Raw genomic sequence first — 72089 nt, 5'->3', positions numbered from 1 at the left:
GTCTAGTTTTCCTTCAGGATTCGAGTTCCGACTCGAATTTTCTTTCCTTCTAATTAGTCTAGTTTTCTTTCAGGATTCGAGTTTCGACTCGATTTTTTTCCTTCTAATTAGTCTAGTTTTCCTTCGAGATTCGAGTTCCGACTCGAATTTTCTTTCCTTCTAATTGATCTACTTTTCCTTCAGGATTCGAGTTCCGACTCGAATTTCTTTTTCTTTCACAATGGATCCAGTTTTCCTTCGAAGATTCGAGTTCCGACCCGAGTTTTCTTTTCCTTCTGAATTGGTCTAGAAAATTAGAGTTCCGACTCGAATTTTCTTTCAAATCCAATTCAAATATCTAGAATTGGTCTAGAAAATTAGAGTCCCGACTAGAATTTTCTTTCAAAACCCAATTCATTTAGTTTTTTATTGAAGATTGGATTTCTGATTCGAATCTTTCCTCAAAACCCAGTTTAACACCTGGTATATTCAAAGCTCATAAGTTGAATCCTTACTTCTTAGACTGTGATCCCTAGGTTAAATTCCTATGGAATTGATAGTTCGTAGGTCGAACCCTTGCGGAATCAATGTGATTTGTAGGTTGAACCCCTTTCAAACCAGTCTCATCCTCAAAAATTCGATCTGTAGGTTGAATTCCTATTGAATCCATGTTGTTCCCAGTGAACCGATGTCGTTCTCAATAGAACCAATGTCGTTCTTAGGCTGAATTCCTATTGAACCTATACTGTTCCCAGTAAACTAATTCTCAATTTCGACTTCCAGGTCATCCAATTTCCAATTTTTCAATTTCCAATCCCAACTTTGACCTTCGGGTCAATCAAATTCCAATTTCCAATTCCAATTTCGGCCCTTGGGCCACCCAATTACCAATTTGAGACCTCCGGGTCAACCAATTTCCAAATTTCTAATTTTGACCTTCGGGTCAATCAATTTCCAAATTTCCAATTTCGACCTCCAGGTCAACCAATTGTCAAATTTTCAAATTCGACGTTTGGGTCAATAGATTCCAATTTCGACCTTCGGGTCAATCAATTTCCAATTTCCAATTTCCAATTTCCAATTTCCAATTTCCAAATATCAATTTCCAAATTCCAAATTTCCAATTTCCAATTTCAAATATCAAATTTCAAAATTTCAATTTCCAATTTTGACCATTTTGGTCACCCAATACCAATTTCAGTCATTTCCTCTTGTGAGAGACCCTTTTTACAGAGAGAGTTCAAGGGAGCTCGTTCTTTTCGCATGCTATCCTTTGTTCACCTAGCCCCTTTTCAGGGAGAGTTTGAAGGGACTCGTGTCTATGTGAACCGTTTGCAAAACAAAATTCCAATTTCATACAAGAAACCCTTAGTTCAGGGAGAGCTTCGACGGAAGTTCGCTTTCCTTGTGACCATAATTTCGTACTAGGCCATTTCATCGTGAAGGACCCTCTTTTTAGGGAGAGTGTGATGGACTCGCTCCTTCATGACCAATTCACCGACCTCACCATTACCGGCCCCCTTTCCATAAGAGAAGCATAATGTTAGGAAGTTTTGACGAAAGCTTAATTTCTCTTCGAAACTTCGTTTTGCAAACACCTCCTCTTCAGGGAAGAGAGGAGTAATTTCTATTTCCCATTTCTGAATCTTCTCCTTTGGGGAAAGGATAAGAAAATTTCTGTCATGGATGCGTTGCGTTGTGCTTCAAATACTCGCTTCCATAAAGGATTTCAAGAAAATCTTGCCAATTTGTCATTAAATATTTGTTGATTTCAAAATTTTTATTGCACAAAAACATTACCTCAAAATACCTTCAGTATTATTTCCGAAAGGTCAAAGCTTTTGTGAAAAAGGATTCAAAATTCAAATTCTTTCTATTGGCCAACCAAAAGGATGAAGAATAAATCCTCGATATGGCCAGCAAAAGGAAATTCAATGTTGTTGCAAAGCCATAAGTGATCGGTATTGATCGTAGTCAATGACACATTTTTAAAGATCATTCTTGGAAAATAAAGCAGTCAAAATATCCTGGGTGATACAGAAAAATCCATTAAATCCCTATATCTCCTCAATCACCTAAGCTGCAATTAAATATCTGCAAAAGGGATCTCTCAATTGTCGTCAAAATGAAGGCGAATTAAGCGAGTAGACTCCCGGGGCCAAAGAAGATTTGAATCATCTCCAAGATGACGAAGTTTGTGACGGATCCTTCCAGGGAAAGTTCAGAGCACCGTCAAGATGAAGGCGACTGCGATGAGCCTCCCGACAAACCCTAAAGGATATTTAATTTTCGCTATCATCAAGAGATTTTCAACCAATGAGCCAATAACCGTCGATATAATCCCTGAGAGAAAAAGAAGGATCGGAACATCTCTGAGATGAAAAAGTTTGTGACGTACCCATCCAAAAAGAAAAAAAAAGAGAAAACACAAGACACGATTGCCCCCTTTTCATCCTTTTCTCTCTAACTCTCTCTCTCCCTCTCTCAATCTTTTCCAAACTCCCTTGGCTTCAACCCTCTAGCTTGAGCAATTGCAGCCTACTCCAGCCATCAAAAGCCCCAATCTTGGTGGCTACAGCCACCTCCAAAGCAGCAACACCATCATCATCTTGGCAACCATTCCAGACAAGCAAGAGCATCCAACTCCTTCACCTTCTCTAGACCACCTTCAACCTTCAAGGCTACCAGCCATTGCAGCATCCTCAAATTGGTGCAGTCAGCACAGTAATCCCTCCATTGCAGCCATTCCAGCTGGTGCAAGCAATGTCTTCCCCAAGGTAATAAACTTCATCTTCTTTTTTTATATTTTACATGGACTTAGAGCTATACGGATGAGATGGTTCATCCGTTCAATGGATAAAACCCCTCATTCCGAATAGCTTAAATAAATATCAAGCCTATTTCCCTGATTGTTTTAGTTTTCTTATTATTATTTTTATAACTTTCATGTTTTAGACAGTAGGTTTAAGTTTTATTGCATCATTTATGTCATTTATTTGATTTAGTTTATTGAAGTTTCATTAGTAGCCTGTAACTTTATGTCCATGCATCCAGTTTAGTCATCATTTCATGCATACATTTTCTTTTATAAATCTTGAAAAATTTATGATAGTTATATTCTTTTGTCTGTGATCTCCTGACAAAATCTGGATCAATTTCGATTTCAGAAGCTCATTAAACAAATCGGATTCCATACCGAGTCTTTCACCCTTATGGAATTTCTAGAGTCCAGTTTTAGCAGACAAGAACCTTCGGATTCACCCTTGTGGGGGATTCGAACCTTCCCCTAAAAATTAGGGTAGATTAAAAATTGAGTCTACTAGTGATATAAAAATTTTGAGGTTTTTTCAGTTAGTTTTCACCTCTGTAAAAAATCGGACTTCCTAGACCTCTGGGAAAATCTTGATTTTTCTTTGTCAGGGTATAGACAGACTCTAATGCACCGAGTCCACTCAATCTGTAGCTCGTTTGCAAAACCTTTCAATACGAAAGTTATTCCTAACATTATTTCCTGTCATTTCCAAAAATTTGGGAATTTTTGGATCTGTTTCAGTATTTTTCCCGGATTTTCTATTTCTGTCTAACAGGTTCCAATGTCCAGAAATTCCAGAGATTTAGGTATCTGATAACAGTGTGGCCTTTTCCAAATCGTAACTCGAATCCCAATTATGTCAAAAGATAAAACTTTCCCCTATTTGTCAGAGATATTTTCCCACAATTTTAGCCTTTTTCCCATCTGTTTACTATTTTTCCAACATTTTCTACCGAAACCTGTCTGTTTCCCCCAAATCCTAGAGTCGCCGGATTCCGATCCAACTTGCCGGAGTGGCACAGCTCCGAACATAGGTCAAAAATAGCAAATGTAAAAGAAAAAAATCCTTGCCTTACTGTCCTCTGTCACCTCATAAAATTTGGAAAATTTTTATGGAAGTTTGATATCCGAAATCCCTTTTAGAATCACCATTTTAGGCATAAATCACAAAATTTAGGGTTTTTATTTGAATTTCCATATTTAAAAATACAAAAAAATAGATTTTCGAGTTCCATTCTGTTATTAGGGTTATTTTAGGTGTCCATGCTAAATTTGGCTTAATTCCAAATTCATTTGCTCTATGTGTTAGTTTATCTTTAAATTCAGAAGCGAAAATCAGGTTAAATTTGATATTTTTTGATATTTTCGCCATTTTAGGGTTTTATTCATGTATATTAGCATGTAGAATCATATTAGGGTTAATTTAAATCTCATTTTCATTTCATGTTTTTTTTCAATTTTGCAAAATGTATTTCAGAAAACCCCTGGTTTCACGGCCATAGTCTTGTTATCGGGGGTATTTTGGTCATTTTGACCTAAATTTCAAAATTTCAATTTCTAATTCTCCAAAATTTCATGCATATCATAATATTTTATCATATTATGTTTGATTTATTTCATTTAATTTTCAAAATTCCAAAATTTACAAAAATTCTTTCAGAAAACCCTGATTTCAAGGTCATCAGGGGTATTTTGGTCATTTTGACCCCAATTTCGAATTTTCAAGTTTATTTTCAAAATTTATTCATTATTTATCATGTTTATATCAAAGGGGGTATGATTTTTGGTTTATATCTGAATAATATCTGATAATTTCCCATATTTTCGGATAAATTCAGAAAAACCTACATTTTTGTGCTAACATTGTTTTCTAGTTTTGCAGGAATATTCATGAAGAAGACTTAGTTTTATCTTATTTTATTTCAATTCAATGTAATATATAATGTAATAATTTGGAATAAGAGTTACATTTTCTGCTTAGAATAGGGTTGCATTGCATATAATTTAATTTATGCAAATTTCAATATGTGATGTATGATTCATGCACATTATTTCAAATTCACTATGGTTTACACGAATGGCACGTGCACAAGCTCTTATGGAGTTTATAAACTCGGTGGGATTCGTATTTATGGCCATAGTCAGAATACGAAGAAAACCAAGATTTATGATCTTCGTATTAGCCACATTCAGCCTACACTCTTAGGCTAACTTCAGAAATGCACTGCATTTCTTAAAGTTTTAAAAGGATTTCCCAATTCCTCAATGAATATCCCTTTTCAAATTCATATTCATTCATTCATATCATTCAAATTTCATTATTTTCAAATTCATTTTCCAATTTCAATTTCAAAAAATTCAGTATTCCTCATGGTCTGATTTTCTCAAAATCCTAAGTTTTCAAATGACATTTCAAAGCATTTCTCAAGTTCAAATCAAGATTTTTCTATGCTTTAAAATTCTCAAATTTCAAAATCCCAAGTTTTTAGAAATCGATTTTCTCAAATTTTCTAGTTTTCCTGAGAATTCATTTTTCATTTTAAAAGTCATTTTCCAATGAATTTCTTAGATTTTCTCAGAATTCTCAATTCCATTTCCTCAGAAAAGCAATTCCAAATTTCAAAATCAATTTTCTAAAGTTCAAATTTTCTTGAGAAATCACTTTCCAATGCAAATTTCTCATTTCCAATGAAATTCAATGATTTTCTCAAGAATTCAATTTTCAAATACTTTTCCAATCAATTTTCAAGCATATTTCAATTTTCCAAAGCAAACATCATATTTTCTCAAACTTTCATTATTTTCAAAATTTCATAGCACAAGCCTGATTCTTTGTGCATTCTCGGAAAAATATAGCATAATTTAGCTATTTGAGTCGAGTCAAAGCACATAATTGGTCCTTGGTTCAATTACATCTGGTAAAGGCGCCAGGAACGGTTGAACCTCGTACCGACAGGCGGATCCCATTCAACGGAATTTTCCCACAAATTTTCAAAACGGAGGCGAGTTAATTTTCAAAAACCATTTTCAAAACTTTGGTCGAGTTTGACTCGCAAAATTCGTTTCTCTCTCGCAAGGGAGGGGAAAATTTTTGCGATGATAACAGGTTTTATATATATATATATATATATATATATATATATATATATATATATATATATATATATATATATATATCAAGTAGGTGGGGATGTCTCACCCAACTTGGATCTTCTCTTTTTTTTAAACTAGGTCCAAACCATATAGGGATCCAATTGTCGTAGCGGGGCCGCCATAGGGGGGCATCCCGCTCAATGGGTCTAATTTATCCAATTAAACCCAAATGGATACCCAAATCCTTATTGAGTATTTAATTAGATTTATAATTAAATTTATGTCTATTTCAAGCCAAAATTAGCCTCAAACTTAAAACTTGAAATATTGTTACCCCTTCGTATTTAAATTGATCTTCGCTTTCACTTATAAATTTAACTGACAGTTTAAATTAAATTGGGTCATTGATTTTATTTTATTTTGTAATAAATCCAGATTAATCCTCAACCAGATAATTGCACAAAAAGTCATATTTATTTAATTAAAATAAATGACAAAAATCCATGGTTATTACAATCTGCCTTCACATGCACAGGCTCGTATATATATAGACCTTTCACTAAATGGGTGAAAACATATAACTGTATCATAAAACATTGGCTACCCAAATGGGGTACGTGGGCCATCAATGCCCTGGAATGCCCATGAGAGGCAGATACAAAAATAAAATACTTTTTAAGAAAGAAAAACTTCCTATTTTTCATTCAAAACTAGGCCTACTTTGGAGAAGGTAGAAGGTACAAACTTCGATGAATACTATTGTTAATATGCCCCTTGAGTGGTAATGATTTAACGTCCTTGGCCATAAGAGATATGAGACAAGATCTACTGCATATTTATGTACTAGGTAAATAGTTTTCATACTTCTACAGAAGGTTATGGTGCATCCTTATTTATAGCCCAGGGTGGACTTTTCTTCCAGTCATTGAACTGCCTCCTGCGGAGCCATAGCGGTAGTTAGTCATACGAGGTATTAAAACACATAACATAATAAACCCCTGTATGGTCTCAACTGACTCAAACTTTTCCTTATGAGTACTCACAGTGGGAGTTAAATATCAAAACATAAGAACTTCCTGCTTACACTAATTATTGTGTTATTGTACTTAATGCATGTTCATTCCTCTTATTAAAGCAAGTATACATGTTGATGAATTATGACATCTGAATGGTATTTGACTGTGACATCTGAATGGTATTTGACTGTGACATCTGAATTTTTGTTCACTGTATTAACATTTTGGAATCATGTTTTTCTCTATATCTATTGAGTTTCTAAAATATATAATCTAAAACATCATGATGTAAATGTTAAATATTATGCTTTTACTTAGAATTTGTATAGAACCCTACTAGGCTTTCACAAGTATGACCCCTTTTTATGGGCAGATAATTGCAGGTGAAGAAATACGATATAAGTTGTGAAGCGGATGTGAAATGCGATATGGTTGACGAGCCAATAATTTTTCTTTCCCAAACACTGAATTCAGACACATAATATTGTATTGGTTTTGTAATATTTTAAATGATACATCTTTCTTTGGAATAGAAGTATTTTATTTGTGTCATATTATTCTCTTTTGAATTCTATATAATCTTTTTTAATGTAATGTAACCCGCTCAAGGTTTTTAAACCCTTGTTAAAAAATGTTTACATTGATGATTTCAATAAAGAAAAAAAATGTTTTGAATTTTTACATATTTTCTAAGGGTCAAAAATCTCAGAGCGTTATAGATGATACGTGTTCAGAGCATTCATAACCCTGACCATCTTATTGTATGTCATCTATTTCAAAGGATATTTCTTATCAAGGATAGATACAAAAAAATGATTATGCAAAATATGCTTACAGTGCGATGCAAATTTTGGATGGTCAAGAATCATAGTGTTTTATGTCTCTCTGATACCAAAGTTGTAATGCCACAAATTTGTAACTTGTGAAATTTAAAAAAAATAAAAAAATAAAAAAATTTGTAATCAATATTTTTTCAGAATTAAGACAATAGTCTAGCAAAAATTATAGTTTAAAAAGACCAAGTTGGCAACCCTGGGTGGATTATAGGCAAGATTTCCAACAAATGAATTGGGTCCCCAAATGTCTTGGATTTGGGTCTATATTTTCACACATCTATTAAAAATCATAAAGATTCAAAACAAAGATTTATATAGAATTAGATTTATACAAAAGTCCTTATATAAAATGTGCTTAGGAGCGAATAATAGAGAGAATGAATTCTTGATATCATCGTGTCATCATACCATTGCCTCTAATATCGGCCAACTCGTCACCTGAATCACATAAAATGGGTCAGACTCATAAAAGCCTGGTAGGTACAATGAGGTTAGACAATAGACAATACTAATACCAGTATTTATCATGCTTCAAAACATTGGATCATATGCAATTAAATGAACTATGAATTTGTATAAGTGGAGTATCATTTCTATTTTGAATAAGAAGTGTGTACATCGCATCTTTGTTTCAATAATTATCCACTTATGGGTACTCATAGGTGGAAATCATAGAAACAACTGAGACCATTCAAGGGTTTATTATTCGATGTAAATAGATAGCCTGCACGACTAATTAAGTCTGATCCAAAGGGATGGTTTAGAGACCGAGAGAGAATTCCTTGGAGGTAGGAATAAATAGAAGATGCATCATAACTTTTGCAAAAGTTGTGGGATGTTCCACCTAGGATAATAATTGGTAGCTCTATCTCCTAACTCTGATGACTGATGACATCGAGTCATTACCACTCAAGAAACATAGTTGTTAACAACATGTCTATCGAAGTTTGTACATTCTATCCTCTCTCTTGATAGAACTCAAGGATGAATGGGTGTGTCGGGTCTTCTATTATCAAGCAACCCATTCACCATGCTCTGGTCTTTTAAACTGAATCGAGCATCTTACCTGTGAAGATGATCCAAGTATTTGTATGTGATTTTCCTAAAGCACTGTGCACTGTTGCACAAATAAGTTTGTCATAAACCTCAATTCATCCATCGACATAGAAGCATGTCTCACATATCTGATAGTACTAATGCAATGAGAAACATCCTGGGTTTTAGAAAGAAAAACAATTGAGAAGTCTGAAAATTCATGATTTCTCGAATCTCAGGTCTGGGCCATATTTGGGTCATTCCCATATGCCAAACAGGAGGACTTGACGTATGTACAACCCAAGTCTACATAGTTGAAGTCTCGTGTTTGTCAGTTCAAAGAGAAAATGGTTGTGAATATTTGAATCCTGATAGTCTCATCTTTTTAGAGTTCAAACCATGTAGGAACAACATTTTGAAGAACACTCAAACATTTAGAGGATGTCTCATGCATACGAATGTCAAAATTTTAATGCATGCAAACATATAACTCTTATTTTATTTGCGGGATAGCCAACGCATGTGGTTGCCAAGTATCATGCACATGCGGATATAAAGCATGCTTTATTTACTAAAACATCAGAGGTATGCACACTTGATAATCTGGTTGTGAGACCCTCCTTAAAATTGCACAAAAAATTGAGCCATTTTTTTTCTTTTAAATAGGGCATACAAAAAAAATCAAATATTTATTTCTTTTAAATATTTTCTCAACTCTTTTTCTAAATGTTTTCTAGAAGTATGGAAGAACACACATTTTTATAAAAACTTTTATGTATTCATCACTGATTACAAAATTCAAGGGGTGAACTAACACTAAGTTTCACAAAGTTATATTCAATTATATTTCTGATAAAATCCCAAAATACAGAGCACTCCTAAGAAGAGAAGGATCCATGGTCCAGCTCCAAAGATACTTCAGTTATGCGCATCTGTCACCGCCAAGCCCGCCTACTCATGGTTTCCTAAAAAAATATTAAGCAGGGGTGAGACAAACCACAAGTCTCAGTAGGTAATACAACCACCCACTACGCAATAGTGAACATGGGTAGGTCACCAAGCCAAACTGGACTCCAACTAAGTCCATGGCTAACAACGAGTCTCAAATCTTGACTCGACAAGACCTCTAACTCGAGAGGTCAAACAAAAAACTAAACATAACCTAAATGCATGCATATAATTTTTTTTTTATTTAGGTTCATCTGTAGCTCTCTACCAATGCACATTAAACTCGTATATAAGCCTTTGAAAATCAAAGCATAAGTACACAAAATTGTGAACTTTAAATAAATGATTATGTAATTTAAGGTAAGCAGGAGTATACAAAAATGTACCCTCTAAATAAATCATATTTATATATGTACACATATAACAAAGCATTATACACTAAAAGGCTATCATAAATAAAGCAGTACACAAAACTACGTACTTGAAATAAGTACACACATAATTTAGATAGAGCAGGAGTATACAAAACTACATACTCTGAATAATTATATATATACATATAATTATATGTATAACAAAACATTGTACGCCAAAGGGCCATCATAAATAAAGTAAAAGTACGCAAACTACATACTTAAAATAAGTGCATGCATAATTTAGAAAAAGTAGTATGCAAAACTGCTCACTCTAAATAAATCATATATATATATATATATATATATATATATACGTACACATATAACAAAGCATCATATGCCAAAAGTCCATCATAAATAAAGCAAAACTATGCAAAATTGCATACTTAAAATAAGTGCATGCGTAATTTAGATAGAGCGGAAGTATGCTAAACTGCATACTCTGAATAATTATATACGTATATATAATTATATGTATAACAAAGCATCGTATGCCAAAAGGCTATCATAAATAAAGTAGAAGTACCCAAAATTTGCGTACTTGAAATAAATGCATAATTTAAATAAAGCCAAAGTATGCAAAACTGTGTACTTAAAGTAAATGCAAATGTACATTAATACTATATATATATATTTGACATAAATCTAAATGCATATATTAGAAGTGTTCAACAACCATCGTCGCATGTGTTTTTCCTACCTCAAAGATAGTCTAAATGTTTGACAATTTTGAGCATAGGTGCTCATGCCTCTATATTCATGTTGGAGGTACAAAATCATGTAAATTGCATAGATCAGAAGATTTTATTGAATTATAAAAAGACAAAGGTTAAAAACCCATTTTTGGCAGAAGAGGTGACTATCGCATCGCTGGGGTCGAAGCTGGACCTAGTTCTAGCCATCTAGACCGAGCCTAGCTCGTCATGGCTAATCCGACTTGGCTAACAGAATGACCGAGTTGGCTCATATGCATGCATATGCCAATGTTGAGATTGGTTAGGGTTTTAACTGAGCCAGGTTTGTTTTGAAACCAAAAGCTCGAGCTTGGCTCAGTACAAGGTGAACCGAGTTCGATTCAGTTTTGAGGAAACTGAGTTTGACTCAGTTCATGTGTAACAAAATCCATGACTGAACCGGCTCGCTCTAATCGAGCTGAACCTAAAATGAAGGGGAGGGGGCTTGGCTTGGCTAGGACTCAACCGAGCCAAACTCGGTTGAGTCTCAGCTGATCTTGACCTCAAGAGGGAGGGGGCAGGAGCCTGATGGCTCAGTCAACTCGGTTATCAAATAGAGTCAGACTCGATTTCTTTTGAAAACAAAGATCGAGCTAAGCTCGATTTTAGCCGAGCTTAGCTTGGCTGAGACATGCACGAGGCAACAATAACAACAACTACTGCCTTCAAAAATAGAGAGGGAAAGGAGGGCGGTGCCATGGCAGCCAGTCTGAGCTGGCTTTGTTCGCTAACTGAGCTAGGGGAGAGTGTTGTGTGTTCTCCCCCGAAGACACACTTTTTGCTACAGTGCGTGTTCGGGCCAAATGAATGCCATGTATATAAGCGCGTGGGGCTCGTATTCTCGTGTGTGTCGACATCACTTAGCATCAGAATTCGGTGTGGTTACAAAGACTTAAGTACCCTTTCTTGCTATTCTCGCCATGAAACGACTGTTCAAGAAAATAACAGAAATGTCCTCCATTCAAAAAAAGAGAAACGATGGTTCGAGAAAAGGACAAAATTGTCCTCCATCTAGAAAGTCGAGGATGATGTTAACTCTTCAAAGTCCAAACAACGAAACAAACCTAAAGTGTTCTTTCTTTCTTTTCCGTCATCATCATCATCTTCTTCTTCTTCTTCTTCCTTCTCTATAAAACACTGTAAAACCTTCTCTCTCTCTCTCTCTCTCTAGAGAAGAAATTAAGAGAGGCAAAGAGTTGGCGATCCGATGGCGATCGTCGTCCTCTTTCTGCTAGCAATGGCCAGAATGCTGCCCTTGTCCAGCGGGCAACCGACTGTGGTGGCCCCTCCGTCGCCTTCGAGGGACACCTACAACAAAATCTTCCTCTAGTACACCTACAAGAGAGTCTTTCAAAGTACAATCTGTCTACCCCTACGTCGACAATACTTCCGATCAGGGCTATGCCTTCCAGGACACCTTGACGCTGCTCAACACGGGCGTTCGCACCCTCAAGTCCTGGCGGGCATTCGTCAGGTTCTGGCACCACGAGGTCCTCATGTTGACCTCCGGTGTCGTGCTCTCTGACAGGACACACCTCTCCACCAACATCGAGAATGGCACATTCCTCTTTGGCTTCACCATCACAGACCTCAAGACTGCCATTGGGATGGCTGACGACTACAACCTGATCATAGTGAAGATCGTGCTCAAGGGGGCAGAGTTCGGCATCGTGATTTACAATTTACACATAGTAGAGATTTACGAAAATCGTGTAGCAAAAAAATGGCAAATCGCTAAATCGAGTAGCGATTTATGAAAATTGCGTAGCAAAAAAAATGGCAAATTGCTACGCGATTTTCATAAATCGCTATATCGAGTAGCGATTTACGAAAATTGCGTAGCGAAAAAAAATAGCAAATCATTAAATCGAGTAGCAATTTATGAAAATCACATAGCAAAATAAATAAATAAATGGCAAATTGCTGCCTGATTTTCGTAAATCGCTAAATCGAGTAGCGAATTACAAAAATCGCGTAGCAAAAAAAAAATAGAAAATCACGAGAAAGGGTGTTACGAAAACCGCGAGCAAGAAACAATTGAAGGAAACAATAAACAAGAACGATCAAACAAAACAGAATGACACACAAATTTACGTGGAAAAACCTTCCCTCAAATCCAAGAAGGAGTAAAAAACCATGGCCGCCTAGAGAAAAAACTTTATTGCTCTTTTTCGACAGTTACAAAAGGGAAAGAAAAGAAAGAATTTATACAGCGGGACCCATGCCGGGGGATCCCCCAGACCTCCTCTCATGTAAGGGAAAAAACTCTGAATCAAGCTCCACAACTCATCAAGTTGAATCATGCTACAGTCAGTGTGTAGGTCAGTCGGTGCTTGATGGAGAAACGTAGGATTATCTGCTGGATGTGCACAAAGGTAGAAAGAGAAGGGAGAGAGAGGGTTGATGTTCATGGCCTTCTTCAATGGGGATTTCTTTCTCGGATAATTCTACAGTGCAGGGACTGGGTCTTAAATAACCATCCCTGGGGTACTTAAGTCTTTGCAACTGCTCCTTTTCTAGAATCGTCGTTTTATGACACCAATGGCAGAAAGGGTACTTAAGTCTTTGCAACCGCACCAGACTCCGACACTAACTGATGCTGACAAACATGGGGATACGAGCCTCACATGCTTACATACATGGCGCTCATTGGGACCCCTAAACATGCACTGTAGGGGGGGGGGCATATAACATGCTTTGCTGAGCTAGGCCTTGTAACATCTCAAAAATAAGACAGAGCTAGGCTCGACTGTGTCTAATAAAAGGCAACAATAGTAGCCTATGCTGCTACTACCAGACTCAAGTGGTATCACCGTGGCCCCCTTTATTAGGAGTAGAGCCCCTGCCTGCTGTCAGTGGCACCACATGGGCTGGGCCACTGCCGGCAGCAATGGCTAACAACAACAACGGTAGGTTGTAGCTGCCCCGACTGTCGTCGGTAGTAGGTTGAACAGAAGAAGAAGAGGGGGTGGTGGCAGAGGGCGGCGTCAGCCAGCCCTCCCTCCCGACCACCCAGTGGCAATAGCAGCAGTGGTGGTTGGAGCTCTAAGAAAGAAAAACATAGAAAGAAGAAGATGGAGAGAAGGGGGCTCACCTGAGCCTGGTGGCGGCGACGCGATGACTCTCAGGTGGTGGTGGCATTGAGGGATCGACGTGAGCAAAGGGGGAGAAGTGATGTAGCAGAGGGAGAGTGAGGGAACAGAGAGGGAGAGAGACAATGTGAGAGAGGGAACCCCATATGAGGGGGTTTAAATATGTAGCATCTGAGATTTTATGTCTAATATTATGTGAATATTTAATTGGAAATTTATATTATATTCATTTAATCCTGAAACCTAAGGGAATCAAATTTCATTGTGGAGTTGAAAATTTAGATGTAAAATGGATTTTTTTATTAGCATTACTTATGGATTTAATTTTGAATTTGAATATTCTAATATAGCTACTACGAATATTTTATTAAATTCATTGAGAATCCAATTAGTGAATTGGATCTTGATATCTAATAGAGGATTATATGGATCCTAATTAAATGGATATGGATTTCAAGGGGGTGGGACATCCCCACCTCTCTCTTTGAATACTTCAGTAATTAAATATATTAAGTAGATACATAAAAAGATATTTAAAAGCATTAAATCATAAGTGAATTAATTGGGTTAAATCTAAGATTTTACTTAAAGGTAAATATAAAAGGATTAATGGGATTAATTCATGGAATTATTTGGATTCACTAAATTGATTTAATCTGAGGTGTCCAACATGTTTTAATGGTGTTAAATCAAGGGGAAATTATTGTGGATTTAATTGGGATTTTATGGTATTAAATCTAGATTGATTAGTGCATTGGATAAGTATATTTTGTATGATAAACCTAATCTGGATTTTTATTAATACATTTGGATATCCAATTAATGATATATTGGATATGTACATTTTATTAGATTCATGGGAATCCAAATTAAGAAAGATGAAATTGGATATTTCTTAGAGACAATTGGATCTTTAGGAAATTTCTTATAGACCCAAGTATGGTGGAACGTCCCTACAAACTTGCTATACTCAAATAATTAATTAGCTAAATTAATTAAATAAATTATGGAGCCTACCTAAACATAGAGGCTCAATTAGAAAATGTCATATTTAACTTAGGACTTCACAAGGGTGAAGTTTGAGAATCATCTCCCTCTCACACGTTTTGGGAGAGAGACCCACTAAGAAAAAGAGTTTAAATAAGTCAAGGATTGACTTTCTTCTCTCCCGTTCTCTAATGTTTTTTAAGGAAAGTCTTGGATTATAATAGAAATGCCAAGGCATAAGGGAAGTTTGACTTTCCCTCTCTCACGTTTTGATAAACCAAGGAAATAGAGAGGGGTTGCTAAAATACATAAGGTACAAATAAAAAAAAGGAAGTTTGGACTTGCCTTCTCCTACACGATTTTGGGGAGGAGTCCTTACCACTTTTGATATTCATTGTGGGGGTGCCAAGTGGCATCCCCCCATATATATAGTATAATATGAAGTAATATAATTGGCTAAATTAAAGAATAAGCTAATCCCTTAGGGATTTTGAAATAACAATGAATCCCACACGTTTTGAGTGGGGGCCCCTCCTTAATGTAGCATTGGATGTGGTTGTGGCATATGGTACACCCAACCCATATGGAATGAAATTAGAGTGTCAATAGATCAAAGGATAAGATTTGATGAGACTTAGATAGGACCCTAGGGTTTGGATATAAAATAAGAAGAGAGAGACTCTTCACATGATTATGTGAACTCTCTCTCTCTCTCTCTCTCTCTTCTTCTCTTTTGTCTTCCTCCTTCATACACGTGTTTTGGAGTAGGAGACTCCATGGTAAGATCTTGATGGTATTGGTAGTGCAGTTGAGCATGGAGGGAGGCATTTTGATTAATCCTTTCAACGTGTTGAGGTTTTGTCTGATTTCTGAGGTAGGGTTTCTAATCTAATACATATAGACTAAGACCCATATGCAAGAGCAAACCTCGAGCATGAATTAGTTTTTAAAACCTGTATATCAGTTCTAATATAACTGGGACTGATATCGGTCCAGGTTTGATGAGCAACAAAATCAGTTTTGGGAAAAACTTTGATTTTGGTGTGAAAAACAAGTTTCTCCCAAATACGATTTAGGTAAACCCGATATCAGGCCTAATCTGGTTTAACTACAATGCAAACTAGGTTGTCTCATGAAACTTTAAAATTTTGCAAAAAAAAATGAGTGCACCTTTTGCATGTCGAATTGGGTATGAGTGTGTTGTTGCGGATGTGTGTGTTACAACACTGATCCACATGCAGATCGGTGTTGGTCAAAATCACTACAAGAAAATCTCTAATTTGCGATAAAAATTTGCAACAGATTTTTTTCGTCGTAAATTTGTGACAGATTAGCAAGAGAAAACTATATGTCACTAACATTCAAATTTTTTGTGAAAGTAGCGACGAAAAACATGTTATCGCTAATTGGCGACAGATTCACTGTGGAAACATTCCATCTCAAACTCTGTCGCAACTTAGCGACGGATCAACGACAAAAATTTTATGTCGGTACATCGTTGCTACTTGGTGATGAATTCGGGATGAAATTTTTCTGTCTCTACTCCATCGTTAAGTTTCCCCATAAATCCCTAATGTCAGACCCTTTCTTTCTGTTTCATTTCCCGCCTGTCGCCCGCCACCTATTGTCCGTCGCTAGTCGCCCACCGCCCGTCGTCCCTTCCAACCTCACCCCACTACACATCATTCGTCACTGGTCGCTCGCCACCCGTCGTCCCTTTTGACCTCACCCCACCACCCGTCGTCCCTTCCGCCAACGAGCCCCTCCGCCCGTCATCCCTTCTGACCTCACCCCACTGCCTATCGTCCCTTCCGCCAGCAAGCTCTGCTGCCCGTTATCATTTCTGACCTCACCCCGCCGCCCATCATCCCTTCTGCCAGCGAGCCCCGTCCGACAACCCCCTTCCGACCTCACCCCATCTCCGTCTCCCGACTTCGGTCTCTCTCGTCTGCCAACACCAACGCCGGGAGATTTCAGGTAACCCCCGACTCCCCTCTCTCTTTCCTTTTTCGCTAGCCGGCGAGCCTCTTTTCCTCTATTTCCTTTTTACCAGGGAGGGACTGAGCCCCCTCCCTGTCTCTCGGTCTTACAGGATGCAAGGGAGGGGCTCGGCCCCCTCCCTGTTTTTTTAATTTTGCCAGGGAGGGGTCGAGCCCCTTCCTTGTTTCCTTGTCTTACGGAATGCAAGGGAGGGGTCGAGCCCCCTTCCTGTCTCCCTATTTTATGGTATTCGAGGGAGGGGCTTAGCCCCCTCCCTATTCTTTTTTCTCCAGGGAGGGGTCGAGCCCCCTCCCTGTACCTTTTTTGCCAGGGAGGGGCCGAGCCCCCTCCCTATCTCCCTGTCTTACGGGATGCGAGGGAGGGGCTCAGCCCCCTCTCTGTTCTTTTTTTGCCAGGGAGGGGCCGAGCCCCCTCCCTGTCTCCCTGTCTTACGGGATGCGAGGGAGGGGCTCGGCCCCCTCCCTGTTCTTTTTTCGCTAGAGAGGGTCTGAGTCCCCTCCCTATCTCCCTATCTTACGGGATGCAAGGAAGGGGCTCAACCCCCTCCCTGTTCTTTTTTTGCTAGGGAGGGGCTGAGCCCCCTCCCTATCTCCCTGTCTTACGATTTTCCTCTCGCCAGTAGATTATTTTGTATTGTATTATTTTATATATTTGTGCTTTACAAGTATGTAGTTGAGCTAATTGCGTGATGCTTAGTGCTAAGCATCGCATGTAGTTAAAAATGCAATGCAAAAAGAAATAAAAAATGCAAAGAAAAAAGCAATGCAAATTGGGTAAATACTTGTGGTGAGTAAGTGATGCATGTGCATCAAAGGTTATTTAATTTCTTAGATGCAACACTTTTTTGTTCACACATTCACTTAGTTATGGATATCTAGGATTGCTTTGATGGAGTTCGGAGATTATGCTGAGCGTGATTTTAATGTATGAAAATAGAAGTGTTCTTATTTTTGGAGTTCAGATTCCATAGTAGTCATGGTAGTAGTTACTAGGATATTATAGTGTATTTGTTGCAGGTATATGTTTGACATTGTTTTGATATGAATAATTTGAATGTATTGCAATGTTTGATGTGATTCTATCCATGCATGCATGAAGTTACTTTCAATTCGATTATGACTTTCATGTGAAATTGTATCATAAAAACATGCTTCAAATGAATGTATTGTGTTATAAATGAGTTTGCACATGAAAATGAATGATAAGTTATCAATACTTCAAACATGCTTCAAATGAATGGTTTTGCACATAAAAATATTAAGTTATCAATGCATGCATCATAGTTCGTGTGATTGTATGATTTTATATATATATATATATATGTGTGTGTGTGTGTGTGTGATATCAAATCATTACATCTACCACGAATGCATAATAAATTTCATATTTTCTTCATCATAGCATTCTGACGATTCTCTTTTAACTGGTTAGGATAATATCCATAACATCATACGACAAAATAACTGCAAACTGTGAATTGATGTACCGTAAGATAGTTGACAATGAGGTATCGCTTGAATATATAGATAGTGTTGATAATTTTTTTGAATTTGCAATGGCAAGTGTCAGTACACTAGATCCCACAGGTTAGATTAGGTGCCTCTGCAAGATTTGTAAGAACAATCGATTTGTAGAACCTCATGGCGTTAGACATCACCTATACAGAAAGGGTTTTGTGATTAATTATTAGAATTTGACGTTTCATGGTGAAGAATTGAGGAACAATTTTGACGCACGGGTGGATGTGGTGCACGATAATCCATATATGAATTTGATATTTGATGTCGTAGGACCAGAACTGGGTTCTGCTATGGGTCCTAGTGATGTACCAACTGAGGTAGAGGAAGAAGCACCAAACGATGCAGCTAATAGATTTTATGATTTACTTAGAGATGCTGATGAGACACTTTGGAATGGTTGTGAGAGTCACACTATCTTGTCTGCAGTTCTTCAACTACTGAATCTGAAGTCTGAGTTTAATATGAGTCAATTATGTTTTGACTGTCTGTGTTCTATTGTAAAGAGTATGTTTCCCAAAGATAAGAAATTGTCATAAAATTTCTATCGTGCGAAGGTTATGGTCAACACTCTAGGTATGATGTATCAAAAGATAGATGCTTGTCCAAATCATTGCATGTTGTATTTCAAAAATCAAGAAAATAGCAGATCATGCCCGTCATATGGGCATCCTCCGTTCAAGCCAAAGACAAGAGGCAATGGTAGCATGAGGTCAAAAGAAGTGTCATACAAGTCGCTCTATTACTTCCCTCTCACCCTTAGATTGCAACGATTGTATATGTATTTGAGGACAACTAAACACATGAGATGACATTCAAATAAAGTTCAATATGATGAAGACAAGATCACACATCCTGTTGACGTAGAAGCTTTGAAGCACTTTGATCGTACTCATCAGACCTTCACAATGGAAGTGAGAAATGTTAAGCTCGGTTTATGTATAAATGAATTTAATCCATTTGGGGGTAGATCATCTCCATACTCATGTTGGTCAGTATTTGTAACCCCATACAACCTTCCTCCAAGCTTGTGTATGAAGTGTCAAAATCTTTTCTTGTCTCTATTGATCCCTGATCCAACTTCTCTGGGTCAAAATCTTGATGTATATTTAAGGCCATTGATTGATGAACTGAAAGTACTGTGGGATAACAGTGTTCTTACGTACAATGCCCATAAAAAACAAAACTTCAATATGAAGGTTGCTATTCTATAGACAATAAGTGACTTCCCTGCATATGGTATGTTATCTGGTTTGAGCACACATGGGAGGTTGGCATGACTGTACTGCATGAAAGATACAAAATCTTTTAGAGTGACTCATGGAAGGAAGTTGCGCTGGTTTGATTGTCAATGTCGATTTCTACCCAGCGACCATATGTTCTGATGACAAAGGAATGTGTTTCGAGTAGGCACAACTGAAATGGAAGGTTCACCCACAAGGTTGTCTGACATATAGATTTTAGGAAGATTGCGATACTTTCCATATGGACTGACAGATGCCCATAGTCTGACGCCCTTCCTTAGATTTAGGAAGGATCACAATTAGACAAAGAAATCTATATTTTGGGAACTACCATATTGGCTGACCTTATTGATACGATATAATTTGGATGTGATGCATGTAGAGAAAAATGTGTTTGATAATGTGTTCAATACGGTAATGAACACGGAAGGGAAAATGAAGGATAATCCGAAGGCCCGTATGGATTTAAAAGTAATATATAAAAGACCAGAATTAAAACTCAAAGAGTACAATGACAAAGTACTGAAACTAAAGGCAAGGTACATACTTGGACCAGATCAAGTAAAGCAAGTATGTCAATGGTTGAGACAGTTGAGATTTTCAGATGGATACGTCTCTAACATTGCTCAGGATGTGAAGATAGATGATGAACAATTATATGGGTTGAAGAGTCATGATTGTCATGTCATTATGCAACGGTTGATACCCCTAGCATTTCATGATATGTTAGACAAACCTATATGGGGGGTATTGTTCAAGTTGAGTAGATTTTTTAGAACATTGTGCACATCGGAAGTCGTAGTATCTGAGGTAAAGCATCTTGAGGATTCTGTCGTCACTACTATATGTCAGCTATAGAAAATATTTCCGTCAGTATTTTTCGATGTTATGGAACAAGTGATCATACATTTGCCATATGAACTAAGGGTTGGTGGTCCTGTGCAATATCAGTGGATGTACCCATTTAAAAGGTATATACTTTTTATATTTTTCTCTTCAATGCTATTGAGAAATTTATTATAATCTAAGATGTATATTGTTGACATATGCATGATGCAGAAGTAGAGAAAGAACATGAAAATAAGTTTGTGGTATGGTTGAAAGAGTTGGTAAGGACGATGACATACATTCTTTTCGTGTAAATAACAATAAGTTACTTAATTGGTCGTGATCACAGTTATTGTTTATGCTTGTAGGTCCGCCATGGTGATGTTAAAGATCAAGGAATATGTGATTTACAAAATGGTCTGACCAAAGTTGTGCAATGTTACAACAAGTACATTGTAAATGGTTATCAATTTCATAGAAAAGACTACGGTGTAAACAAGTCAATGATTAATAGTGGCGTGTGCGTCAAGGGTAGCAGCTACGATAAAAATGAATATGACTACTATGATGTTATAGAAGAAATAATGGATTTGACTTACTTAGGCATAAATAATAGGGTAACTTTATTCAAGTGTCATTGGTTTGATCCCACAACAACAAGAGTCGACAAAGACTCAAACATTGTGGAGGTGAATCATAAATCAAGGTTTGAAATATATGAACCATTCATATTAGCCTCACAAGCTGAACAAGTTCACTATACTTCATATCCGAGTACAAGGAAGTCAGATAGAAATGAATGGTGGGCAGTTTGCAAGGTGAAGTCTAAACTATATCCCGAGTATGATCAGTTATAGGAAGACAAGATAACTGAAGAGAGTGATTATGATCAATCAGATGATATGTATGACTTCTCTTATGGTCATGATGTCATGCATGGTATGCATGTCATACCTCTATTGGTCAATGGCACGTGCATGGAAGAATGTGATCTAAATGATATACCAAGTGGATGAGCACCCAATGAAGAAGAAGAAGAAGATGATGAAAAGGAGGAGGAGGAAGAAGAAGAATATGAAAGTCAAATAAGTGATGAGAAAGAATTCTCAAGCTAGTGAAATATATCTTGTAATACATACCTCTATTTGATGTAAATGATTTAAATGTATTGAAATGTATTGCAATGACTTGAATGTATTGCAATACTTGAATATATTGCACGAAGTTAATTTTGATTTAATTATGTATCTTCGATAGGTATAGAGTTATGATTTGAATGTATTGCAATGTTTGAATGTATTGCATGAAGTTAATTTCGATTTAATTATGTATCTTCGATAGGTATAAAGTTATGATTTGAATGTATTGAAATGTATTGCAATGACTTTAATGATTTGAATGTATTGCAATGTTTGAATGTCTTGAATAAAGTTATTTTCGATTTGATTATGTATCCATGATGATATAGAGTTATGTAACTGATCAAATTGTATTGCAAGTTAAGAATAAGTTATCCATGATTAGCAAGTAATGCCATATCTTATATTTTAATGTAGTGCAATATTTGATGTGAATTATTTGAATGATTTGAATATATTGAAATATATTATAATGATTTGAAGGTATTGCAATGTTTGAATATATTGCATGACGTTTTTTATTTGTTAGAATATGGTTTGTGGATGTTACAGTGGTTGAGCACCTAGTGGTAGCCAGTCTCAACCTTCATCTTCTTAGGCAGTTTCGATAGGTATATCATTTAACTAATTGTATACTTGATTAGTTTAAATGCACATTGTATGAATTTCTAACTCAATTTTCTATAGATGATGCTTTGCCTGCACATGACCCACATACACCAGTTGTTCATACAAGTCACGAGACAACACTGGATGTAGGATCTTCTCAGTCTGACACACGATGACTCACTCAAATAGTGTATATCGATAATCGACCGTAAGTATTTTATTTTCACTTATCATATACTTATCTTATAAATATTGTATATTGATAGTTAATGTGTACCAATTCATGTGCAGCGCGAGGTTCGAGCCACAAGAGGTAATACGAGAGATTAGGCATTTACTAGTTCAACATCTACTAGGACTGATTGCTCAATAGAAAGAGTAGTCGAAGGAGGTGTTGAACAGATTATGGTCCTCATTTATGGTATATAATCATTTCTCATAGTTAATGTGTTTCATATTTAGTTTTTTGTTATAGTCATGTCTACTAACTTTTTGAAATTATTTATAGGCTTCAAATCGCTTCGCGACTACGATGGAGGAGCAGGACGCGAATAAGGTGTGGTAGAAGATGACTGTCAGTCGATTTGCAAACATGCTGCATAATATGAAGACTGTAGCAAAAAAAGTATCTGGCGGGATAGATGATCCACTACAGTGGAAGGGTCATGACCCTCCTACTATCAGGTCAGATGTTTCGGATGCAATATGCAATAAGTAGGCGGGGCATGAATTTCAAAACCGCTCAGCGAAGGCTGCACAAAATCGAGCGAAGATGCCTGATGCCCATCTACACAAAGATAGATCTAGGACTTTTGGGAACCACCTGAAGAAAATGATAACTCATTAATATATATATTGTCAAGTTTATAAGTATTGTTGCATACCTGTTAAATACTTTTTTATCATTTAACTTCACAGGAAGCAGAAAAAGGAGGCATTGTGCCATACAAGGATGTTTTTGTTGAAACACATAAATATAAGACCACAGGAGAGTTCGTATCAGAGAAGGCTAGAACGACAATGGTATGTATTTATTATATTAATAAACATTGTAATATATAAGTTATCATAAACATTGTAATTCTTAATTATTAATCCACATTGTAATCATTACTTTGTAGGAGTCATACAAGCAACAGATGGTAGAGCGATATGGCGATCACTCCACTCGGCATCCGCCTTTTGATCCCGCAACATGGGTGACTACAACAGGTGAACCCAAAAAAGGGTCGTGTGTTCGGGTTTGGGAGTAATATGAACACCTCACCAGTCGTTGCCTCCTCCAGTCACGACTCTCAGACTTCTCCTGTCAGCATCAACTCCAAGCATCCGACTGACCTGCCTAATTCTTGGGATGGTGTCCGCCTAATTGTTAAGGACACAATGCATGACTATTTACATAAAATAATTTCTGACGTTGTCTGTAATGGGTTGTGCAACTTTTTTCGAGACAGGGGAACTTCGTCTGCAGGTGCCTCTCAGGTATAAAAGTTTCATGTGATTTGTTTCATGTTGTTAGATTTCAAGTTAGTATATCCATGATTAGAACACATATTTGCATGATTGAATCATTATGAATTTTTTATGTCAGCCTTAGAACACATCTGAATTCTGCTAATATCCGTCACTTTATTACTAGCTAGATTATGTGTAATTCACTCATGTTACTTTGATTGCCTTAACTTAGGTGCATTGCATATAATTTATTTTATTATATTTTATTTATCAATACTAACCTTTCTTTTCTCTTGTAGGATGCTGGAGATAATCAACGTAGAGGAGCTGAAGGGGCATATCGAGACAATGAAGAAGATGATGCACATAATCTTGGCGATGATTAGATTCATGTATTGAATTTGTTGTACCTTCTTGTTGTTTCAAAAAAAATCTTTGTAAATGTTCACTTGTAAATAATTAAAACTTTGCAAGGATTATAGTGGATTGATAAATTATTTTAGTTGCCTTTTATATGTATTTTTTATGTGTACTTTGTTTTTTATACACAGGAAATATAAATTGTACAGGAAATATAAGTTGTATCACGAGAATTTTTTCTCGATATTTATGTTTTCAACATTTTTTAATTTTTTTTTATTGTTTGCGATGGAGTAGTGACGGATATTATCCATCACTATTTAGTATCGACGTCTAATTTAGCGACGGATTAGGGACGGATATTTATCCGTCGCAAAAGTGAATCAACCAATGTTTTTGCGATGAATTTTAATTCGTCGCTACAATAGCGACAGAATTAGAGATGGATTAAAATCCGCCGCCAAACCAAATCTTCGTATATTAACGACGACCTTGCGACGAATCATGGCATTCGCTAATTCATTGCAAATTAGCGATGAAATTTACGACAGATAGTTTTCGTCGCTAATTAGCAACTAGAATTTTATGATGAAAGTTATTTGTTGCTAAACTGTTTAGAGACGGATTGAGGTCGTCGCTAATCCACAGATTTCTTGTAGTGAATCTGGACATACCTAGATCGAGCCCTATCCCTACCAGGGTTGGGACTGCTCGGTCAGTCGGGTTTTCAAAAAATATATATATATTTTTATGAATAATTGGCCCAATCTTTTTTTTAGAAATCGGTAATGAAGGGGTTCAAGGAACTAATCCACTCATGGATCAGTTCCGAACCACCCGTAGGAACAGGGCTGACCAGTCGTTAAGTTGGTTGGGTCTGTCCTGTTTCATTGAATATGTTCTTGTTTATATATATATATATATATATATATATATATATATATATATATATATATATATATATATATATATATATATATATATATATATATATATATATATATATATATAGGCACCCTGTGTCTGATCCGTTATGGATCAGACCTACTATGAGATGTTGGAATGGGTCAAACCAATCTCCAGTGGGACTGGGTATGAATCATTTCAACAAACCCAGTTTGGGTACGACTGTTCTAGTAAAAAAAATGTGCTAGGGTTCATGAGGGCCTGACAACGTTAATGTTGAAGTGCTATGTTGTGTGGGATGATTTCTCATTACGGTGGTTGTTTCATATGTCTATTATATATATATATATATATATATATATGGCAGTTGTAAATTAAAGAAAAACCAAATGAGGTTACACATTTTAGCCAACGTCTGTCACCAGGTGAATTGTGATGTTCAAAAATAAAATTTTAATTGGTATTTTCTTCCAGTTTGTATTTGGAAAATTTATGTGATGAACATGTAGTCAATCTTGTGGCTGATCTCCATCTAGACATGCTCATTTTGGTTGTCACCATGACATATTGTCGTTGAGAGCAAATATTCCTTTTGGTTGCCATCGTTCATCATGCTAAGTGTTAAGTAAACGCTCACTTTTTCCAACAAATCAATGATTTCTTTTCATGAACTTTTTAAGTTTTAACAGAATTTGAAGTTCAATTCAATTGTCTTTTCTGTTAATCTAACTATTTAGATTACTCATTCACGATTCACATTTGAATTTGGGTCTGATCAGTTCCAATAAACCTGCTGGAGTATGACAGAAAATAAAGAAAAAAAAACGTGAAAACTGTATCATGTTTGAATTCAGATTATGCCATCCACACACCTGATAAGAATATTGTGCATTGTGCCGATTTAGTCTTCTGTGGTGAGTATGAATTTGCAATCCAGTTGGCATTGTTCAAGTCACTTGTTTAATTTGTATCTCTTTCATTTTTTTAAAACCACTGGCTAGGAAAAATATTTCTCCATCAGTGATTCTTCAAGCACTCTGGAGTTGTATCTCATTGTTGCGCATGTTGTGATTATGTCTTTATTAATTTTATTTTTCTGCCAATTATATGATGCATTTATGTTTTGCTTTAGTGGTATTGTCACCCCCACTCAGAACATATTTAATTGTCTAGAAAAACAAGCATCATATAATTACTTTATTCATTTGTTTTGTTCACTGATTCTTTTTAAATTAGGCATGTCCATAATCAGACGTCAGTTGAAAAAAAAATTATATATATATATATATATATATATATATATATATATATATATATATATATATATATATATATATATATATAGAGAGAGAGAGAGAGAGAGAGAGAGAGAGAGAGAGATTGTGGTGAGATGTGTGGATGTTTATTTTGATGAATCAACATGTTTTGCCTATGATAAATGTCTTAATTTTTTTATGTATGCAATTAAGGTACTACCTAAACCCAACTAGTCTACCAAAAAAAATGAAATTTAATCATGCTATAGATGACTCAATAGTTTATTTCTTCTTGTAGTTTTTGTTTACTGGTAGCATCAGATTACATTTAGGCCTAAGGTTTGACCAACATTGTTATAATTATTATACAAGTTTACATTAAATCCAATAAAGTTTCATGCATGCTTGGCTTGGCACAGTTTTTGCTCAATTAACATATACTTAGTGTTGCCTAGATTCACATTTCCAAACCACATTTCATCCATCCTAACCAATTCAGATGCACATAGATTCAGTTTAATCTGTTTAGTCCTACCAATTGCAACAAACTAAAAATTAGATCAAGATAAGACTTATTTGGATTTGTTTTGGTTGGGGTGTGAGCCTTGCCCTGACAATGTACAATGGAATTAAGATAAGAAATTTTCTTAGTTGTTCTTTATAGACTTATCACAAAGTGGGCTTTGTATTTGTTCCTTGAATTTTTTGTAATTTGGCGCATATACCCCAATGGGTATGTGTAACACCCCAAAACTTTTATCCCAAAAAGTATGATTTTTTTTTAATGATTTTAGAAATCACAGCGAAAATTTGAAATGAGATAAAATTTTTGGCATATTACAGATATATCATATCATTCACAAATAAACTTTAAAATTTAACATCTATAATTAATAAATATTCATTACAAACTTTTAAATGAATAATATCAGTCTTTAAACAATTGTGAATGTTTATAATCCAAAACACTAGCAAAAACATGAAAGATTTGGCTCGATTCTCACTGCAACCTCCTACCATCGTATGGTCCTCTATTCACTACCTGAAAAACATTTTAATAATAGGGTCAGATTTTATAAGTCTGTAGGAGGAAAACGTTATTCAATACACAAATTAAAAAAAGCATGCAAAAGTATATTCCAACACCAACACATGCTGAATTCAAACAACACTTTAAAGATAAATACGGGACAATGCTTTCACTATTTTCTATCAACCATATTTGCATATTTCTTTCAATCAGAAGCAATCACATATTCATAAACATTTAAACATGCATAAACAGTTAATAATGCATGCACTTACCATTACATAATTTTAATTATATGCATGAGTGACTTTAACATCTTTAATTAGATTTTTTTTAAATGATGCATGCCATGCCTAACTAAATGTACAATCAATTTAAGTTTCAGTTCTTAGCCATGTGGGTACTAATATAGGTAGTAACCTGGATCAGGGCCATGGCACAGACAGTGTTTTCATATAATTGTGGCTTTGGCCTGACCGGGCACCATTCACCAGTGTCGGGTAAGGAACAATTAAAGTGAGAGAAGCTCTCAACACCACCATCCCAATGCATCAGACTTTACTCATGAGATTTTGTCTCTACGCTGCAGTCTAATGTGAACACTCACGAGATTTTGTCTCTACGCTGCAGTCTAATGTGAACGGTTTCTTTATCTTTGTAGCTAAAGAGGAGTAACCTTCCATGCTCAAATACAATATTCATGAAGCTAGAAGTACCACTTACCCTCTCCTTATAAGCATCAACATTTAGTGTTACATGTTTAACTCTTTTTAATTCATTGATTTTATGCAACACATAATTCAAATCAATTTACTAAATCCAGGCCTCTTCAGGGCTCATGGATGAACATGTTTCAAATGTAAGACAATAACCATGCATCAATGCATTTTTAACTTTAACATCCATTCATGAACATACAACGATCATAAGTAATTAAAGCATCCATATTCAAATCATAATTTATGTTTATTTCATCCAGTTAAATAGCAAATGGCGATAAAAGCCAATTAGTGCATAAGCACATCATTTAGTTTGTGTTTCATATTAGACACTCAATCCCTGGATGAAAATTATTTTAATAGTACATATGCAGTGTTATACAATTCACATAAAAGCATAGTCAAATGCCTTATAAAATATCGCACGTATTGCTAACCGGGTCTTTACCTGGTTTGGGATCTGCCGGACCCCTAATTTGTCTGATTGTTATGACTATCATAGGGAAGTGTATATTTTGTAGCCAGAGATAAAATTTTGATAAGTTATAGAAAACTCTATCAGCTTTCTAATGCCATAAACCGTTCATAAAAATTTCTCCGTATAAAGGAGATATGACTGGTTTAGTGCACACCTATACTTCTCTATTTTGACTATCACAGTCCAGTGCTCAGTCCAAAAATGGAGCTCAAAAATTCTTAGATTGTGTAAAATTTTGTTAGCTTTCTAACTCAACAAACCATTCATAAAAACACCCTCAAACAAAGGAGATACAAACGATTTACCAGTCAGGTGTCAGGCCAAAAATATGAAATAGCGGGAAATATACATTCAGGTGAGCATAAATAAACTCGAATTCATATTTCAGAAAATTTTCAATAATAATGCATCCAACATTATTTTAAAAAGCTCAATTCATGATATTACATATTTCATTACAGACAAATCCTATTTCCACAACTATTAGGCAGAAAAATTGATCTGTCTTCCCAAAAACTATTTTCTCATAAAAGTTTTTTGTGTTTTCTCATATTCATGCAGAGTTATATGTTTTTCATGACAAAAATAGCAAAATCTCAATTAATAGCATACAACATGAATGAGAATATTAAATCAAACAATCTAACTAATTTTTTTCACAAAGAACTAATTATGTGTTACCCTATTGTTTTTCAAAAACAATTTTTATTTCTGAAAAACCCATATCACACGGTTGGCCTTAAATCTTAAGTTTTGTAATACAATCAAAACATTTTCTAGAAATTGAACCGACTTCCCTCTGGGAAATCAGATCAGCCCCTCATCATTAATATATTTCAAGTTTTTCAAAGGGATTTCACTTGAAAACTTTTAATATATCGGCTAGGCCCGAATCTGGACTAATCGGCTAGGCCCGATTTGCCTGTATTCGAACCCAAAACATTTTTTATATTTTTTTTTTTGTTAAGGCTTATACCAGAGTCTTCCTCACATGTATATGCATGTGTACACCTCTGATTCAGAGTGTATACATGCATATTAGTGTTATAAGCCAATTTGAGTAAAGATCCGAGAAAAGTGATTTTTGAGAGGTTTTTTCTCTAGAAAACTCTCTATTCTAATTTTGATGAATCCAACACCAAATCCTCACATGAGTGGTTCGGTACAGGGTTCATCTAATTAGAAATTATAATAAACTCATGTATATGCGTTCTGATCTACATGTAGAGAATAGAACCCCTATATTTTTCAAGAAAATGCCTCTTCTAGTAGAAAAAACTATATTTTCCAATTGAATAAGATATTCCACTTCATGTCTTGGCTGCAGCTCGATGCTCAGCCCCCTCCAACATATGTTGGTACTCCTCTTAGTTATGTGAAATAGGAAAACCAGAAAAAATTAAAGAGGAAGAAGAAAAAAAGAAGCAATAGAATAAAGAGAGAGAACAAAAAAAAAACAAAAGTTGCAAAATAGGGCAGAGGGAGTGAGCCCCTCATCCCTTTTTATAAATCCTAGGGGCCAGATCAAGGAGTTGGGGCAATTCTCAGCCCTTGATCTAAGTCCCTCTTATCTTTCCTTTCTTCTATTTTTTTCTAGTTTCCTATTCCATTTTTTTTATTTGCCTTGTATATTTGTTTTTTTTATCTAGTAAGCTTAGTTTATTATTCTATATACTATACTATAGTATATTTAATGTGTAATATAGCCCTCCATAGGCTGGACATCACCCCCTTATGGGGTTTCCTCTTTCCACTTTGAAATTTTGTCAAACTTGCTTGCTTGGCAAGCAAGTTTGACTTGGTCAATACTTTTGTTCTAGTCTTTCTTTCTTTCCTTTTTATACTTACTACATACTTAATAGGTTAATTTATATTTTACATGTTATAATTTTATTAACCATATAATGTATATTGTATATTCAAGTAAACACATGGGGTTCCACCAGCATGGACGTCCTCCGTGTGTTTGTCTTCCTAAAGCCTCTAGCCTAGGTACTAACACTGAATTCTTTAGTAGGTTTTGACTTCTTCTTCTTTTTCTTTTAATGGGTTACAATGAGAATGAAAACTCTCCAAGGCCTTGATGTGTTATGAGCATATCCACCTAATCACTGTAGCTAACTTGATGGGGTTTTTTCAACCTTGTTTTTAAAGCTTTAAACTATTTTTTTTTTCAAATTAACTTGAGTTGCCACATAGGATGGGCGCCATAGGGGACGACCCACCTATGGACTTTTACTCTTTTATTGATTTTAGTTAAATCCAATTTTCATTCTATTGTTTCTTTATTTTATTAATTGACTTTATTTAATATTTTGGATTTCAAAATTTTCAAAACCACATTCAAATTTTAAATAAAATAACTCTATATGTAATCCAAATTATTTCAATTGCATATGAAATTCTTTTAAATACTAATTTATCATAATTATCAAAATTCTCTTCTCAGAAATGCCATTTTGTTTTTACTAAAATTAATTTCAAGAGCGATTTTCACTAGGGTTGGCAGGACAACTTAGTTATTTTTATTTTTTTTGTAAATTGGATTTCAAACTCATGAACTAAATTCAAATTTGTTGAAATTACATTACATATATATCAAATTATCATAAATTCATTTGAAATCATATTTGACTTTATTTTATTAAAATTTATTAATTATTTTATTAAATTCTATCTTTTTCATAAATTCAGCTATAAATGCGAATTTCACTAAAATTAATTTAAATCAACTTTAAATTTTTATAGGATTTTTCTTATCATTCAACTTAGACAAATTTGTATTTTTTTATTTTTTTCAGAAAAATCTTTATGAATTATTATTTTATAGAAATACTCTAAAAAATAATAGGTATTATATCCTACTTCAATTTAAATTCCAATTTGAATTTTGACAAGGATTTAAATTATTGTATAATTTAAACTTGAATTGACATTCAATTAAATCTTAATTTAGATTTGAATCAAACCCAAATCCAATTATTATTTTCAAAACCTGTTAATTAAATCTAAATTTAAATCCAAGTCTAATTTTAATCCAAATTTCAAAATCGAAAACCAAATTCAATAAAACTCTAGAAATTAAAATTGAAATTCAATAGGACTCCACATTCAAATTCACACTAAATTCGAATCCTAACTAATATTGAAACTCAAATTAAATTCTAATTAAGTTCAACTTAAATCTGGAATAAAGCTGATTAAAAATCAAAACTCTATTCAAAATAAATTCCCAGTTTGAGATTCATTCCAAATCTAATTTTAGCTGAGATTACAATTAAATTTCATATTAAGTTTGAATAATATTTTAACATTCACCTTTATTTCTCGTAAAATATCAAAAATTTATGGGTTTTACATCCTTCCCTCCTTAAAGAAATTTTTTCCTTAAAATTTAACTAAGGTTATTTATCGACAAGATTCTAGATATTTTATTTTTATCATTTATTTGTTTAAAAACTGTAAAAAAATTATGGGTATTACATTATTCTTCCCAAAAATAAGAATTTCATCCTCAAAATTTAATATCAAATCATCAAACTTGATAACTCATATTAAGCCTTCTATGATTCATTAAATCAACTATGTCTCATTGTAATACCCCAAAAATTCTATCCCAAAAATCATGTAAATTTTATTTTTTTGAAATGGTTTTAGAAATTATAGCAGAAATTCAAATAGGATAAAAGCTTTGGCATATTACAGATCTATCACATCATTTTCAAATAAACTTCACATTTAAAATTGAACGTCCATAATTAATAAATGTACATTACCAACTTTGATTTAAATAATATCAGCCTTTCAAATTAAATAATATTAGAGTCTTCGAACAGTTGTGAATGCTCATAATCCAAAACATAATAAAAAAAGAGAAAGATTTGGCTCGGTTTCCACTGCAATCTTTCGCTATTGTGTGGTCCTCTACTCGCTACCTAAAAAATATTTAATAATAATAGGGTTAGACTAATAAGTCCTTAGTAAAGAAGTGCTATTCAATACACATAAATTAAAATACACATGCAAACAATTATTTCAATACTCATACGTCCAAACATCAATTAACACACTAAGAATATATACAATGTGATACTTTACAAGACTTTCAATTATCCATGCTTACATCTCTTTCAATCAAAGGCAATTACTTAACCATAAGCATTTAAACATGCATGAGCAGTTAATAATGCATGCACTTAGCATTGCAGCATTTGAATTGTATGTATGAGTGACTTTTTATTTTTAATTAGTTTTTTTTTAAATGATGCATGCCATACCTAACTAAATGCATAATCACTTTAGGTTTCAGTTCTTAACCTTGTGGGTACTAACATAGGCTTAAACCTAGATCAGGATCATAGCACAAGAGTATTTTTATACAATTATGGCTTTGGCCTGACCGAGCACCTTTCACCGATCCTATAGGTGAGGGACGAGCGTATCGAGAGAGCGCTCCCAACACTGTTATCCTAATGCATCAGTTTTTTACTCATGAGTTTCTTTCCTCCACGCTGCAGTCTAATGTAGAGGGTTCCCCTGTCTTCGTGGTTGGGGAAGAGTAACCTTCTGTGCTAAAAAATAGTATCCACAAAGTCGAAAGTACTACTTGCCCTCTCCTTGCAAGCATCGTATTTTAGTGTCGCATGGTTAAACTTTTTAAATTCATTAATTCCATACAACACACACTTATGAATCTGATTTAAGGATTCAGCCTCTTCCGGGCCCACAGATGCACATTTTAAAAAATGCATATTTCACGAATCATTGCACAATGCTTTTCTTTCATTTTTGGCTTAAGCATACATTCATCGTTAGGTAATGATTATAACAATTAAATGCATCTAAACATTCACATTATCATGTATATGTCATTTATTTTAATATCAGTATTCATAAGCAATTAAACATTCATATTTGATCACAATTCATACTCTTTTTGTCTAGTTCATTAGCGAATGGTCACAAAGGCCAATTCATGCTTGAGCACTACATTCAATTCGTGCCTCGTATTGGACACTTAATCTCTGCATAAATTTTTTTTTAACAGTTCATGTGTAGTGTTATACAATTCACAAAAGAATACTTGAATGCATTAGAAACATCGCATGTATTGCTAACCAGGCCTCTAACTGATTCGAGATCTGTTGGATCTCAAATCTATCTGACTATTACAACTGTCACAAAGAACTGTATAGACTGAGGATAGAGCTAAAATTTTGATATCTGAAATTTTTTCATATGAGTGAGATATGAACAATTTAGTACATGCCTATACTTTTTTGTTCTAACTGTCATAGTAAAGTTTTCATTCTAAATCAAGCTTTTTCTTCAGAGAGTATGATTGCACCAAAGGTTGTACTTGAGCAGGTTTTCTCTATTCTTTTTAAGTGAAATAACCTTGCATCAAATACTCGTTAAATACATGACAAATCATATCCAGTCATAATATAACATTTTTCATGAAGGCATATCATCATATCATATTAAAGCATATATGACAGTATATCATATTATGTGTCATCAAAACATAGTTTCTCAACAATGTAGGTATAACCTTCATGCGACATCATAACTTGAGGTTGTACCATTCCACCCTCTCCAAGGTGGACCAACAGTGTGAATGGGTTACTGGGTCGGTCTTTCCTTTCTTAAAGTGGTTAGCAGTTAATGTCCCTCGATTCACGAGGTGAATAGGCTCTGTAGCCCCAGTACCCCTCTCAGGTTAGTATACATGTCATGGCATGGTTTGTACCCAACCTATTTACGTGCTCTAATGTCTTTAGCCCACGAAAGCACCTTGCCTATGAAGGTGATAATATAAATTTTAATGTGTGGATGTATGAATTGTGATATGAGACTTTTTCTCACACTTTGTGGATTCACATCCCACCCGAGCTCATAAGAAAGCATTTCAGCTATGCATTGCAAGATTCACTTTTGTAAGAGAGAAAATCCACACATATAGCCAATGATGTTTACTAGGTTCATTGAACCTTATGCCTTACGATGAATATACATGTAATGCCCTATATTTCCAAAACAAAAAATTGTCAAAATTCATGATTTTTTTTCTCTGTAGCGAAATTTAGAAAATGTTTTTAGCTGCAAAAATAGACAACAGTTAGTCATCAATTTTAGAAGATATTGGGCAAGTCATAAGTATATGGGTAAGCACTCATTGACCACCAAAGTGTTCCATTTACGTAAACCAAAATGAGTTATTTATTATAACAACACTGCTTGATAAAATAATATTCTAAAATAATATTCTATAAAACTGGTTTTTATAAATAAAATGTCTAACACGGTCTAGAGAAACCTTGGTTGAGTACCTATATCCTCGATAAAATGAGGTCAGAATCATTGCTGGTCTAGTAGGAAAGCATTCCAATTCAAACAAGTATAAAGTTTGAAAACATGAGCCTCTTCAAGTCGTAGTTGAAAACAATATAGCTCAAGTCTCTATGACTTAGCGTATAAACATAAGAAGCCTCTTTAGGGATGTGGTTGAAACATCGTAGATCAAATCTCTACGACTTAACGTATAAATAGGAGAAGTCTCTTCAGGGTCGTAGTTGAAACATCGTGACTCAAGTCTCTACGACTTAGCATGTCGATATCCCACCCATCAAGGCAAAAGCTCTTCGAGCTTAGCTTATCCATACAAATACAATTGGGCCCTTTGTCCGATCGGTCTAGGAGTGTACTGATATCAATACCTTGCACAAGGTGATTCATGAATAATACTAACGCATATTCATTCATTCATTGTTGTACCTATAACTAGTGCATTGTTTTGATATTTACTCATTCACCTCCTGGTATGCACGAGAACTTAACTTTGGCATCAAATGAAGCCATCTGGAGGTTTATTATGCTATATATATTTTATTTACCTCAGAGGCTTGAGTGACCTTGTCCATAGTGGGGTGATAGTTTTCATGTCAGGAGACCCCCACCAGGCCAGTTCAAATGCATCCTTCTACTGCAATAGCGGGGTCCAATCCCTAGATCTTAAGGATAACCCAACTTTCTAACCTCTGAGTGACGGGAGACCACCTTAACTTTTGGTCCATAACATCATATAAGTCACTCGAGATGGTACTGTCATGTATGGTGAGCACAAGTCCTGAAGGGGTTTGACAGCATAATCTTTCTTATTAGGATGTCGAGTGTCACATAGGCAATCCAATGCTAGGCTAGGTCAGATGGGTTAGACCTAGTCAAGAAAATGGTAGACTAGGTCAAGCAGTCAGGGCTAAAGAGTTTTGTCCCAACTGGGTTTGGTCTAGGTCAGGTGGGTCCAAGCTCACCTCAAGTAGGCTTAGTCTAGGTCAAGTGGGTTTGACCTAGGCTAAGACCAAGGCAAGAGAAGAGAAAGAAAATTTAGCCCAGTAGGTCAAGTTAACTTGACTAAATTGGGCTTAGCCTAGGCTAGGAAGGTCCAAGCTCACTGCAAGTGGGCTTGGTCTAGGCTAGGACCAAGAGACAGGAGAGAGGCTAGAGAGAGAAAGAGGAGAGAGATGAGGGGAGGACAATTTCTAAAAGGGGTCACCTCTTATTTATAGGCAAAACTTTGGATTTTGGATCCACATGGGGTCTGAATCTGATCTAGATGCCCACTTAATTCAAGATCCAAACTTGGTGACAAAGTAAATAAATAACTTCTATGTCCCTGTGGGGCCCACTTAATAATTTCATAGGATATTTACGTGGGGCCCAAAAGATATTTTTGGTGAGATATTTTTATAGGGTCTGCCAAATATTTTTTGGGGCTCGCATATTTTCGTGGTTTCGCTGATATTTTTTGCAAAAAAATATGAGTACACCATATTTTTTTCGTATCAACGAGACGAAGCAGATTGGCTCATTAAAATCAACTAATTTGGTCTAGGGAGAGAGTTATGACTCCTGGACTGTTTGAGCATATATCTTCGAGGATATATACGTCCTAAATATAATTGGCTCGTTGAAATTTATTTGTTTCATATTTTGGATTAATATGATAGTTTTACATAAAATACCACTTAGTTTTATTCAGATTTTTTTTACTGAAAAATTGTGGGCCTTACAATACATCATCTCATAGCATGGCACAAAAACATAATTATGTTTGCATTTAACTCTTGATGTGAATCATTGCATCGTATTTTTCATAGGAGATTACATCTAGTCCATGGCATAGTATTTTTAGGACATGATCAAACAATTTATAGTGTACATCTCTATGATATGCTATGCACTTCATTTATGTCATAGTGTATGTGTCTCATGACAAAATCGTGTAGCACTCATTTTAAATCATCTTAATATGCTACTTGACAAACATGACATTCTACAACCATTTCATGGCATCATTAAGGAACATCATCATATCATGCTTTTTATTCAAGACATGCATCATGGTTTATATGACATTCATTCCTTGACATGATGTGCAAATTTCATGGCAAATACATATATGCACATACTTCATCATATGCATCTTACCTCTTTATGAATGGATGAAAAAATATGCATATGCATTCAACATAAGCATACTCACTTAGGTAATACATAAAGTTGAATATGTACGAGTTATTTTTCATCATATGCATCTCATCTCATCATGAATGTATGGGCATATATACCTATACATAGGCATATTTTACTTGTACATTACATCAAACTGAAGATACATGAGTTTTTTTATCATATGCATTCTCATATTATCATGAATGCATGAACATACATAGACATAGTTACTTGCATAATATATTTAACTCGATATATATGAGCTATTTTGTCATGTGTATCTTATGAATGCATGAATATATGCATTTGTAAATAGACATTTTACTCATGGCCTACATAGGTTGAATACATATGATTTACTTCATCATATGCATTATTGTTTCACGTTAAGTTCTCACATAGATATATCTATATTTTTTTATCACAGGTTTCACAGAGTGGGTTGGGTTGGTTCTGGTCGGTTTGCCCTGATCAAATACAGACCAGATCTGAACTTATGTGGTTCAGATCGGTCTGCCCAGACTGGGTTTAGACCTAGACTGAACCGAGTATTTGGTTCAGACTGGTCTGACTCACCTGGGTGTAGACTAGGCTTTAACCAAGTGGTTCGGTTTAGGTTGGTCTGGCCTGCCTGGTACATGACTAGGTTTGAACTGAATATGGTTTCAGACCTAGTTTGGTATGTCTGGTGCAGACCAGGTCTGAATCAGTGCATGGTTTTGGTCGGTCTAGCCAACAAGGGTTCCAACCCTTGGTGATGATCCAAAAAAATAAAAACAATTCTAAGGCATGACTTGTAAATTTAGGTTTTCAAAAAACAAATGAAGTGACTATATAAAATGTTTCTCACCTTTGAAAATACTTTCTAAATGATAAGACTAATCAAATGTTATGAGCAATGTTTCTTATCATAAAAATGATTTTGAAAATTATTCAAAAATTGTTAAGGTCTCGAGAAAATTCATGTAGAGTATTTCTAACTCAATGGCATATTTTAAAAATACTATGATACCTTGAAAAAATACAAGAACAATGTTTTTTTATAATGCATAATAATGCATTCATTCTTAATATATAAAATCATTCATTTTAGCATATTTTGTTGGTTTACATTTCATGCTTATGATGTTTCAGGAACAAAGAAGTCATGGTTCGAATTTCGTGCAATTCGGAGTTAAAACGAGCAAGTTATGACCGTTTTATGATTTTGAAGCGAATCCCAAGGCAATTCGGACCTTGATCCAGTTCAAAACACATTAATTGGATCTTGGATTCAATTCTAATGTGTTCAACAAATGCAAATCCCCAAATCCATTTCATAAAAATTCTAGAAACCCCTTTTTGGCAATTTTTAGTTAGCTAGGTTGTTTTTTGAAAATAAGAAAACTTTAGGTAGTTAATTAGTAATTTATTAACCTAATTATTTAGTATAAATAGAGAGCATAGGGCTGGAGTGAAAGGGGGCTTCAGCCCTTTTCACACCAGCCCCTCTCTTCTCCCTTTTCTCCTTTGAAATTCCACGCCTTCTCCTTTTCCTTCTTTTTTCCTTTCTTCTTTCTTCCTTTTCATTTTCCTTCTTCTTCCTTGATTCTCATCAAGCAATGGAGGTATGCATGGAAGCCCAATTGGAAGACGGCTGGACATTTAAAACTAGTTGAAGATCATTCTTCTTCACCCTCACTCGTCGGATTCATTAGATTTTGCAATAAATTTGGTGGATTATCTTTATCCCTCTCTTTATTTCATGCAAGAAATTAGATTAGTTTCTTTCTTTCAATTGCATTTAAATTTCTGTAATTTTTGTTTTAATTCTGCAATTAAATCATTTAAGAATTAGATTTTAGTCCATGAATCTCGAATTTTTCATCCTTTGATCTAATTCAATAGATCAAAGTGTGAAAATAAGAATTCTGGAAATTCGTTTTTGTTGATTTTTTATAGCCTTTTGTTTTGATCATAAATCGAGTTTTTGAAATCCAAATCATGATCCGTAAAATGGATCTGATTCTTGTTTGAATCCTTTTGCTTGCAAGATCTAATTTTGTTTCATGGTCCATTCTGAGATTTTTCTGACAGTATATTTTGGCAACTCTGTTTTTTGTAATTTTTATTTTCTATATTTTTTTTGTTTTTGTTTTTGATATATCTGGAGCTTCCGAAATCCAAATCCAAATCCGTAAAATAGATTGGATTTCTGAACAAATTTAATTTCTATTTTGAAATTTTCATTCATTTCTAATCTGTTTTACTATACTGAATATGTTAAATACCGAAAGCTGTTAGAAAATTTGACAGCAATTTTCAGAGTTTTGAAGTTGTTGTTCATTTGTTAATAAATTAAGTTTTATATTAAATTTTATAATTCTGTAAATTGAATACTCTTCATTTATATGTTGAAAACATATCTGAAACTTTTGAGAATGATTTGAATTTAATTGATACCTGATTTGGTCAAATTACAGAAATCTGTTCTGACAGAATATTCTATAATAACCAGTGGCAAAATTATAATTTCATGTATTAATTCAAATTAGTATAGAATTTCATATTTTTGTGTCTTTGTTGATTGTTTTTGTAGGGAGGTGCCATTTGCTTATTCTACAAACCCAAGCTTTATTTTCATTTTGTTATTTTCCTTTTTCTAGTTAATTAGGGTTTTTTTACCACATTAAGGAGTTGTAATTAATTTCAATTCAAGTCTTGGGTTTGTAATAATTTCTAATTGTATTTTATTTTTATATTTTTAGTTAATTTAAAATTTTCCTTTTAAGGCAATAAACAATTAGCATTTATGAAATACGAAATTTTATCAACCTGTTCCTCGAGTTCGATCTCGATTCTCACTACTTGTGAGAGTTGGATTTTTAAAATTTGGTGACCAACTTTCATAAATACTTTTCATCAAAATATCCATTTAAAAATACATTGATAAAAAAAGCATCATTTTTAACCATTAAATGCTTCATCATGATTAGACAATACTAAATAATTTATGTACAAGGTTTATAACTATGAATGCGCTTCAAAAATAATAAGACATAATGAATAATACATGAACAAGGCTTTTATCCATAAATGTGCTTCAAAAAATGATAAAACATAATGAATAATATATGAACATGGTTTTTAACCATGAATGTGTTTTAAAAATGATAAGACACAATGTTTAACAAGGTTTCTAACCATGGAGATGCTTTAAAATTGATGACACAAAATTAATACATAAATAAGGCTTTCTAGCCATGAATGTGCTTCAAAAATGAGAAGACACGATGGATAATATATAAACAAGTTTTTTAACCATGAATATGTTTTAAAAATGATAAGACATAATATATAATACATAAACAAGGTTTCTAATAATGAAAATGCTTCAAAATTGATATGACACAAAAATAATACATGAATAAGGCTTTCTAGCCATGAATGTGCTTAAAAACTGATAAGACATGATGAATAATATATGAACAAGATTTTTAACCATGAATGTGTTTCAAAAATGATAAGACACAATGTATAATACATAAACAAGATTTCTAACCATGGAGATGCTTTAAAATTGATATGACACATTAAATAATTTATATACGAGGTCTTCTAACCATAGATGTGTTGTAAAAATAATAAGATGAAATGAATAATGCATAAACAAAGTTTTTAACATGTGACATGGATCGAAATGATGAAACATCATTAAGATTGGTGGATATCATTTTTCGACCATGGTTTTGAAATAAATATGATATTAATAGAAGAAAGAACATTTGTATATGCATTCATGGGTTTTTCCTATGAAGATCATTGTCCACACCCACATGCAGTATAAGAATGCATGTATGTATGAATGGAAAGGAGAATAAACTATGATATTTTCAAAATACTATATGAGTGAAAGATTAACTTACACTTTTTTATGCAATCTTGCTTGACTTTTTATAAAGATCCTCTACCACAAACTTGTGTAGAATGGAGTCCCTCTAAAATACCCCACACTATACTTAAAAAGAAGGGGGGGGGGAGGGGGACTCCAAAATTTGGTGGATGTGAGAAAGAGAGACAAGGAATGACTCTTCTCTACTTTTTGAGAGGCATTTATAGGCAAAATTTAGGCCATGTGAGATGTATGGTTGTGCATACAAGAAGAAAGATGGATCCAACCCTCTAGTCCAAAAACGTTTTTTCATGTTTGACTTTTTCTTTCTGAAGTCATATGAGAATTTTTACCAAAATGGTAAGCTACTACAAGGCCTTACCATATGCCTTACTACTTTTATTTTTCCTTGAAAAAGTACATATCCTTCCTTGGGATCCCATGTGAGGATCCCTTTGGGTCTCACCATTCCCTCACACAGTTTTGCTCTAGGCAAAATTGAACCCCCCCCCCCTCCCTTGGTTGACTTAGTTGGTTCCATTTCAACTAAGTCCAACTAACTCTATCATTACATTATTTAATATAGTTGTTATACTTTAAAATATTTATTTCATTTATTCTTATTTTAGAAATCCTTAATTAGGTAATTTTATATTGGGTCTCCAATTGGATCTGACTCCAATTGGATCCGGTCCAATTCAAGCTTACTTAATTTATTTAATACTTAGTATAAGTCTTCATCAACCATAGTTTTGGTCAATGCATCTAGGTAATATATATTTTTTATCAAAGTATTAATCCACTATCATAGCCAATTTTTTATTTTCCTTTGGTTGGCTAATTGATTGAATTTCTTATTATTTTTATTATTATTATTATGTTTTTCAATTATTAATCAGAACCATAGTTGTCACAATACTTAAAAAAAATGTAGAACTTAGACACTCTCCTGAATTCATCACACCTACCGATTAACTTGGACAAGTGAAATAAATTTTTCTCATAAAGTCTTCTTTAAATTTACTGAAATTTTTGTGGGTCTTACATACATTTTACCTGAATTTGGTCAATATGTTTGTGCAGTATTTGGTGTTGGCCGCGCCACCCTCTTTTGGCAAGACTAGTGGTGGGAAGATGGGAGGCTAAGGGATGCCTTCACAAACTTGTCTGCAGCTTCAAGGGGGAAGTTCTCGTCCGTCAGGGACATTTGGTCTCAAACTGATAACAAGTGGGATATAGTTCTACGAAGGTCCCCATCTAATTTGGTTTTTCAAGAATGGTCGAGTCTCATGGAAAAATTGCTGCATTTTCCAATTAGTCAACAGGAGGATAAACCAAGATGGACGTTAACATCAGATGGGGAGTTTGTTGTCCCCTCCTTTTATAAAGCTTTGCAGTTCCCAACGATGCATTGGCTTCCAAAGAAGGCATTTTGGGGAAATTGCATCCCTCTTAGAAGTTTCCTCTTGGGTTGGCAAATACTATATGAGAAGATCAACACAAAACGCCACTCAAAAGGCGGGGACTCTTTCTTGCATGTCGATGCATGATGCATTTTATGCCAATGTGAGGAAACACTATTGCACTTATTTTGGGAGTGACTATGAGAAGTATGTTGAACCGTGCAAGGGGGGACTTCAATTTTAATTGGATAGATATTTGCTTCCCTAGAGACACCTTGGCTGAGTGGCATATGAATCTCAAAGGAAAACGTTGGAAGTTCATATGGCAGGTATGGCGGATATCAGCTTGAAAGTTAATTTGGACTGAGTGAGATCATCATATTTTTAGAGGTCTATTCAACGACTATGCGGCCACAAATTTTCATTAAACCATCTTTTAATTCATCTCTCTCTCCCATTTAATAGAAATAAAACTTCATCTCATCCACCAAAAACATAGAACGATTTTCTCAACAAGGCAGCTTTGGAAAGAGTTGATAATAGAAAACGGTTTATTAAAATAAATATTGGAAATTAAGTGCTTTAAATGCGTTGAGAATAGGAAAGGTCTCGTAAAGTCTTAACGTATAAATTAAACCCATATTTTAAAGTTTTAGAAAAGACCTTAAACCCGTTACATTTTCTATTTTCTTTATTTTGCCACATATTTATTAAATATTAATTTATTTATTTTTAGCCAATATTAAAAAAACTCAAGATAAATAAAAAATTTCAAAATCTCAAAAGAAAATCCTAAATTTGAGTAACAAATGAGGCATGCAATTGAATTATCAATTTTTTGAGTATGAATCCCAATTATAATTGTTTTTTTGGTATGGCCTTGTAAATAACCTGTTTTTTGTGATGAAGGAAAACCCTCACCGAGAACCGGGTATGCATTTGCAAATAATCCTTCAAAAGTTTCTTTCACAAACTCCAACGCGGCACTGGTAATCGAACAAAGCACTTGCAACTTGGATCTTCTACGAGCAGTCGAATGCAGCACGAGTGAATGAACAAAAGCACTTGCTACTTGGTTCGGTTCATTTCGGTTAGATCTCATTTGAGCTTTGTGAAATAGGTACATGTTCAGCCGGTGAACCCATCGTACAAGCTCGCTATGTTTTAATAAGCCAAGCCTGAACAAAGACTGCTACACACCTACACATGGTTTGGTTCTAGCAGGCTTGTAAACTAAAGCATATAGGTTCCAAAATGGATAAATAAATAGATAACACAAACAAAGGGGGTTACTGCTGAGAATGGGTTATATACCTCCGTGAGGCACAGAGGCAGAGCCTCAAGCTCACAAACCCGCTTGGTCCCAAATCCAGCTCTTCTTGTTCAGCTCGATGCTCTAATATATGATGAACTCCTCCAAGTTTTTGGTTTGAATTTGGGCTCAATATATGTGTTCCATGACTATTCACGCTTGAAAAGCTGCCAAGCTCCCCGTGTTCAAGCAGGCAGCTCTTCTTTACTCGGAGCAGATCCAGCACATGGAGATCGGGAATTTCTGACAAAGGTAACTAAATACCATTCGTAAAGCAACAGATGTTGAATCCGTAACAAACACATGGTCTACTACCCAATATCAAAAGAAACATAAAAGCAAGAGAAGAAATGAAAGAAATTTCTCATCACATCAAAAAACCAATATTGTGTCTCAGGTCTACCCTAGAAGCAGCAAAATTTACGTTGATTTTCATTTTCTGAAGGAAATCTTAGTGTTCTGCCTGTTCTTCTTCTTGGGGCCAGATTTGGCGACCTTAAGGCTCCTGTGAACAGCACTCAGCCTTGCCAGAGCAGCATTTGTCAGGTCTGGCCTGTAGTAGTTGTCAGAAACCTGTATTGCAAATGAAGGTAGCAGAGTTAACAGAGAGACACATAAAAACGCCTTAACATTGTTGTTTCAAGTCAAGATCCAACTAGCCCCAAGGGGTTTGGTGTAGTGGAAGGGGCCATGACCACTAGAAGGGTGGTCAGGGTTTCGTTCCCATAAGTGCCAAACCCCTTGCCGAAAGGAACCATAAGTCCGGCAGGCTTAGCCAGTGCAACTAGGCCTCTAATCCTGAGGATGGTTTCTCTGTCCTTCATGGAAAAAAAGTCAAGATACAACAGCATTTGAGAGTAAATTATGCCAAATTTGACATAACAAGGAGAGAAATAAGCTGACCACCAACTAAACATAAGCAGCGACTACAACTAAATGTCGATAAGCACTTCTAGAGTAATTACTTAAATGGAATTGAGGTGAACAAAAGGACACTGAAACAAGTTTTCATTAGTCAATAGCATGAAATATGGCAACTTGACCCAATGACTAACAGGAAGCAAAATCAGTTGGGATACCGCAACACACCAACAGGGCAGCACGATATCAACACATAACTGGAAGGTTCTTCTTGATAAACCAAAAACAAAGAACCTAGAAGAGGAAGAATAGACCAAAAAGTTGCTCAGAAGCCAAGCGTAACAAGAATATTTCATTGAAGTAACCCTCTTCGAAGGTTCTTCTTACTTGTTAGCTTTTCATCACAGCAAAGGCAACTCTAAATGCATTCCACAAACAACATAAATAGGCAAAGGCATTGGAACAGCAACATGAATTGACTTGACACAAGTTTAAACCAAATCAGCTGCAACCCCAAACCAAGAATTACCAGAACTACAGTGAACCACAACCCTAGTGTGATTTAGACTCCACTACCAAACTTCTGCCAGTGATTTTGAACTCGCAAAGAGGGACAGATGGTTTAGTCCAAATAGTCACCAGGCCCAAAAAGATGTGTGAGCAGAAGAAAAACACAAGGCAAACATAGATCAGGAAAAAAAAATAATTGATCCATTTAATGTCATGTAACTAAATGATAAAAACGCAAACACCACTATGCCTGCAGACAGCTTTACAAGGTCGAGAACATGAACTCAGCAATCCTGGGGCCAGACATTGTTCCAAATGTCTTAGGATGATCCTAACAGCCGAATATTAGTCACATACTGGATGTATCACATGCATCATAAGAATTCAACCACCGGTTTTCTTTCATGAAACCACAAAAAAACCTAGTTCTCAGATAGGCAGCATCTCTAAAATGTAGATACACACAATAAACTCAGAACATTTAATCCAAATTTATGTATACTTTCAACCAATGTTGTAATTATCGTATTGGAAGGGCTGGTGATACTGGTGCATCTCACCGTATCATAAGATACAGAAAAAATCATATTTTAAAAATCAGAAAAAAAATCAGAATTTTTTCCAAAAAAAAACATTGAATAAAATAGAAAAAATAGAAAAAATAGAAATCAATTTTAAGCATTGTAAACAATTAAACACACACATGTACTACTATAACGTGAAATGATATTGTAACAAACAAACAACTAACAAAAACAAAAGGTTTACTAATTACTATTAAAGAATCACATTAGATAACAAAAAAGAAAACGGTTTTGAGTAAACAAATTAATGAATTATAACAATCAAATAATACAAAAATAAAATAAAACTTAAAATAACTGAATACAGTATTGTATCACATTAAAGGTTCAAGGTGGTATATCATATCACATGGACCAGCGATACTGCGATACGCCGTATTGTATCATACAATACGATATGATACTGATAACACTGCTGTCAACTTTCATCAATCTTGATTTCACCTGGACTGGGACCAAAAATGTTCTTGCTTCTGCAACACTCTAAGCCAACCCAACATAAATTGTTCAATCCAATTTGCATACTCATTCAATCTACACCAATCCAACATAAATTCATAACCAAAACCTACTTCTGGGGCATAATCAAGCTCAACCAGGTTCAATCTATGTACATCTGACCACAAAAAACCCACGCCAAGTTTAGTCCCTCCGACCAATAGACTACATTCAGACCTAACAACAGCTATCACAAGTACATAAAGCCTTCAACTCAGGATTATGTCAACCACACATCAAGCTATGTCACACGGACACTTTATTTTGCCCTCCTTACCCATGTCGACATGCATCGACACCTGGACACGCCATTTTACCCTCTGTACATACAAGTTTGTATTAAATTTATAATTTATAATTATATTTTAGATATAGCATATATATTTAGATTATATTCGGTTTATTTTAAATTTATTTTATATTTATGTGATATTTAATATATATATATATATATATATACTATGTCACAGGGATTCGGCCAGACATGTGCCGCACCCGCGTCGACGCGATGCGACGCGGGTGCGGGTGCGGGTGCTGCACCCGGTGCTGTCAACCCAACCCTGGGTGCGGTCAACGCACCCAGGGTCATTTTGGTCTATTTTTTTGATTTTTTTTTTAAATTTTGCCATGTGAAATGGGCTGCGAAATTTAAATTTTTTTTTTCTTAACGGAACCAATGCGCGCCACGTAAGACGACTCTTCATCAAGCTTCTCAATCGAATGCAGATACGTCAACATAAATCTGACAACCTAATAAGTGTGTGGGAAACCCCAAGGAGTTTTATAATAATGGTTTCTACAGAGGTGTGGGCCCCCAGTCACATGGGCAACTGAAAGCCCCTTGTTCACGTGACCATTTAATCCAGGGCCTTCCGTGAAGGGCTCTATGTTGGCCAGGAGGAGGTGGGACGGATGAGGGATTTAACTTGAACGGTCCGAGACCCAAGGGCGCATTCATGATTGACGGGCATCCCAAGCACATTGTAAGGTCGCTTTCGCCTCCACAACTTGATGCTGACTGTCGTAAAAACATGAACAGCCCTTAGCCAGTTAGCCCTCTCCTATAGTTATAGAAAGACCGACATTAACCTTTTATGTAAAAAGTATTACAAGGAAAAAGAATATAATAATAGTAGTAAGGTAAACCAGTAGGGGTGGGGAGGAGATTACATCAGTAAAGTATTCTTCGACAAAGAATTATTGTTTGGTGGGGGGATGTGGGAAGAGTGTGGGTGCCCTATGAAATGGACCCGCGCCGGGGGAACCCCAAGACCCCCTTTATATATATATATATATATATATATATATATATATATATATATATATATATATATATATATATATATATATATATTACATTTTTTCCCCTGCCGCACCCCCGCACTCGGGTTTTTTGGAAGTGCCGAATCCCCGTACCCGCACCCATGTGACATAGTATATATATAGCCATGTCCCCGTGCCCACATTTTTTGTAATTGACATGTCGTACCTCCGTACTCGTACCCGTACCCGCACCCAGGTGACATAGACGTCAAGATGTTAAAATTCATGTCCAGACCACTTTCTTACAAGCATAACCAAAAAAACATCAGCTTTAGTGAGAATATCACAAGGGTCCACAAACTAGTTACCTACATGGACCCCTCTAACCCACTGAGATCGAATCACATGAATGATGTGTTTGTGATTTTGTTATGATAAAAGATAACTAAATAAATACGGAAAACAGGTAATTCTAAACAACTTGGAAAGTACAAAATAAAGAGTAATAAGAAACCTTGCAAAAAAAACAACAACGAAAAACCTAATTTTCTGAATGAATCAGAAAGATGTATAAACTAAAGTGATCAGTAAAAGAAAACCTTCTTACACTTTTGGTTATCCGCCGAATTTGTGTTTCTTCTTTACCAACATGAATATGATATCAAAGGCAGTCATTGAATGAATGCACTTATCGATCCAATTATGATTCCCAAATAATAGCTCATTCATATAACATGCTACATTCAGGTAAGAGCCAAATAACATATTCACATAACATGACTACCTAATATGTCCATGCCAGTCACATATTCAGCATCAGATAGATCCTGGCAAGGAAAAATCTCGGAATACTATTGATTTTTCGATAACTGGGAAAAAAGCGCCTTGCTCACCAAGTACATTGGCATCTAAGTCACAGGGACTCGGCAAAGCAGGTGCCGCACCCTCGTCGACGTGACGCGACGCGGGTGCGCCACCGGGTGCGGTCAATGCACCCAGGGTCATTTAGGTCCAATTTTTAGACTATTTTTTTTCGCCCGATGAAAAGCGAGTGAGAGAAGGAGGATTAGGGCAAAATCCTCCTGAAGCCTGATGTCGATGCCAACGATCTCTGACTCCTTCCTGCCGCTCCTCCTCTGTTCTCAGGTATGTCTCCTTCCGACTTGCTCTCTCTCTCACGGTCTTTCTTCTCTCCGTCACTCTCACAGTCTCTCCTCTCCGTCGCTCTCACTCTCACTCGCTCTTCGTCACTCTCGTTGTCTCTCTTCTCTCTGATTGTATTATATGTAGGTCATTAGCATCTAGGGTTTTTAACTTTTTATTTATAGGATTTTTGGACATTTCGAAAAATTTTCAATAATATTATTTGGGGGTTTTGGGCATTCTGAAATTTTTTCAATAATGTTATTTGTGGGGTTTGGGCATTCCTAAATTTTTCGATGAATTGATCATGCTATAGAGGTATATAGTTAATGAAATTTGTATTTATTTTTTGGGGATCTTTGACTATTTGATTTTGGGGCTTTTGATTCTATGCTAAAATGGGTTTTGTGGAGCTTCTTGATTTTTTATTTCGTTTACAATCTATTTTATTAGTTGCTTATGCTTGATGACTTAAGGTCAAATGTTACTTTCATCTTTTTTGAAAAGTCGTTCTATCAACCATTGCTTAAAATGTGTTGCTATGTTATGGGCATGTAATGGGTTTAATTTATTTTTTTTGGGATTGATTCATTATCTAAGTTCAGTTCATAGGATTATAAGATCTACCAAGTTACAGAAGTTATTGATTTGTCAATATTTTAAGGTGCAGTTGCTCACTTTCCTGTTTCAAGAAACACAAGGTATTCTCTTCATTCAAGTTCTTTTGCTGGTTGCTCTTCGTACAGGTGTATGCTTATATGTGTTTGTACTTGCATGGTCATAATTCTGCTGCAGTTCGTTTCATAACTCATTTAATGACACATGCTGCAGAAGGTTTAATGTTAGAAATATGAAGTTACATTGAATCACTCAAGCATGTATATGTTCATATAAACTGGTTAATGTACCCCTGTTTTGACCAGTCCAAGACATATAGTTGACTAAGAAAATGGTCTATCTGACTATGCCATGACTATGCCAACCTTGAAACTGTCAAGGTTTCTCTTATATATATATATATATATATATATATATATATATATATAATAGTGTTACTGTTGTTAACTGTTAAAACTTCAAAATTATATATATATATATATATATATATATATATATATATATATATATATATATATATGTCACAGGGACTCGGCAAAACAGATGCCGCACCCGCGTCGACGCGACGCGACGCGGGATCGCGTGCGGGTGCGGCACCGGGTGCGGTCAACACGACCCTGAGTGCGGTCAACGCACCCAGGGTCATTTTTGTCCACATTTTTTGGGCGAAAAAAAAAATTCCCCCCGATGAAAAGAAGGAGGATTAGGGCAAAAATTTTTTTTTGCCCTAATCTCTCCTCTCTCTCCCCCTGAGCTCGAGCCGTCCCAGCTCCGCCGCCCCCAGCGTCGCCGCCCCCAGCGCCGCCGCCCCCAGCGTCGCCGCCCCCAGCGCCGCCGCCCCCAGCTCCGCCTCCCAGACTCCTCCTCTCGGCTCCTCCTCTCGGCTCGCAGGTATGTCTCTCACTCTCTTCTTGGGTCAGCTGGGGAGGGGCCGAGCACCCCCCCCCCTCTCTCGGTCTCTTGTTGGGTCGGCAGGGGAGGGGCTGAGCCTCCCCTGCTCCCTCGTTTTTCGGCACAGGAGGGGCCGAGCCCCTCCCCCATCTACTGTTAAATGTTAAACTGTTAAAACTTCAAAATTATATATATATATATATATATATATATTTTTTACATTTTTGCCCCTGTCGCATCCCCGCACCCGGGTTTTTTGGAAGTGCCGAATCCCCGCACCCGCACCCGCACCCGCACCCATGTGACATATATATATATATATATATATATATATATATATATATATATATATATATATATATATAATTTTTTTTACATTTTTGCCCCTGCCGCACCCCCGCACCCTAGGTTTTTGAAAGTGCCGCACCCCCGCACCCGCACCCATGTGACATAGATTGGCATAAAACCCCAGGGTCCTCCTTGTCCGCCAGGGAGTACACACAGCTTCTTCCTTGCAGCAAAGGATGAACACGTGGGTTTCAAACTCATATCTCATCAACTTGATGACATTCGTGAGTCACCCTAACGAGACGAATGGAGCCCTCATGGGTAGGATACTATATTTTTTGATAAATATTGGCAGAATATTTTTTTGAATGGGAAGAGATCTCTATCAATAAAATGGTTCAGTAGACAATAACAAGATGTCACTCTGGTAAGCACAAAACAGAAAAAAGTAAGAAAAGGAACAAGTGATAAAAACAGAAAGTGATGACATTTAAGTAGAGCTGCTCCTGATCCTGCTGGATCCTATCCAATGACTGAACCCTTCCATTTTTCTGTAGCATAGAATTGAATTTGTGCTCAAACTTGATTGTGCAAGATCAGCAAAAGAACCTTCTGCCTATGGAAAATCCTACAAATTTTCTCCTTCCAGATATGCCACCATGCTAGTAAGATCCATAAATGCCATATCGTTCACCATGTTTTGCTCTTCTTCAAATCTCAAGTAGCAAAACGAATCTTTCAAATGGAGGCGACACCCCACTCCTCAATAGGCCAATCTGGCCAGACCAGATTGAGACGGAGCTTCTTCATGAGATTGGATTGACATTGAAAGGTTTAAAATATAAAAAAAAAGAAAAAAAAAGAAAAAAAAAAGTTTTAGTAATATTGTGCAAAAAAATGCACAAAAAAGTTAAAAGAGAATTTAGAATATAAAAAATACAGTGTAAGGAAAAATTGTGTTTAAAACTTTAAATGATATAAAGATAATAAAAGTAAAAAACATAAAAATATCATGATAGCGTTATGATAACATCACCATATTATCAAATGTTCAATAGTTTGGAAAAACCATAAAATTATGCATTTTTAGTCCTTTTAGTATATTGCAATTTTTAAAACATAAGTAATATTGTGAAAATATTATTGTGTCTGTAATTAAAATATTCATAAATATGCTCTGATGTTTTATTCCCTACCTATTCGCACTCAATCATCATCATGTGACACAGCCAACTTTCTCAAGTGCCCTTAGTTGCAGGTTGTATCATTACGGACCACCATGATTCTATTCAAAGCTACGAGGCAACAAATAAACCTATCAACAAGACTCAAGACTCCGAACTAGAGATAAAGATCATCCTCTATAAAACAATATACTATGAACTAATATTTTGCTCTTCATTGACAAATTGCAAACACAGGTATAGAACAGCAACATGTTTTGCCCAGGCAAGCCATAAAATATTAAAAAATAACAGACAATAGAACTTTGAAATAACAGTGGACTAAAAGTCACAAACCTGGTTAACAACAGCCTTCGCCATTTTACGGAACTCTTTCTTCATAACAGACTTGTGTTGAGCAGAAGAAGGCTTGTTTTTCTTTCTGGTTTTAGTTGTTGACAGCACAACAGAAAGGTCTGTTCCACCAGGTTGAATAGACACAGTCTTCTTGTTTGCCAATCCTAACAAAAATAACAATAATAATAAATGAGTAAACACACAAAACGGGAATAGTCATCATCTTGACAAGCTTACTTCCTGAACAAGATTTGCAGTAATAAGTAAATCTTAGAGCATCAATTATGTGAAACAACAAACCACAATCATTTCACAATAAAATAAATAAAAAAGTTTACACCAATTAACCAGAGCATTCACAAAAAATCAAACTCCAGATACAAATGATGAAGAAAAAGTAAACACAAAGTGGAAAGGATCATAACCACAACATTGGTAATCACATTTAGACATACTGAGAGCAGAACCCATGAAAAAAAAGCATAAGTATAAAGAGAAAAAGAGGTGAAAGGAAATGCTCTCACACAAAGGAAGAAAAATGGTCATTCTTAAATGCAAACAGTAAGTTAATTATGATAAGAAAAGCAACAACAATCTTTAACGCACAAGAAATTCATGATCATGGGACGTTGACAAACCCAGTAGCAGCAAAATACATGAGAGATAAATACCAATTATGAATAGAGACCCCTACATCTGTGGCTAGTTTCAGGGTACTGTTAAACTTCCATATTGGCACAAACAGTTCAGACAATGGCCAGGGGAAAACAAAAACTTGATCTCAAGGCATTCCCAAAAAACAGTCCCATAAAGTTGCAAATCACTAGTCAACCAAAAATCTGAAAAAATCCAAACGTTATCTATTTACCAGAAATACCCTGCCTACATTGCCATTCAATATTTCTTGACACACTATTGGCCAAACCACTCATGAACTGGATCAATGTAAGTAGGAATAGGATCACTCAGCACCATGCTTCATAATTGTATAAGCAGGCACTAAGGAAATACATGCCACTCAGCCAAAGAATGATGATAGATAAATGTGGTTTAAATAAGTTTAGTGATATATCCTCCAAATAAACGGGGGGTGGATATTGACATCATGAACATCAGCATGTAGGTCCCAGATCCAAACAGTAGTAACAAGGCTTAGCTACTATCCTTGAGAAATGACCTGGTGTAGCCCAACCACTCAACCGTTCGTGTGTGAAATCAAAATCATTTCTCCTTCCGACAATACACAAACTGGCCCCGTCCCCAGCAATGGGACTCGAATCCATGTTATAGCAAGAGATGCAATCAATAAAAAAAATCACGCAGCATGACAGCAACCCTACCTCCGAAGAGTACAACAAAACAATTAAGACAAACAAATCACAAGCAAAGCATGTGGATGCCATGTACCACCAAAAACTTCGGAGACAGATGAAGCAGCAAATATGAACATTATAAATCCAGACACTACTTCCACAAGAACTCTCTAATTTCCCATGACCCATGATTCAATAAGAAAAAACGTCAAACCCATAATCGCAAACAAATATGATGACAGCCTACAATGCCGATCCACAACTAACAATGCAAAGAGCAAGCCTTACCCGAATACTTGAAGGAGTTGAGGTTGTAAAGGTTGTTCTTTTCCCTGCTGAACTGAACCTTCGCTGAACCATTCCCAAACTGCTTGACGAGGAAGGAGTTGTTCTTCTTCACGATCTCCCAAAGAAGAGGATCGGGAATGGTTGTCATCTTCACCTTCGGATACGTGAAAAGTTCAGCGACATAGAAGAATGGATCCAGTATCAAAAACATCCAAAAATCCAGCTAAAATTCACAAACTCCAAGCAGAAAGCAAAGCTCAACCCATAGAAAACCGAAATTAAAACAAAGTAACGAGCATCTCATAGGCCCGCATAAAAATAGCCAAGAAAACCAAAAAGTTATAATTTCTGGAGAGTAAACCAAACTTAACTGTTGAAGGGAGAGAGAATTATTATGAAACAACAATGATCTCGCAAATATATCAAAAATAGCCCAAAAACACCGAAACAAAAGCGCTTCCAAAGAGTACACAAATCGAGAGAGAGAGAGAGAGAGAGTCTCACCGTAGGAGGTATGTGAGGACCCCTCGCTCCTTCTTCCTTCCTCTTCGCGCGAACTCGTCTCGTCAAGGAAATGAAAACCCTCGCGGATCGGTCCTTTATATAGGACGCCCCCAAAACCCTATGGCTTTAGGGTAGGGCTGTCAACGGGTCAGGTCAGGGTTGATCCGGACCTGCCCATACAAGTATAACCGGGTTTGGGTTCTATCGGATCACGAAAATAGAATCCTATACCTAGACCAGCATATTTAAAATTTTATTTGTATTAAAAAAGATATATAATACTCAGGTCGGGTCAGGTACCCAGCAAAAAGGCTAGGTTAGGTCAAGTACCCAGCAAAAAAATGAGTCAGATCGAGTACCCGGCAAAAATCATGACCCATATCCAGCCCACATATTGTCGAGTCAGTTCGGGTAGGCAATTTCATAGCACAACAACAACAATAACAATAGGGTTGAGGTCAGGTTGGGTACCCAGTACAAAGTGGATCTATTACAAAGTGGATCTATTGACAGCCTTATTTAGGGAGGCAAACAAATCAGAGATAATCGGATATTCGATCCTAATCCATTACATTATTTCTGGATATGGGTCCTACAAATTATGATAAAATACGAATATGGATTTATGTTTTACTTTTTACTTTTTACTTGTAAAGAGTTTAGTTTTTTTTTCTGTTTTTTTTTTAAGAGGAAGGACTGCCGAGGACCGAGTCATACACGTAAACATAGGTGGAATCACCGACACCTAAGCCCTTATGGAGCCCACCAATTAAAGGAGCTAGCAAGCCGGTAAGAGTCAAACCTAAGACAAATGAGAGCACCTTCTCCCTTAGTTTTTATTGTTTTTTTTCTAGATCTAGTATTGTCACATATACTTTGGGTCCCCCATTGGATTTGAATACAACAAAATCTGCAACCTTAGTTAGGCTCTCATGTGATGAAAAATGCCCCCCTCTCACCAAGCTAAACCTTGTTATCTAAACCCAATTATGTGGCTAGACCATAGTTACTAGGAAACAAAATGGATGTGAGAAGCAATGGGTAAAAATTATTATGAAGTGGGAAGCTAGATGCACTTGTGAAACTATCATGCAAGTGCATGAAAAATGAAAAAGAAAACACATAGGGCAAAAGCAAATAAGAAATGACTTAATCACAAATATAAATATATATAGATATAAAACCAACACACAAGATTGTTATAAAAATATTTTTATTTTTTAATATGAAAAACATAGAAAGTGAGGGACAAACGAGTGAGACATGGCAATAAGCGAGAGAGAAATGTTAAGGAACCGAAAGGGAATCAATTTAGGAAACAAGGAGAAATCAAGCTTTTCACTAAGGCTATGTTTGGGAGCCTTGCAATGGGATGAAAACGTGGTTTCAATGTATTCCAAAATATCGTTTGGATAATGTGTGGTGTTGAGAGATGGAGTTGCCAAAAACATCCTCTCATGAAAGGTGTTTAAAAGTGCAATGCATTGTTTTAGCAACACCATTCTATCCAAACAACAATAGAGTATGAGAGCATGGCCGACACAACAACACAACCTCCGATTCAAGGCTCCCAAACATAGCTTAAAAGGAATCAAGTTTTCAACATTTTGAAAGTGTGTTTCCCCAAAGCTTTTCCTTCTTTTGGGGAAGATAGTAGTTTCTATTTATACAATTTGTATTTTCGACATTTTATCCTCAAGAGAACAAGAGACTAGCACCAGAGTTTGAGACGTCGTTATGACATCCCTCAGACTGAAACATCATAGGTGCACTACTATAGGCATACAAATGTAACTCAAACTCTGCCATATGCATTAGAACACAAAGTCCCCTTAAATCGCCATGGTAGGGAAGGGTTCTGTAACACTTGCGATTTTGATTTAGTTTAACTTTTAAATTTAGGTTAAAATCAATTTTAAATTCAGGCAAAATTTGAGAGTTTAGTTGACCGGACTCTATTTTGGACCCAAACCATGTTCCAGGAGAGGCATAGGGATCACGCCCAACCCAGTGGGGTGCCAGGTACTACTATAGTGACCCTCAGGGATTCAGGGGTGACTCAGGGTTTTATGGATCTTAGATGAGTTAGGTTCAGATCCAAACAGAAGTTTTGAATCCAATATTGATTTGGATCGCATGTTTGGATATGAACTCATGTAAGTTTTTGAAATAGATTTTTAAAAGATATTTTTGATGAAAATAATTTATGCAAGCTAGACACCAAATAATAAAAACGGGCTCGCACGAGTGGTGGAGTTCGGGTCAAACTCAGGGAATAGGAGAAACATTTTGTATTACACAGAAAACTAATCTACTCTTTACTGCCTTGAAAAATAAAAGAATTAATTAACTAAGAGTGTGACCCTCTTCGAAGGTCTTAAACAAATAAACATAATTAAGTGGCCTTATTACAAACTTAATAAATTAAATAAATAAAATAAATCCTAAGCTAAAAAGAAAAGAAGAAGGGTCTTCAATATTTGAGCTTCTAGTCTCTTTTGATGCCTTTGATTTATGTTTTTTCTTGCCTATTTGAATTTTTGGAGACCCTTAAGGGGCTCTCTGAAGGGCTTTAAAGACCTTTTAGGGATCTTAGAAGGCTCTTTGAGGGTACTTTTGAGGGCTCATCGCATGTCTAAATACCTTTCTGCAAAAACACAAATACGAAACAAAAAAACAAACAAACAAAACTAGACAAAAACTTAATGTTAGTTGAATAAAAAATCAACAAAACAAGAGTCTAATCAACTAATAATAAACTATCATGTAACAAACTAACTCACTAAAAGCCAAAATAGCAAAATAAACTAACAAACTATGTAACAAATTATGAAACTAATGAATTCAAAATAAACAAAGTAACATGGAATAACCTAATGACTTGAAAATAGCTAAAATAAACTAATAAAAAATAATAACATCGTGAACTTAGACTAGCTGAAGAAAAATAAGGGAGAAAGTAACTAATCACTAAAGACGTGAATCCAAAACTAGTCAATTACAATCTAACTAAACAGATAATGGACTAAAATGACTTACTTACCACTGATTCAAGAAAGGAAACTGGAACTAGTATTGATTATGAAATATTTATCTATAAAACTATAAAAACTATTGAAACAACTTCCCTAAATTTTAATGTCACGCAATAAGCCAATAATAAACCTAACGAAGATACAGATTAAAGAGAAAAGAACTAAACTAGATGAATATCTATGAATAATTGCTGCAGTTAAAATAACTAATTAGACTGATTGACTGATCACATAGGAATCTGCGTGTTTTGCACCATTGGATGATGCTAAAAAAAATATTCTCGATCCCGTAAAGAAAACTATGAAGTTCAATTCTATTGAATCTCAAGGATTTATCTCGTTTGAATGTTTGGAGCATGCAGATTGACTGGGGTGATCTTGTGCATATGTTGTAGCTTCAATGCTGATATGCATGACTTTTAAATCAACTCTAAGCTCAAAAACCAGACTGCAACAAAAATATCGACCAAGTGTGACTCATGTTTCATGCAAATGTTGTTGATCACGTCAAAGAAATTGCAGCAAAGTGTAACAAAACGATATGCAACCTATTCTATGCAGGTAAAAAAATGACTGTTCACTAAATTTTACGCTATGCTACTTGTATTGCTGATGTAAAAAAATTTAATCTACGCTACCTAAACAATCAAACACAACTTGAATATAATAATAAAACCAGCAACAAGGGATTTCTACGATGTGTATGCTCTAATCTAATATGCTGAAATATAAGAATACGAAAAATCAAATTATTCTAATACACAATAACAATGTTGAAATAGAGTATGATGTATGCAATGCTTTTAAAGTAACTACAGAGATGGGGGAGAAGAAGCAAACCTTACGATTTACCTTCGATGGAGGGGTTGAAAAGAAGAACGTGGTCTCTCCTATGAGTTGTATGTACCTTCGACGATGGGGACAAGGAGAAGCCGACAATAGCAGGAATCAGAAGCAAGACGAAACAAGGGGGAAAGGAAGAACCGAGGGAGGAATCGGCCAAGAGTGAAACAAAGGAAGAAGAGAAGAGGGCGAGGAAGACAGAGGACATGTTTTCCAAAAGAGAAGACACCTTCCATGGCTAGAAAAATAGTATTTATAATGAAAAATTAGGTCACACGATTTTTCAGAAGAGGTCTGATTAATTTTCAAAAATTTTAAAGGACCTCCTCTAGAAAAATGTGTTTTCAAAGAGAGGACACTTCTAAATCAAATAAAATAATTATTAAAACTCATAATCTAATTAAACTATAAATTAAAAAGTCGTAAACTAATCAAAATACTAAAAAATATAGGGAAGAGTTTAAATATATGATTTTTCCTTTATTTTCAATTTAAAATCTGTTTCTCAAAAAGACTAATAAGAATGAGTTTTTAATGCAATTTTCTACTGGATCATACATAAAATAGTATGAATAAAATATAAAATATATGCATGATTAAATTTCCCCATGCTTATCGGTTGTTAGTCCTAGAGCAAACTGACCTTGAACAAAAAGCAAAAGACAAACTAAACAAAGCAAAAACCTAACTCACTTTTGTAGGAATCACGGTTGCATTTAGCATATGAAACAAGCCCTTTAAACCCCTAGGTTACCTCAGTAGATGAGTAAAGTCTCGTGAGGGTTTGTAGTGATGCTACCTACAAACATCTATGTTATGTACTCATAAAGATTTCAATTCAAGAATCATTAGACAATTAAGGAGTTTGTTTTCACAAATATTTCATGCAATTATACTTTCGAAACATAATTAGAATCTTTTACCTGCCACCACAGAGTAAAACTGTTTCTTTTACTTTTCTAAAAAAACCATAATTATCTATGCATTATTCTCAAAAAGTCAAATATATGCATGTCATTATTTACTTATCCTCACTCATATGTTTTCTGCATAGGTTTTCTCAATACTTATTCCTAAGCAGTGTTTTTCTTTTATGCTCTTTCTTTTTCTTTTTCTAGATTTTTAATTTTTTTACACTTTTACTTTCTTTTTGTTGAGTACTATTTCAAATTTTCAATTTTTGTGACCCGTATAATGAGCTTTGGGTTAGTGATTCCCAGGCCAGACGATCTTAGGGCACTAGATATAAAGTATCCCTCAGACTTAATTGCTTGAGTCAGTAGACCTTTCATTTTTATAGTTTTATGTATAGCTTGTTTCTTATCATGTGTAATGTCAACATCTATTAGGCTCTCTATAAAGTCCATGTAACGGGCTTTCGGGCCAGTGGCTTTCAGACAGGTGGCTCTCGAGCCAGATGACTTTAGGGCACCAAATGTAAACACCCCTCAAGCTCTACTTGCTCGAACAAAATAAGCCACATATATTAACTTAGACAAAGAAGTGATTTACTTCGTTATCTTTTTTGACATGAGAATCAAACACTTTAACTGGTGTCTGAGTCCAGTTGTTGGGGAATACGAAGACATCAAACAACTACACATATGCTCTTTTTTACTTTTTGCGCTCTTCTTTTCACTATTTTTGTTCATTTGCTTAGTTTTTCAAAAGGTAAATTGTGCATTTTCATACTTGTGATTCAAAATAAACTCTAGCATGCATCTATCGTCATTTCTTTGAAATCCACATAAGTAACCACGGTTTTTCTATATTAGTGTCGGAAAAAAATTTATGGGGCTTAAAAATTCTCTAAAAACATTAGATTATATAAAGCATTCATATAAGATCAAGCGCATTTCTTAAAAGCCCAATTTTTATGAGTTTTCATTAATATGCAAGTACAAAGATAGAAAAATATTTGGGTATGCAAACTACACTCTCCCCCATTCTTGAATGACACTATTCTTAGTGGCACTCCCCCATGCTTGCATGAAACTATATGAATGCACATGAGAAACAGAAAAATAGGATAAAAGTAGTAGAAGTCACCTGATTCGCACTATTGAGTTTTACCTGATGTGGCATTATACTGGCTCTATCGAGATTTCACATGTCTCAATGTTTATAACTCATAAAATGCACAAAATACAATGCATACATTATCTAACATTCATGCTCATGAACAAAAAATGACAGAAAAACAACAAAACTACTAATATCACAACACTGATATGGGTTGCCACTCATAGAACACTAAATTTTACGTCTTCAGCTCGACGGATCTCTGGTGACCCTTCATCATTCATGAGATCAATTAACGTAAAATCATGCTCAATTGGGAGGTCTGAGAAAAATGATTTCATCTATGACCTTGCCCACAACATTTCCTCCAACTCTACACCTCTGGGCCCTGTAATGACTCTCTAGTCTGCTAGGAATGAGCTTAGTCTCCACGTGAAGACTATTCTCACATGATGGTGAGCTATAAACCAATTTTTTATGCATGCAAGTATCCAACAACAAATTGGATTGCTTCCATTTAACGTCCATCACATGGAAGCATTCATCATTTCCTCTCGTTCTCGTAGCAACATAAAAAATGTTTATCTGCAGTCGCTTATTGCATCCATCTTTTTAGTACGATAATCAATACGAGCATTGGCAGTGGCCAAGAATGATCTGCCAAGAATGATGGAGGTTTGGTGAGCGACATCAATGCCCTCTATGTCCAGGATGAGAAAATCAATAGGAAAATAAAAGTCATCAACCTTGACTAACACATCTTTCAAGATTTTCCAAGGAAGCTTGGTAGACCTGTCGGCCAATTGTAAGATGGTCATGGTAGGTTTTAAATCCTCATTCCCAAAAATATCATAAAGAAAACCTGACAGTATATTCACACTTATCTCAAGATCAAACAATGCATGCTCGATGGTCATGTTTCCTATGACACAAGAGATGATCGGTGCCCCAGGATCCTTCAATTTAGGTGGGGTTTGGTGTCGAAACATAGAGCTCACTTGTTCAGTCAAAAAGATCTTGTTGGGCAGTGATCTTGACTTTCTTTTCTGCATGCAAAGTTCTTAAAGAACTTTGCATAGGCAGAAACTTGTTTTATGGCATCCAACAGGGAGAGATTTATGTGAATATGCTTAAATATGTCAAGCATTTTGTGCATTCTAGCCCCCCGCTTGCCAAAATCATTCAATTTTTTCAAAGCTTGAGAAAAATGGCTCTAAGAATATATGAAGAAGAATGCATAGGTCGTGGGCTATCGACTGCATATGGGATCTGAGGTTGGCCTTGATGTCAGAGAAGGCCTTGAGAAGCTTCTCCTAAAAAGATTAACTCAATGTGGGCTCTTGAGGAGAAGGCAAGCTAAGCTGGGGAGGGGCCTGTGGGAATGTGGATCGCGGGTAACCTTGTGGGGGGTTACCTGGTCTATGTTGTGTTTGGGAAGGCAGATGGGGTATGGTTTGTGGATTGTTCCACGCAAAGTTTGGGGTGATTTCGCCATCCTGGGTTATAGGTGGGTGCATATGGATCATGCACCGGTTTGGCAAAATCTTGGGTAGCACTCACTTGCTTCTGAACGAATTCAGGATAGAGTGGCACTGTCGGAGAGTCCAAAATATAGTGTGCAGGGCTAGCACATAGCTTGCACACTTTTTCTACGTGATTTAATAAAGTTGGGTTGGCCAGTAATTGATCAACTTTCCTGGTCAACTGGTCCACTTTGATTTGTAATTCATGTTCGTACCCAACTTCATAAATCCTTCTTTTTTTAGGATCACTAAAAACAGATGTGGTTTTATCAAGTCTCGATGACATGGCATGGTGCATAGCATTTTCACTCAACGCTTCAAACAAGACCCATGCCTCGTTCTTGCTCTTGAGCATGAACGTGCCCCCACATGAAGAATCAATGATCTTTCTGTCCTTCTCGGTCAGGCCATCGTAAAAGTACTGCACTAGTTTCCAACGAGGCACTTGCTGGTGGGGGCACTTTCAGAGAAGATCTTTCATCCTCTCCCAAGTCTCATGGAATTGTTCTCTCTCAATCTGAGAAAAGTTGGTGATGGCTTTTTTAAACTGGTTCATCTTATCCATTGGGAAGTATTTCTTGAGAAATTCTTGTTACATATATTTCCAAGTGGTAATTTGAACTGTATCTAAGGCCTTCAGCCAGTGCTTGGCTTTGTCCTTGAGGGAGAACAAAAACAACGTCAACCTCAATGTGTCATCCTCAAAATTGTTGATATGTACCGCAAAGCAGGTCTCAAGGAACTCATCGAGATGATGGTAGGGGTCTTCATTGCTAAGGACATAAAAGGATGGTAACATTTGGATTATACTGGTCATAATCTCGAACTGTGGTGCTCTTACAACGGGTCTAGTGATGTAGAAGGCAAGAGCATATTTATTGAGAATAAAATACTCTCTCAAGGGACAAGTCAATTGTTGATCCTCAACTATGGAGCCAGATTGATGTGCTCTCCTAATAATAGACTCGAGGTCCTCAACAGGCTCAACAAGCTCGAAGTCAAGCGAGTGTCACCCTTGCATACACCTCAAGGTAGACCAGTGTAGCAACCATCCTAAAGAAGGGTGATGATGCATGAAATGCACATCATGTTAGCGAGTTATTCATGTATTTTGTGGCGAGTTTAAGGTTTAAAACCCATGTTTAGATGTATTTGGATGTCAAGGGGTTGTGGTTCGAATCTCAGAAAAATCAGAGTTAAAATGAAAGAGTTATGGCTATTTTAGTGTTCGGGCATGAACTTCGAGGTGGATTGGATCCATATCCGACCCAATTAGACTGTTTTGGACCTTGGACCAATCATTAGAGAGCCCAAATCCAACCCACACGCATATCCATACCCAATTACAAAAGATTTGCAGAAACCCCTCCAAAAAGTGGCGCATAGAAAATATATTTTTTATAACACTATTTTTGCAAAATACCAAAAGTATAAATATACTTTTTGGTTGAGCCCTAGACGTCTTTGGCATTGGAATTGACGCCTCCCATTGTGATTCTAGCTCCAGCCCTCCTTCCAACCTTCATCTCACCTCATTTGCCTTGAAGATTGATTTTTGCTTGAAACTCAAGCATTGATTCATCTCCCGTTTCAATTCTTTTCGTTTCTTCTTTATCCTTGCTGTGATTAACCCTTGTTTGCTGTGTTTTTGCAGGTGTAGCAGAGGTGGAGAACATCTATCTTGTGTGGAAGTGCGAAACACTCCAACAAGATGAGCTGACCCTACCTCCATCCGGTTTTCTAAGCACTCCGATCACGAATCAACACCTTTTCCATCTTCGGTGGATCTTCAACGTGTTGCAGCTGCAAGATCCCTGCTCATGGTGATATTACAACATCCTTGAACAATCTGGGACGTCAATCTAAAGCCATTGTTCGCTCTCTTCTCCCCCACAATCGTTGGATCGCCCTAGAGGTTGAAAAGCATAAAAATTTTCCAGGGATTATTATCCAAGTGTGAAAACTTGAGAAGTGGCGAAAAGACAGAAATACCCTTGGCATGCAATAGAAGACTGAAGTGCTTTTTCATTTTATTTTAGTGTTAATTTGTAATTGTTATTAGCCTTGTACTTGTAGACTGGTATTTGTGATTAATAAATTAAATTCCTTAGAAATAATCGAGTAATTCCCATTCCTTGTGGATTCGACCCGTACTTACCACTTTGTGGAAAGTCGGTTATTTACTTTTGGTTGACAATTTTTCAAAGATTTTATCGAAAAATTATCTTTTAAAAAGAGCATTTATAAAAATTCAACTAAATTTTGGCGTCGTTGCCGGGGAACGGCGAATTACTTCTTTTATTTCTTAGAGTTTGATTTATTAATCTGTGTTAGCTAGTTAGTTAATTAATTGTCTTTATTTTCTAGTTAGTAGGATTAGTAAGTGAATATAGGTTTAACATAGTTAGTACATATAGGTTTCACGTACTATTTTTCTAGGATTCACTCTATATTCATTCTGCAAGGAGTGATTAGACAAGTGGGTTTTAGAGAACTTAGTTTATGATTTCCTGTATTTTTCCTTTTCAGTAACTTAGAATAGTTTATTTTGTTATTTCATTTATTTAGTTAATTAGTCCTGACATAATTATTTTAGAATATTTGTTCCTTAGTTGTCTTTATTTGTGTTATTTACAATTTAGTGTTAGTTTAGTTTTAGTTTTAGAATTAGGTCGTTTGCTTACATCTGGTCTTAGTACCAGTGTATGCAGGGGCGACGAGCTTTAGGAACCCCATTATATCCATTTATTGACAACCCAGAGAGAATTTTACATTCTCCTTGAAGTTCGACAACAATGGGTGATATGGATCCTCCAGCTCCACCTCCAGTTCATCCACGCCCTTTGAGGGAATACTCTATTCCCACAGATTATGTCCAGGCATCCTGCATTCGGAGACCCGATGTAGGAGCGCCACACTATGAGATTAAGGCCAGCATTATTCAGATGCTTCCATCTTTTTATGGCCTTAGTCACGAGGATCCCTACCAGCACTTAGACGAATTCCTCGAGATCTGTTCTACTGTGAAGATACAGAATTTCGACGATGATGCTTTGAGGTTGACCTTATTCCCATTTTCATTGAAGGCCAAGGCCAAGTATTGGCTAAAGCCCTTAGATTTAGTAGAGATAGGGTCATGGGATCAACTACAACAGGAGTTTCATAGGAAGTATTTTCCCATTGGTCGGACGAACCAGTACCGGTGAGCCATCACTAGCTTCTCAGAGCTAGATGGTGAGCACTTTCATGAGACCTGGGAGAGAATGAAGGATCTTCTTAGGAAGTGTCTCCATCATCAGGTGCCCAAATGGCAGCTAGTGTAGAGCTTTTATGACGGATTGTCTGACAGGAATCGTCAAATGATCGACTCTTCATGTGGTGGGACATTCATATTGAAGAGCGAGGATGAAGCATGGAGGCTGTTCGATACATTAGCCGAGAATTCCCTCCACCATGCTTCGAGCTCGCATTCGGATAGAGCTACACCCAGCATTCAGAAGAAAGCTTGTGTTCTCGAGATTGGTCCATCTACTGCACTACAGTGCAAGGTAGACATGATTGCTCAGAAGTTGGACCAGCTTCTCTCAAGACCACCCACTACTCAGCAGGTGTGTACTCTGTGTGCCAGCCCGGCACATGAGATTACTGAGTGCCCTTCAGCAGCTCAGTACCCTAAATTTGTTCAAGAACAAGTTCAGGCAGCTCAGAGTTACGTCAGACCTCAGAACAACTTATTTTCATCTACATATAATCCGGGTTGGCGTAACCACCCCAATTTTTCATGGAAGAATCCACAGTCTTTCATCCAGATGCCTACATCCTCTCAGCCAGCTCGGCCACCATCATTCACTCAGACATTCCAGCGGCCGAACTATCCTCAGACTTCCTCCTCATTTCCTCCCCCGATTTCGCAAGAGTCTGCCCCACAGACATCTTTTGAGGAGAGACTTTTCCAAGCATTCTAAGAGGTGAAAATCTCTAATCAGAATGCTTTCAAGAAGTGTAGCCAGATTTTGAGCTCACACACGCAGTCCATTGTGAAGCTAGAGTCGCAAATGGGACAGTTAGCAGAGGCTATCAGTAGGAGGCCCGAGGGTACATTGTCGAGCCAGGCTATCATGAACCCGAAGGGCAAGGACCAGATGACCGGAGGCCTGTTTAATACTGAGTCGCAGCAGCAGGCCAAATCTGTCATGACTCTGAGGAGTGAACGTGAGTATCATGTCGAGACCAGAGAGAGTAGAGAGAGGATCGATGAGCCAGAGTCCAGTGTTTCATCTTCTTCGGCTCAGCCATCATCATCATCATCCTCATCCCCATCACCTTCACCATCATCATCTTCCACCTCAGTTCAGAAGAAGGATAGGAGTGAGCCTTCTCACGAAGAGGAGGAGCCACCCATGTAAATTCCCCCACCACCCTATCCCAAAGCATTAGAGTCTGCCGGATTTAGAGGGAAGCAGGGCACGAAGATCCAGGACATGCTTGACATATTCAAGCATGTGTTGATCAACTTGCCTTTGCTCGATGCGATTCAGCAGGTGCCGGCTTATGCCAAATTCCTGAAGGAACTATGTACGCAAAAGAGGAAATCCAGAGAGAGAGTTCCTAATAGGGTCCATCTGACTGAGCAGGTGAGTTCAGTACTTCAGCATCAGACACCACCAAAGCTCAAGGACCCTGGAGCCCCTATCATTGCTTGTACTATATGGAACATCCGGATAGAACGCGCATTGCTCAATCTTGGGGCAAGCGTGAACATTCTTCCCGAATATATCTATGATTTTTTCGGTCTAGGAGAGATGAGATCGACTCCTATTACACTTTAGCTGGCAGATCGTTCTGTCAAGGTACCGAGAGATGTCTTGGAGGACGTGCTAGTTAAGGTGGATGACTTCTATTTTCCAGTCGATTTCATCATTCTTGATATGGAAGGAGTGAATAGCCAGCACCAGACTCCAATCATTTTGGGCAGACCATTCTTGGCGACTGCCAATGCATGTATTAACTGTAGGACCAGAGCCATGGATCTATCATTCGGCAACAGGAAGGTCAAGCTGAACATTTTCAATGTCGCGATGGGTCTAGCGAGAGATATGGATTGTTTCCATGTAGACATTGCACAGGAGTTAGTGGAGGAACAATCCGATTTGTATATTACTGAGGATTCATTAGATTTGTACCATATAGAGAAGAATAGTTGTATAGTTAGTGTAGATGTGTCTAGAGTGTCGTCAGAGTTATTACTTACGAAGACCCCCGCCAAATCTTCGATTGAGTCTCCTCCGAAACTTGAGTTGAAACCCTTACCGGATTCACTCAAGTATGCATACCTTGGAGGTGATGAGACCCTGCCTGTGATCATCTCGTCACTGCTCACTGAGGAGTAGAAGCAGAGATTGCTGACTATTTTACGAGAGCACAAGGCAGCGATTGGTTGGAGAGTGGCTGATTTGAAGGGGATTGATCCTTCATTCTGCATGCATAGAATCCATTGCGATGAGGAAGTAAAGCCAGTGAGGGATATGCAGAGAAGGTTAAATCCCAACATGAATGAGGTGGTGAAGAATGAGGTGGTGAAGTGGTTGGATGCCGGGATTATTTACCCTACTTCTGATAGCCAGTGGGTCAGTCCGATTCAGGTTGTGCCAAAGAAGTCAGGACTCACTGTTGTGGAGAATGAGAAGGGAGAAAGAATTCCGATGAGGACCACTACAAGATGGCGAGTCTGCATTGACTATTGGAAGCTGAATATGGCAACTCGAAAAGATCATTTCCCATTGTCGTTCATTGATCAGATCTTAGAGAGACTCGCAGGACAGAGCTACTATTGCTTTCTAGATGGATATTCAGGATATAACCAAGTAGCTGTCCATCTTGACGACCAAGAGAAGACAACATTTACATGTCCTTATGGCACCTTCGCATTCAGACGTATGCCGTTCGGGCTCTGCAATGCCCCAACAACTTTTCAGAGGTGCATGCTTGCTATCTTCTCCGATATGATAGATGATGTCATGGAGGTTTTCATGGACGATTTTTCTATGTATGGCTCTTCATTTGAGGATTGCCTCCAAAAACTTACTCGAGTACTGAGTAGGTGTGCGGAGACAAATCTTGTCCTGAGTTGGGAAAAAAGCCACTTTATGGTTCAGGAGGGGATTGTGCTTGGACACATTGTGTCTAAGAGAGACATTAAGGTTGACAGAGTGAAGGTGGAATCCATTTTTCGTTTGACTCCACCTACCACTGTGAGGCAGATTAGCTCATTTTTAGGGCATGCGGGATTTTATAGGCGGTTCATAAAAGATTTCAGCAAAATCTCTCGACCGCTTTGCACTTTATTGGAGAAGGACCAACCCTTTGTTTTTAGCGAGGATTGCATGAAGGCCTTTGAGATTCTCAAAGAGGCCTTGATTACTACGCCCATTTTGAGACCCCCGGATTAGACGCTCCCGTTTGAGATCATGTGTGATGCTTTTGACCATGCTATGGGGGCTATTTTAGGACAGCGGGTTGACAGGAAGCCCTATGTGATTTACTACGTAAGTAGAACTTTGTCTGATGCTCAGATGAATTATACCACGACAGAGAAGGAGCTACTTGCTGTAATATTCGCATTGGACAAGTTTAGGTCCTATCTTCTTGGTTCGAAGGTGGTTGTCTATTCGGATCATGTTGCATTGAAGTATCTATTGAACAAGAAAGACACCAAACCGAGACTCATTTGTTGGGTTCTGTTACTACAGGAGTTTGATCTCAAGATTCGAGATAAGAAGGATCGTAGAGACCATCTTTCTAGACTGATCGTAGAGACCACGCAGGATCAGAGGCCGATCAGTGATTCTTTCCCCGATGAGCAGATCATGTCAGTCAGGACATCGTAGTTACCCTAGTTTGTTGATATTGTGAACTATCTGGTTTCAAGACAGATACCTGAGCATTAGAATAAGAATGAGCGTGAGAGATTCCTATCTCAGGTGAGGCACTATTATTGGGATGAACCATAATTGTTCAAATATTGCGCAGACTAGATCATCAGGAGATGTGTGCCAGAGAAGGAGTACGAGTCCATTTTGAGTTTTTCCCATTCTTTAGCTTGTGGAGGGCATTTTAGCAGTAGGAAGACAGCTGCAAAGGTTTTGCTGTCAAGATTTTATTGGCCCACACTCCACAGGGATGCACATGAGTTCTGCAGGAGATGTATTTGATGTCAGCAGATTGGGAACATGTCCAAGAGGGACATGATGCCCTTGCTTCCGATTTTGATTGTCGAGATTTTTGATGTTTGGGGCATAGATTTCATGAGACCATTTCCATCATCATTCGGAAATTTATATATTTTAGTGGCGGTAGATTATGTGTCCAAGTGGGTCGAGGTTGTGGCAACCAAGACCAATGATCATAGAGTGGTGCTTAAGTTCATTAAGCACAACATTTTCAGTCATTTTGGTGTGCCACGTGCGATGATCAGTGATGGTGGCAAGCATTTTAGGAATGTACAGATAGCTTCTCTGCTGAGAAGGTATTCTGTCAATCATAGATTCACCACGCCGTATCATCCGCAGACCAGTGGGCAGGTTGAGGTTTCGAATAAAGAGATTAAGCGGATTCTAGAGAAGACAGTTCGCTCAGACCACAAGGATTGGTCCCAGCGTTTAGATGATGCACTTTGGGCATATAAGACTGCATTTAAGACTCCCATTGGTATGTCCCCGTATCGCTTTGTATTCGGGAAAGCATGGCATCTTCCTGTCGAGTTGGAGCATAGAGCGTATTGGGCCATCAAGAAGTTGAATTTTGACCTCACCCAGGCTGGCAAAGCAAGAGCATTGCAGCTCTCAGAATTAGAGAAACTCAGGAATGATGCATATGAGAATGCCAAGTTATACAAAGCTCGCACTAAAGCATTTCATGATAAGCACATTGTCAGAAAAGTGTTTGAGCCGGAGCAGAAAGTGTGGTTATATAATTCTCGTTTGCATTTATTCCCAGAAAAATTGAGATCGAGATGGACAAGACCGTACATTGTGAAAGAAGTGTTTCCACATGGAGCAGTTACATTATTCGATCCTATGACCCAAGGTACATTCAAGGTTAATGGGCAAAGACTGAAGCCCTACATTTCAGATTCCTTGCAGAATGGTGAGTGTGAGATAGTACATCTCACGAAGGCTTGGGGATTCGACCAGAGGGATGTATCATATGTACATTAGTTTTTTTTTCATTCCAGTATTTGCTTTTATTCCAGTATCTCATTTCATATGTGATGACATTTGTTTTTAGTTTATGCAAGATGAATCTAACATTTAGTGCATGAGAATGAGTTACCAGGTACAGAGCAGAGTTTTCGGAGCATATATTGACAAGATGAGCAGAAAATTATGCAATCAGATATACATAGGATGTTGCAAAAGTCAAGTCAATCAATTTCAGAAGCCCTACATAGATAAGGTTGTATCTATCCTTTCTCCCATATTCATTTTCTTGTCTTTTAGTGTGCATTTGCATTGCAGTTTTACATATTTTGTATGCCACTAGGGACAGTGTCATTCAAGCATGGGGGGTGGTTTAGATGCACACTAAATTTTTTTTTTTATGTTTGGTAGCTAAAGTAGGATTTTGAGAATAAGTTTGTAGCATATATGATTGTTTTTTGCATAATTTAATAGTTTAGAAATTTTTAAGCCCCATATAAAAAAAAATTCTCTGAACTGATTCAAATAGAGTAGTTATTTATGAGAAAATTCAAAGAAAAGTTAGTATTTGAAAAGTTTTGAATCACTTTAATATAAGTATGCACAATATGTTTTGTGAAAGAAATAAGCAATGGAAAGATGTTTTTGAAAAATGAGCTTAAAAGAATAGAGCTATGTTTAGTTGTTGATGTCTTCGTGAATCCTAGTAGTGGAACTCAGACACAAGATGAAGTGTTTGAGTCTCTTGACGAAAAGGATAACGAAGGAAATTATCCTCCTGTTTAGTCAATATCTGTGGCCTTTGTAGTTCGAGCAAGTAGAATCTGAAGGGTGTTTTACACCTGGTGCCCCAAAACCAGCTGGTTTGGGAGCCACCGGTTCGAAAGCTTGTTACATGAACTGCATAGAAAGCCTAAGAGATAGAGACATTGCACATGACGAGAGAAAGACTATATGTAAACTATTAGAATAGAAGGTCTAGGGACTCGAGCAAGTAAGTCTGAGGGATACTCTGTATCTAGTACCCTAAGGTCGTCTGGCCTGGGAGTCACTAGCCTAAAGCTCGCTACACAGGTCACGAAAACTGGATATTCGAAATAGTGCTCAAGTGAGAAGAATGCTCAAGAGAGAAAATTGAAAAAGGGTGAAAATTTGAAAATCAGAAGAAAAAGAATGTGCTGAATGAGAAAAAATTTCATTGCTTAGGAATATGTGTGAATTACTGTGCAGAAAATATACAAGTGAGGATAAATGAGTAATACATGAGAATACTTGACTTTCTGAGAAAAATCATAGATAACTACAATTTTAGAAAAGTGAAGGAAAAAGATTTTTATTGTGGTGGCATGAGATTTCTGAATTTGTTTTGAGAGTGTCCATTACATGAAATATTTGTTCCAACTGTTTTCTTAACTGCCTAATAACTTTAAAAATTCATTCCTGCATTTTATTGATGTTTGTGGGTAGCATCTCTGCAAACCCTCACGAGACCTTACTCGTCCACTAGGGTAACCCAGGGGTTTAAAGGGCTTGTTGCATAAGCTAAATGCAACTGTGATTCCTACGAAAGTGAGTTCGTTTTTTATGCATGCATGTCTAGCATTTCTTGTTTCTGTTGCATAGCATAGTTAGTGGTTTGTTAAGGGACTAACAAACATTCAAGCATGGGGGTATTCGATGATGCATGAAATGCACATCATGTTAGCGAGTTATTCATGCATTTTGTGACGAGTTTAAGGTTTAAAACCCATGTTTAGATGTATTTGGATGTCAATGGGTTGTGGTTCGAATCTCAGAAAATCAGAGTTAAAATGAAAGAGTTATGGCCATTTTAGTGTTCGGGCACAAATTTCGAGGTGGATCGGATCCATATATGACCCAATTAGACTGTTTTGGACTTTGGACCAATAATCAGAGAGCCCAAATCCAACCCACACGCATATCCATACCCAATTACAAAAGATTTGCAGAAACCTCTCCAAAAAGTGGCGCATAGAAAATATATTTTTTATAACACTGTTTTTGCAAAATACCAAAAGTATAAATATACTTTTTGGCTGAAACCTAGACGTCTTTGGCATTGGAATTGACGCCTCCCATTGTGATTCTAGCTCCAGCCCTCCTTCCAACCTTCATCTCACCTCATTTGCCTTGAAGATTGATTTTTGCTTGAAACTCAAGCACTGATTCATCTCCCGTTTCAATTCTTTTCGTTTCTTCTTCATCCTTGCTGTGATTAACCCTTGTTTGCTGTGTTTTTGCAGATGTAGCAGAGGTGGAGAACATCTATCTTGTGTGGAAGTGCGAAACACTCCAACAAGATAAGCCGGCCCTACCTCCATCCGGTTTTCTAAGCCCTCCGATCGTGAATCGACACCTTTTCCATCTTCGGTGGATCTCCAACGTGTTGCAGCTGCAAGATTCCTGCTCGTGGTGATATTCCAGCATCCTTGAACAATCTGGGACGTCAATCTAAAGCCATTGTCCGCTCTCTTCTCCCCCCACAATCGTCAGATCGCCCTGGAGGTAGGTCTTCTTCTCTCTTTTCTTCTAGTTAAAATCCAAATCGTGTGTGCTCGTTTTTCTTGTGTGATTTT

The 72089-nt window shown here is 36.4% G+C and overlaps 1 protein-coding gene and 1 non-coding gene across 3 annotated transcripts; both read right to left on the bottom strand.

The window, feature by feature from the left end:
- Positions 1 to 43874: 43874 nt before the first annotated feature.
- LOC149830053 (large ribosomal subunit protein eL28y-like) lies at positions 43875 to 53937 on the bottom strand. Of its 2 annotated transcripts, none has more exons than XM_090016282.1 (4): positions 53872 to 53937; positions 53368 to 53521; positions 51767 to 51930; positions 43875 to 44163 (listed from the first exon to the last, which is right to left on the bottom strand). In XM_090016282.1, exons 2-4 carry the CDS (start codon positions 53513 to 53515, stop codon positions 44023 to 44025), a joined length of 453 nt encoding a protein of 150 aa, XP_089872408.1. In that variant the 5' UTR covers positions 53516 to 53521; positions 53872 to 53937; the 3' UTR covers positions 43875 to 44022. The 2 variants fall into 2 exon arrangements, with proteins under 2 accessions (XP_089872408.1, XP_089872409.1); XM_090016283.1 differs by having other exon boundaries at positions 53368 to 53515; positions 53872 to 53913.
- LOC149830054 (small nucleolar RNA R24) lies at positions 44772 to 44862 on the bottom strand. Its single transcript, XR_016433950.1, has one exon. It is a non-coding gene; the product is annotated as a small nucleolar RNA R24 (small nucleolar RNA).
- Positions 53938 to 72089: the final 18152 nt, after the last annotated feature.

This window comes from Nuphar pumila, chromosome 8 (genome assembly GCF_984573655.1).
Source record: "Nuphar pumila chromosome 8, dmNupPumi1.hap1.1, whole genome shotgun sequence".
Lineage (NCBI taxonomy): Eukaryota > Viridiplantae > Streptophyta > Magnoliopsida > Nymphaeales > Nymphaeaceae > Nuphar > Nuphar pumila.
This window is presented reverse-complemented; position numbering and strand designations above follow the sequence as displayed.

Coding starts and splice junctions, on each gene's coding strand:
- LOC149830053 (XM_090016282.1), bottom strand. CDS start 53,515: ATGACAACCATTCCCGATCCTCTTCTTTGGGAGATCGTGAAGAAGAAC. Junction 51,931..53,367: donor CAACTCCTTCAAGTATTCGG/GTAAGGCTTGCT, acceptor TATTTTTGTTAG/GATTGGCAAACAAGAAGACT. Junction 44,164..51,766: donor CGAAGGCTGTTGTTAACCAG/GTTTGTGACTTT, acceptor TTTGCAATACAG/GTTTCTGACAACTACTACAG.